This window comes from Microtus pennsylvanicus, chromosome 9 (assembly GCF_037038515.1).
Source record: "Microtus pennsylvanicus isolate mMicPen1 chromosome 9, mMicPen1.hap1, whole genome shotgun sequence".
NCBI lineage: Eukaryota > Metazoa > Chordata > Mammalia > Rodentia > Cricetidae > Microtus > Microtus pennsylvanicus.
The window spans coordinates 70,427,858-70,496,218 of record NC_134587.1 but is presented as its reverse complement, the minus strand read 5'-3'; the positions used below and the strand labels follow the sequence as shown (position 1 = coordinate 70,496,218).

General features: G+C 44.2%; 2 protein-coding genes and 1 non-coding gene across 4 annotated transcripts; 2 read left to right on the top strand and 1 right to left on the bottom strand.

Moving 5' to 3' along the window:
* The first annotated feature begins 9,092 nt into the window (after window positions 1–9,092).
* On the top strand, window positions 9,093–16,887 carry Chrna6 (cholinergic receptor nicotinic alpha 6 subunit). Its single transcript, XM_075984529.1, has 6 exons — window positions 9,093–9,280; window positions 10,688–10,827; window positions 12,197–12,241; window positions 13,047–13,156; window positions 13,261–14,239; window positions 15,576–16,887. The coding sequence occupies exons 1-6, from the start codon at window positions 9,103–9,105 to the stop codon at window positions 15,705–15,707; spliced, it is 1,584 nt and encodes a 527-aa protein (XP_075840644.1). The 5' UTR covers window positions 9,093–9,102; the 3' UTR covers window positions 15,708–16,887.
* A 9,063-nt stretch (window positions 16,888–25,950) lies between these two features.
* Chrnb3 (cholinergic receptor nicotinic beta 3 subunit) lies at window positions 25,951–44,810 on the bottom strand. 2 transcript variants are annotated; one of them, XM_075984527.1, is made up of 6 exons: window positions 44,762–44,810; window positions 35,728–35,900; window positions 33,891–33,935; window positions 29,579–29,688; window positions 28,441–29,323; window positions 25,951–26,248 (listed from the first exon to the last, which is right to left on the bottom strand). In XM_075984527.1, exons 1-6 carry the CDS (start codon window positions 44,808–44,810, stop codon window positions 26,114–26,116), a joined length of 1,395 nt encoding a protein of 464 aa, XP_075840642.1. In that variant the 3' UTR covers window positions 25,951–26,113. The 2 variants fall into 2 exon arrangements, with proteins under 2 accessions (XP_075840642.1, XP_075840643.1); XM_075984528.1 differs by lacking the exon at window positions 33,891–33,935.
* Window positions 44,811–56,154: 11,344 nt separating this feature from the next.
* Window positions 56,155–56,285, top strand: LOC142858029 (small nucleolar RNA SNORA3/SNORA45 family). Its single transcript, XR_012911923.1, has one exon. It is a non-coding gene; the product is annotated as a small nucleolar RNA SNORA3/SNORA45 family (small nucleolar RNA).
* Window positions 56,286–68,361: the final 12,076 nt, after the last annotated feature.

Sequence of the window (68,361 nt, the reverse complement as noted above, 5' to 3'; positions counted from 1 at the left end):
AATATTCAATGTTTGTCGTTCTGGGTCTAATCCCCATAATTCTTAAACATGACATTTTTGTAGCAGACCAAAATGCAAGAAAATATGCCCTTCCGTGTATTTTTCTTGATTATCTCTTGATATGACCTTAGGTATTCATTATTAAACTTCCTTTCTCTCACATTCCTCACACTGAGTTGAAACTTGGAACCAATTTAAATTGGAGATTCAAATCCTTTGGTTAAATTTCCTACAAGCTCTCTTGGTGCCTTGCAGAATATAAATGGGGTCTCCAAGTGAGTTTTTGAGACATGACTATAAGGCTCCAGCAAATAAAACAGCCTGACCTTTACATCACTGCCATTTGGTCATTTTTATATAAACATGACTTTAAGCCTCAAGGCCTTGAGATGATTTGATTTAATGCTTAGCTAGAAAGCTACCATAATCCTGTCTTCTAGCTCCATGGCATTTAAAATGCCTCTTCACACAAAAGATGTAGGCATGATATAGGCTAGCCCAGCAAGATCAGGCAGCATGAATTGGATTGGCTTGGTGGATTTTTACAGTTTTACAGTGGAAAACTTCACATAACACAGAACAACAGCACAGTGATGGAGACACAAGGAGCAAACACGGTGAAGACACAGAGAAGACCCAAAATGAAAAAAGACAAACATGAATCCAAGTGTATCAATGGCAGCACTGAGTGCGGATGAGACAAATAATCCAGCTGTAGGAAGATGGGATGGAACTAGATTTAAAACCTGGATTCAGCTACATGCTCTCTCCAGGAAACACACTGGCTACAAAGATACAGACAGGTTTAGTTTAATAAAAAGCTTTCTAAAACACAAAGCATCTTGAACTGTCTATAGTAATATCAACAATAAATTAAAAATGCTGCTAAACATATGTAAACATTTAAGAGATATGAATCAGCCAGAGCACTGATTACATATAGTGGTTATAAGCATGTATGTATCAAATGCCAGAGCTCCAAATATATGAGAAAAACCTGACAGAAGGAAACACATCAACATAGTAGAAACAGCAGAAACAGCTGCAGAGGTCAAAGCCTCACTTTCAGCAACATCTGGAACAGCAAGATAGAAAGAAAGGTAAGATTCTACTAGAACGGCACAATAAGACAGCCAGATTCTGCAGGCATCCATAGGACTTTTTATTCCTAAGCAGTAGAAGAACACACTTCTGAGAGAAGATGGAACACTCTCCAGGTTAGACCAGGTCTACCCTGATGGGATGGGATGAATTTGATGGGGAAAATGGACAATACGTACTCTCTGATCACACTGGGTGAAATTTGCAATGACTAACAGAAGACAGAAATTTTGTGAAAATAAGGAAATCACACATTCTTGCACAACTGATGAGACAGGGGAGTAGAAATGTTTTGTGGTTAAACTAATAATTGTGACATATGCAGTGAAAGCCGCTGGGAGGGAAATTCATAGCTGACAGCACACAGATTGAAAAATTCCTCAAACTAAGAACTTAATCCTCTACTTCATGAGAAACCCCAAACAAGCAGAAGAAAGAAATAAAACAGGGTTAGAGTAGAGATGGCTACAAAACAGAATTAAAATCTAAAGGGGAAAACTGTGAAGCCAAAAAGCTGGTGTTTTTGAAAACATCAAATCAGAATTGGCAACCATTTAGCTAGATTGACAGGGAATAAAAGTAAAAAGTAAGAAAACAGAGAAAAGAATGGGACCATATCACCCAGGAATGGAAGAGGACAGGAGTCAGTGCTGCTCTTGCGGAAGTGAGCTACTGTGGAGGGCTATTTCAATGTATGTTTGTCACCGCTAGGTGAATTCTTTGAAATGAAAATTTCCTGGATATATTAATGTCAACCCTTGCGTGGAATCAGTTGTTAGTCAGGTGTGGCATTTCGTTCAAGTTACTCAGGAAGTTGAGGCAGGGGGATGCTTGAGCCCAAGTGTCTGAGGTCAGGCTGAGCAGCATGAAGGACCCCATTCTAAAAAGGGATAAATAACAGGAAGAATGGGAGAGAATGTAGAGAAAGTAGAAGAGAGATTGGAATTAAAAACTTCCAATAAATGAAAGAGCAGGATCACATAGCTTGGCAATCATTTAAAAATGAAGGACCAACAATTAACAAAGACTTCCAAAAGTGAAAGCCTCTCCCAATCACAGTATTAAATTAGTATTCCCGTAATACAATGATCATAATAAATCATCACACAAAATGAAAACTAAAACCAAATCATTTACAGATGATAACCCTCACATCAGTCATTAATTAAGAAAGTGGTCTAAAATTATCTTCAGTTGTACACATTTATTCAGGCATTTTCTCAATTAGGATTTCTTTTCACAAAAAAACTACCTTCTGTCAAGTTGACAAAGAACCAACCACAGCAACAAGGACACATAATCGCACTTAGGATATTCATGAGCATTTCCAAATCATTACCTTCTATGATAAAGTAAGAATTGTCTCCTGAACCCAGATTTAAAACTAGGCAATGAAAGTGAGACAGACAGAAAGATAGACAGGCATTGGAAGAGAGAGAATGCATGTATGTAGTTATGTGTGTATTTGTACATGTAAACCCAGAGGACACCCTCTGATATCTGCCATTCTTCAGGTTCCATCCACCTTGTTTGTGAGTAAGGGTCTTGCTAGCCTGTACCTATTGGTGAGACTGGCTGACTCTGTTCACCACTGATTATAGCACAGGTTTGCTGTAGATGATGCATTTCCTCCTTTCCCCTCTCTAGAAATGATGACTCTGCCTTTGCTCATGAAGGACAGTTTTGCTGGGAATAGAACTCTAGGTAAATGGACTCTCTTTCTGCTTTTGTCCTTTCAAAGCACTGTACCATTTTCTTCCTTCCCACCAGTGTAGCTATCTGCACCTCACTCCAGGTCCTCTCCAGTTGTCACTGTCTGGAGGGTATAGCTTTGACATTGGAAACTTAAGCATGCTCATCAATGGACGGAGAAGCTGGGGACACTGACAGACTCTTTGGAACAAGGCCACGTTCTGCACTACTTTGGGATTACACCTGGTGCACGTACAACTTTATGATTAAAATTATGTTCCATTCTATACACACTCTGGTGAGGCCTGAACATCGATTTCCTGTGCACTGTTAGATCTATCTCCCTCATCCTAGAAAAACAGAGGACCAGCGCAGCACTTTGATACCTTCATGGAAGGCAAATTGGAAGAGTTCTGGAGTTAAGCTTTGATGTCTGTTTCTGGACAGTGGATGCTTTGTCACGTAACATCTTTATTGCTTTTTAAAACATTCTTGTCTTAACAAAAACTCAATCCTTGTGAATGTTCAATGGGTGCTTGGAAAGTGTATACACATTGCCTGTGAATGCTTATCATCAGCTGTCCCCACTCCAAGACCACGGCAGGACTCGCCCCAGTGCCTACTGGGCTGTTTCATAGGAAACACAGCACCTGTCCAGCATCTTCATCTCCCTCACAGTTTGTTTTAGGACAGATTTTCAGAGACACACGTGCCCCAGAAATGTCCAAGTCTATAATATCACAGGGGCATGCTGGGAATGGGTCCTATGCAAATGTTCCTTTTGTTCTCTGGTAGAGGATTCTCCTCAGGTGGACAGAGCTGGCCATGGGCATCAGGATCAGCATAGAGCTTTACAAAGTAGTAGCCTGTGTCAGACCCCAGAGCTGCAGGAGCAGGAGGTCTGAGGACAGGGCTCTAAATCCAATCACCACCTTCCTTGGAAGAAACAGGAGAAAGAGGCAGGGGCAAAGACCAAGCCCTGTAGCTACAGATGCAGAGATCTGAATTAGGAAGCTGTAAGCCAAGGTCCACCTGGGTCATCAAGAGCTGGAGGAGATAGGGAAGGTTCTCTGGGGGAGCCTACAGGAGAGCCTGACTTTGCCAATAGATGCATTTTGTTGGTGCTTTTATCCTTTTATCCTCAGAGCTGTGAAAGGATAGCATTCTGTGCTACTGGTGCTATGATTCATGACGGCGTGACCCTGGCAGGTCCGCTGGCAGGTGGGAGACTGACAGATATGCCATGCAGAGAGAGCTTGGGCATAGAGTTTATCTAGTGTGTATTGGTAAGGGTATAAAGGTAAGGGGTTATGGAGGGGAAGAGAAAGAGAGAGGGGAGACAGAGAAAGAAAAGAAAGAGGAAGGGGATGAGGGAGAGTCAGAGACTGCCTCTTCAGAACAAGGAGAGAAAGAGGGAGAGAGAAGAGGAGGCATGAAATCTGCTTGCCTCAGCAGAAAGGGGGGGATTGGGAGTGAGCAGGGATTGTCTCTTAAAGGGACAAGGTACCTACCTAGGTGACAGGGTAGGACAGCAGATTTATTACTGCAACAATTAGCCCACCCAATCTGTGGTGATTTATTACAGAGCCCTAAGAAATCAATGGAACTTGGCATTGCTTTCTCATTTCCAGTCACAGCTGGGACTCACACAGTGAAATACATTTCATTTCACTGAGCTCTAGGTTCTGGGACAATGGTTAACAAAGCTGAAATTGGTTGTGCATCAAGAGACCTACAGTTGGAGCACATTTATTTCTATGTTGAAGACCCCAGATAATTGCTCTATAAAGGCAGAATTCAAGAGCCTGGAAGGGAAGTCCAGAATTCCCAGAGACCTGTTTTGGCAATCATTTTCACAAGAGTATGTCCTTACTGGTAGTTGCTAAGTGGACCCCATGGCAGGGCTAATAAACATGCCCAAAGCTAGGTGTGGCTCAGCAGGAGAATGCTCCCTAGCCTTCCATCCCCAGCAGTGCAAGGAGAAAACCACAGGTCCTGCTGGATTTGTACCCACTCTTCTCCCAGAGTTAGGAGTCTGCATATATGGGACCAGACACACCTGACTGTGCTTTTTTGCCTGGCATTGGATTGAGGGTCCAGCTCCATTTTCTCTTCAGCCTTAACTTCCCAGCTCTGTGCACAAGGGAGGACCCAAGGGGAAGGAAAGAAAAAGTGGTGCTGACCGTGACCTAGATCGGAAAGGACTTTAAGCACCTTCAATGTATAATGTATTCATGGCTCTAAAAACCTTTCCAGGAGTTTGAAAGTGTTTTCTTAGATCCAGATGGATCCAGATTGGAATTCTAACTCAGCCACTTTCCAGCTCTGAGGGAGTTTTAGGAAAGTTATTTAACCTCGTGGGTTGTCACTGTCTTTGCATCTAAAATGATGTCTTGTCTCACAGTAGCGATGGCTGGGGGATTAACAGAACAGAAGTGACTCCTCTAATGGCTGGCACAGGGGAAGCCCTCAGCACTAGGACTTCCCAGCATCAGCGTTTACCTTTCTCATCAAGGCAGTTACCATGCTCTATCCCACTCCTGTTCCACGGGGTCTTCCCTTTGTCTCTTTTAGTGGATAAAGGATGGCTTCATTGGGACAAGTTGAGCTCCTTCTTTGATTAGCAATAAAGAATAGAAGTAAAGTTTCTTCTATTCCTCCAAATTAACACATCTTTGAATACCCAGATTAGCAATACTTGTTTTTCCTGCACTGGTAGAAATGCTGGGCGTGGGAGAGATGAACTACCACTGAGAACCCACGAACACCTGAAGTTTAACAAGGGCAGGTATTTTAAACAACACATGAGACCCTTACATTATTGATAGTGTTATGCTGTGGCAGATCATGAATAAGACATGCACATTGGGCTCTAGTGTTTTATAAGCAGGGTTTTTTTTTTCTTATTTTGAGTTTAACGAGAACTGACAGTTGGACATCAGTCTGCCAAGTGTTCACTTGCGTACTTTGAATCTGTTAAGAAAAGAAAAGGGAAAAACTTGGGAAAAGCACACACCTAATTTATCTAACCATGCCAAAATATCTCCTTTATTTTGAGGGAGAAGCAATGCAGTGTGTTTTGGAAGCAGCAAAATTCCCAAAACACTTTTTATGACAAAAAAAAAATGTCCTAATGTTAACAAATGTTACTTTTCAACCCACGATAATCTCCCAATTAAACTTAGTTTTTATGACTAGAAACTCACAAAACAATTACCCTCTGAAGCACTTACTTTCCAGTTTTCTACTATATTAGGTCTAAGAATGTATTTTATTCTCTCAATAGCTCTCTGTCTCTCTGTCTCACTCTTGCGCCTCACTGATGATGGAAGCCAGGATCTTCCACTTATTAGCATACATTTTAACTCTGCCAGATCCCCAGCCCTTTTTCCAGGCTCTCTCGGGAGCCCTGGCTAGCTTCACACACAAGCCTCCTGAGCCCTGAGGTTGCAAGTGTGCATCATAATGGCTGGCAAAGAATGTTTCATTCATTTATTTCATTCGCTTTTTATTTAGAGGGGCAGGGCTTCATTTACACTCATCTGAGGCTTAACTGGAGTTCATCGAGTAGCTAAAGATGACCTTGAACTTCTGACACCCCTGCTTCCACCTGGAGAGTTCTGGGATTAAAGGAAAATTCTACCACACCCAGTTTAGACAGGGCTGCAGATTGTCTTCAGGGCCTGGTGCATGCTGGGCAAGTGCTCTACCAACTAAACAACGTCCTTGGTCATCAGAATGCCTCGTTTTTGATAGCGATGATGTAATGAGCCTGAGAACAATGGCTACAGTAATGTTTGAAAGCAGCTTTGGCTACACTGCTCCCAGACTTGGCATTTCATGGTTCTGTGAATCCCGGGGAATTATGCACCCGATCTTGTCTTCTTTTCACCTTTGTGTGAAGAATAAGAGGTCTAACTACAAACCACATTCCCTGCTCCCACTTGAAATGTCAGTGACCCAAGGACAAGTGGCTGGAATGAAGAAAAGCATTTAGTAAGCCAGTAAACCATACATTGTTTCGAAAGGGTTACGGAGGACAAGTATGGGGGTGGGGGGGCTGAAGAGATGCCTCAGCGGGCGGAGCACTAGCTGCTCTAGCTGCTCTTCCAGAGGTCCTGAGTTCAATTCTCAGCACACACACGGTGGCTCACAACCATCTGTGATGGGATCCAATGCCCTACTCTGGCGTGCAGATGTGCGTGTAGACGGAGCACTCATATATATAAAATACATTTGTAAAATAACTTTTAAAAAGAAAGAACAAGGAAGGTGAGGGAGGAAGAGGTAAAGAAGGGAAGGGAAGCCTCGCTGTTTCATTGTTAGTCAGACTTTCCCACCCAGAGCTCCACCACTCTCCTCCTACTGTGTCAACATGATTGAACAAGGGCTGATTCCTAGAATATAAATATGAAGTAATATCCAGCAACAGCAGGGGAAATGTGCAATTCCTTTAAGAATTATTTTATTAGTTCTCTCTCTCTCTCCTTCTCATGGTGTGTGTGTGTGTGTGTGTGTATACCATGTATGGACAGATAACCACTGAGACCACTAGGCCAGAATAGGGAATCAGATTCTTGGAGTGGGAACTGCCTGCTGAACAAGTGTTGAACTCTCTGGAAGGGCAGCAGACACAATTAACCAAGATCCATCTGTCAAGCTCAACTCCTTTGTTTTTTGAACTGTACTGGTGATACTGATTAAGACAAGGATAGTGCTATAATGAATTGAGATGTTACTAATAGTATTGATTAAGATAAGAGTGATGCGAAAGAATTAAGATGCTGTTGATGATACTGATAAAGAGGATGAGGCTATAAGATGGTGGCTGTTACCAACAGTTGTAGTCTTGCCTGAGGCTACAGAAGCAAGGCTGTGCAGAGCACGTCCCAGGGAAGCTTCTCAGAGGCCAACACACAAACCCTTATCGGGCTGCTTTTCTGTTGCACAGTCTAGTGGATATTCCGAGCTCTGGGTCTTAAGGAGAGAAGGTACTAATTGGAAGGTATTCAAGTCTTTCCCCCACTTTTCTCAGGAATAGCTCATTCTATAGTTAGTTGTCAGAAAAAAAGGAGGTTTTTTTCCCTTGGAGGTCTAGGAGGAGATAGAAGTGGGGAACTCTCCCCAGAGGACAAGGGGAAATCACTGAAAGGCAACTGTCACCAGACAAGATCTCAAATGCATCTTCTCCTGAGGCATCATTACCATTAGTCTGCTTCCCTCAGAGTCTCGCACAGCAGCAAAGCTGGGGTACACACACAGCTCAGTGTTCAGTCATGTGACCTCCACAATCAAGGCTATTAGCATCAACTAAGGGCACACAGAGCCCGAGGTTTCCAGAAAGTTCCTCAGAAGCAGGCAGAGTTCCCAGAGTTCTCATCGACTTGACCCCTAGCACTACAAAAAGAAACACCCAGCAAAGGGTCCCATGTAGCCTCTTTGCATCTGTCATACAGATTTAGCTTGCCCACTGAAGACAGCAGGCACCACCAGCTGTGCCTCCCTAAGGCCCCTCCTCTGCTACAGCCCTAGGCAGGCCAGCTGTGAGCCTCCCAGAGGCTCAGAAGCTAGATGTGAAAGCCCTGTCCTCTTCAGACTCCGATGTGTGTCCAGTAGAAAATACAAGCATACAGCAGCTACAATGTGCACTTTCAGACACAGTCCCCTTGATCCATCACAGCCGAGTGTCATCCTGACTCACTTTGTGTCTCCTCAGGCTCTCTGAAAACTCTGTGGTACTTGAGGAAAAGACAAAGCCTAGGTACTAAGGAGAGGATTGAAAGGACGTGTAAGAACCGAGGGTGAGGCCCCCGCCTGTGAATCCTCCTTCTGCTGATGGGAGCTGGGGGGCTAAGAGAACTTAGAGGACCCTGTCAATTAAACAGCAAACTGTGTGAATGCTTTGGTGCTGCACGCGCGTGCGTGCGTGTGTGTTCTGTAGTGGGAGTCAAGTAAATATGTGCTTAGACCCCTAAAGCAGCTGTTCTCAACCTACGGGTCATGATCCCTTGAGTCAGATGACCTTTACACAGTGGTCGCATATCAGATATATGATATATGCCCACATTTTAGGAAGGTGGAGAACCCTAAAGAATAATAGGTGCGGTGGCAGGTCTCCAAGGGACCTGTCTGCATCGTGTCAAGTCCTGCCTTTCTTCGTCTCTCTTGCACAGAGATCTAGGGTGACAGGAAATGTGACAGCCCTTCTGAAGCTGCAGTCTTGGCTTCCCTTGCCCTTCACTTCTGCTCCGTTCCACGATGCTGGGAGCAGCTGTGTGATGTTCCGTGTTTTCATTTCGCAGAAGATCCATGTGGGTTGCCTCGAGCTTCTGCGGCTTTAATGGTCCGACTCCCACAGCTGTCTTTCACCACCCTCTGGGGAGAAATCAGAATTCAGGTGCTTTTATCATGCTGACGGGCCGGGACCAGGGGTTCCTTCGCTTGGGTTTGTGTCTGAGCCTATGTGGATTCTTGGCTTCCTTGAAAGGTGAGTTACTTCTGCTTACATCCTAGAATGATTTTAGCTCCGTGCATTCACTCTCCTTTCTCAGCTTGCCTAGATCCAAATGACTAGGGGATTTTTATTAGTCACCTAACAGTGAGATTTGGGGAGCAGTATGGGGAAAACATTGCAATATGCTGTAAATCGTATTTCATATTTCTAACTAAAGTATGTCTTCCCAGTGAGCACACAGAGTCATCTGTTTCCATAGCCATTCATGCTATCAATGTTCTCCACTTATTTTCTTGTGACTATATGTAATACATTTTTCAAAGAGCGATTTGTTAGCTGGCACATATCACGCAGCTTGTGAACCCTCCCGTTGTCAGTAACTGGCCTCATCTGGGATCTTAAGAGTTGACTCAGACATGGCTGTTGGCGGAAGAGATCACATCCCCTCTGTGCTACTGGGTTTCGGGGTGGGGGGCTGATGGAGGGATGAGTGATAGAGTCTCACAGGGGGGACATGGCAATAGGAGCCAGGAAGGTTTCTCGCTGGCTCCTGAAAAAAATGTTTCCATTGTTTTTAATTACACTAACGAGAATGACAGCTGGCAGGCAAAGGTCTTCTCTCCTGGGGCCGTCCTTCCAAATGGACCCCTGAAGTGGCTTCAGGGAGAAGCACAGCAGTCTCTGGTTCTTTCCATCTGGTCAGAATACGAATCTTTTGGGGAAGTCCATGGCGTATTTCTGTAGTCAAATATAAACTGTACAAAACTAACTATGGGGGTGTGTTTCACTGGGGTGTTGGGGAAGTGAGGTGTGCTAACTGGGAGTGAGAAATTATTTTACTGCATTCTTAAAGAGTTAGAGACACAGGTGGCACTACTGGCCAGACTTTAATGGCTAAAAAGGGTACTGAGAATCAATTTGCAATTGCTTTTAAGGGACTTTAAGTAAATTCACTTTAAAAACTCTGCATTTGCACAAATCTAAAAATAAATGATTCCAAGGTATATTTTTTAAAGGTCGTGGCTTTGGAGATTTTAGGCAATGATTCGATACTATGTTTGTCTGGTGAGGGTGCCAGCCTTGCCAGGTGTAAACCTACAGACCTCCACAATTCCCACAAAGCTTCTGGTTCAGAGGTCATGCTGTGAGTTGTGTTTAGTGACACAAAAAATTTCCCTCCTCATGGCTTTCTATTCCACGACATTTATGGTGCCCTTGACTTCCACGGGCAGTCATCTCGGGATCACTTTGTGGGCACTGTACTAGTTCTGAGAAGCCTATGTAGTCGTTTTATCTCAATGTTGAAACAAAGTAAGCACGGTTTAAAAGGGGGTGGGGTTGAGTGGCCCTAGTGCAACCAGGTAGGTGTGGGCCTAGCTGGTGCTGTGCTCAGCCCCTACCCCAGCGCTTCTCTGCTACTTTCGTCTGTGTACCACGCAGGCTGCACAGGCTGTGCGTCTGAAGAGCAGCTCTTCCACACACTGTTCGCTCGCTACAACCGATTCATCCGGCCGGTGGAAAACGTCTCTGAGCCTGTCACAGTGCATTTTGAGTTGGCCATCACTCAGCTGGCCAATGTGGTGAGTGCCTCGGACTCCAGACATGTTGCCGGAGGACTACATTCCCAATGCGCGCGCACTTTGTGCACCTGATGGGCGCGGAGCTCTGTCGCGTCGCACGACTTAAAAGTGAATGTCGGAGGACGTGTAAAGGGTCGCTCCAGGCCCTGCGTCAGGCTTTGCATGATTAGAAGTTCTTTCAGAGTCAGATTATAAAATACAGACATGAAGTCTAGTGGAATGGAGGCTCGAAGTGAATTATGTGCCATACTCTGTGGCCTTCTGTAAGTTCCTTTGGGGTCATTTCAAGGGCAACTGGAAGTAGGCTCTCTTGTTTTCCTTTTTTTTTCCCCCTTGTTCTAAATAATCTTCTTTCTCTTGTCCCATGGACAGGAGGTAGAAGAGTCTGTTTCTCAAAGTCCAGAAGGGGTCTTATCTCCAGGCCTGGACTTCAGCCCCAGTTGTACTAGTAGATAGACTAGGAAATTAAGGGAACCCTGGAATGTCACCAGAGAGAGCATCAGAGATGGTCCTGAGACTGCCATACACATAGAGGAAGCCTGTCATCTTCCAGCCCAGCCCAAGGATAGGGAAGTGGTCCTCCTACCCTAGGTAGACTTAGGGAAAGACCTAACTGCAACATTTAGGCAGACACCACCAGGTTTACCCAGGGGACGTTGTTGAGCCAGCCTGGTCCTTTAACTCTTAATTGGACATATGCATATTCTGGTAAATATTGGTTCATGTTTCACATGCCAGAGGTTTCTTCTTACCTGGCTAGACCCATTTACCTCATACCTGTTCTGACCCCTTCTTGATTTTGCACTGGGCAAGATGCGTGTGGACTGGGCTGCGGGGAGTAGAGAGCTAAACTGGGTGTCCCCTGCAGTCTGGGAGGACCGCCCCTCTGCTCAGCTTCACCTCACACCCTGATGATGGACTCTCTCTCAAGACAACTGTCTTAGGGAGGAAGGATGGCCGCCGGTGTCCTGAGTAGGTGGATTTTGACATTGGCATGTGGCTACTAATATAATTCATATGTGGCATATAAACAGATTAAATAAAATGAATTTCTTTTGTATAGTAGAACAGCCTGTTGCCCCATCACTACACGTTTAGCCATAATTCTTGCTTTAAGACTTGTTCCCAGAGAACTTAGACAACAATGAGGACACTAAGACAGACTTACATAGATCTAATCTACATGGGAAGTAGAAAAAGACAAGATCTCCTCAGTAAATTGGGAGCATGGGGACCTTGGGGGAGGGATCAGGGGAGAGGAGAAAGGCAGGGAGCAGCGAAAAATGTAGAGCTCAATAAAAATCAATTTTAAAAAAGACTTGTATTAGCAAGTACATGGAAGGCTGAAAAAATTATTTCTCCCTCCCAGGATGAAGTCAACCAGATCATGGAAACCAATCTGTGGCTGCGTCACGTATGTGTCTCTTGTCTATCTCTCCCTTTGAACCATGCCCACGTGTGTCCGCTCAATGACAAACCCACCCACATTACCTCTTTCCCTCCACAGCCTATGATAGACATTGTATATGCTCTGTTTGCAGCTGGCTTAATGCAGACAGCACGTGGGTAGAGCCTAATGTCTTTGACATAGAGCCCTCTGCCCTTTCTACTTTCTGTTCTCAGATATCTTCTTATCAATTACTGGAGTCCCAAGTCGAATGTTTACTTTCCTCTTTGATAGCTCTAGGAGGTCAATGGTTGAGGTCTAGAAAGCATATTATATAATCAGTAGCTGACTTTTATAAGTTATAGAAGCATCTTTGCTCTTTAAAGTCTAAATAGTGTACACGGTACAATGGACTTATCCTCATGCGTGCAAATTGTGTTTACATCATTAGGAACAAGTTGCTACCCCAGTTTGAACTGAAGTAGTCCATGAAACACAATATGAAGCTTTAATCTTGTTATGTGTATACCAAAATCAGCTCAGCTATTTAGCTCCCAGTGCCCATGGTTATAATCCTCTGCTTTTAATAGAAATCAATGTAATCTTCAAAATATCTTACTTTTTAATCAAGAAAATTATTGAACTTACATGAACATTTGGCTTGCAGGGAGTAAAAGGGTTTGGGACTGGGGTTCAGAGAGGGTAACAGTAATCAGAACCCCCAATGTACATGGATCACATTGTTAAAAAGCAAATTTAACAACAGTTAACACAAAGCAAGAACACCACCACCACCGCAACCAGAAATGGCTCTTTGCTTCCTTTCTTTTAGATCTGGAAGGACTACAAATTACGTTGGGACCCAAGGGAATATGATGGCATCGAGACACTTCGTGTTCCAGCTGACAAGATCTGGAAGCCAGACATCGTTCTCTATAACAAGTATGTGTGTCTAGACAGATTCACAGTCAATTGCCAAAATCTTTGACCCAGGTGACCCACAGCAAAGGGACTGTGTTGCTAAAAGTGTGTGGCTTTCCTTGCAGTGCGGTCGGCGACTTCCAAGTCGAAGGCAAGACCAAAGCTCTTGTGAAGTACGACGGCATGATAACCTGGACCCCACCAGCCATCTTCAAGAGTTCTTGTCCCATGGACATCACCTTCTTCCCTTTTGATCATCAAAACTGTTCCCTGAAATTTGGTTCCTGGACTTATGACAAGGCTGAGATTGACCTCCTGATTATCGGCTCTAAAGTGGACATGAAAGATTTTTGGGAAAACAGCCAATGGGAAATTGTCGATGCCTCTGGCTACAAGCATGATATCAAGTACAACTGTTGCGAAGAGATTTACACAGACATAACCTACTCTTTCTACATCAGGAGACTGCCCATGTTTTACACCATTAACCTCATCATCCCCTGTCTCTTCCTCTCCTTTCTCACTGTGTTGGTCTTTTACCTCCCTTCTGAGTGTGGCGAGAAAGTGACTCTTTGCATCTCTGTACTGCTTTCTCTGACTGTCTTTTTGTTGGTGATTACCGAGACCATCCCATCCACATCTCTTGTGATCCCACTTGTTGGTGAGTATCTACTGTTCACTATGATCTTTGTCACTCTGTCCATTGTGGTGACTGTGTTTGTGTTGAACATACACTACCGCACCCCAGCAACGCATACCATGCCCAAGTGGGTGAAGACCATTTTCCTTCAGGTTTTCCCCTCAATTCTGATGATGAAGAGACCTCTGGACAAGATAAAGAAGGCGGGTGATGTTAAGGACCCCAAAAACCTTCCTAAGAGATCTACCAAGGTCAAGTTTGCTCATCGAAGAGAGCCCAAACTTCTGAAGGAAGGCTGCCACTGTCAAAAGCTAAGAGAGATGGCTCCTGGCAGGGGACGGTTAAGTCAGCAGCCTGCACCATGGGAGACAGAGAGTTCAGAGCACTCACCAGATGTGGAAGATGTGATCGACAGTGTTCAGTTCATAGCAGAAAACATGAGGAGCCACAATGAAACAAAGGAGGTGAGCATATACCCCTTTCCTCCCGCCCACTGTGCCCCCAGCAAACCTATAGGCACTTTACAGACTAGTCAGAGCATCGGTGGGAGTTACATTTGTGATACAGTCAGACAGAATCATCTAAGACCAGCTCTATTATCGTGCAGCACTGGGGAACCTGGGTTAGAGTTTCCATAGCGACAGTGAGATGATATGTAGCCCTCCAACACATCTCCAATCTGCATTTACTTACAGTCAAATGCAGCTATGCTACATATGCAAGACAGGTTGACTCATGGAACAAGCCCCAGCACAGCAAACAGTAGTAAAGAGAGGGTGGGGAGGGAGACTGCCCAGGGAAAGGCGAACTGACTGAGGTGTTGCCTGAAATCGCAGTGGTGAAGGACGCAAGCTCCTTGGCACTCAGCAGATGGGGTTTCACTTCCTCTACTAGAGGCGGACAGAGACCGGAATCAAAGGCATCTTGGAGATGTGCTCAGCATGCTATCTCCCACACTCTCATGTCAGTAACTTGCTCCCCCTCCCCCTCCCCCAAAGCAAGGACTCAAAGATACCATGCCAGCTCCCCATGCCATCCCTTGTCTAGCTGAGGCTTCCAGAAGCTCTTGCCAGGTGTCCAAAGTTGTTTCATAACTACAGCTTCCTGCATCTTTAACTCCTAGTGAAGGAATATCAGGATCCCAATATGGCCTGTTGATGCACGGGGAGAAACTGAGAACACCTGGCCTAACAAGTGTCACAGGACAGGAATGGCCGATGAGCTCCCCTCCGGGCTGGCATCATCTTCTGTGTAGGAGATACAGTTACTGCTGACCTACCGTGCCATGCAGGTCCCCTAATACACAATCCACAGAGGCCATAGCAGAAGGTTAGGAAGAGTTCAGGTATGCAGAAGCTCTCTCTGTTAGCATCACTTTGATACTTACTTCTGGGTAAGGGGTTCTCAGTCATAGCCCACATCCTCCAGCCTATTCTCTCACTGCTTCAGACTCAGGTCCCCAAAGAGCCAGGCTCCCCTTATGCACAAGTGACAAGAGTTGGATTCTCAAGCAGAAAATTTGGGAACTGTCCCTAGAACCAGGAAAAAACTCTTGTCACAGGAAAGGGGTCATAAAGGTCTTCAGCACCGTCCATGGCCATCCATGATGTATATCTACCCTCCTCAGACAATGAACACCACAGAAGAGACACGGGCAGGCAAACATAACACCAATAATTGATTTTGAAAGTATCAGAGAAAGTTGCTTTGTGGGGGAAAACACTATTCATAAGACAAAGCATGTTTTCCTATGGTCCTGGTTTTCAAAGCTAGTCTTGATCTTTTTTTATCACATTTCAGGTAGAAGATGACTGGAAATACACGGCCATGGTGGTGGACAGGGTCTTCCTCTGGGTGTTTATAATCGTCTGTGTGTTTGGAACTGTGGGGCTATTTCTACAGCCACTGCTTGGGAACACAAGAAAGTCTTGATCTTTATTTTCCTTTTGCCTTCTGAGTCTTTTAGATGATGAGTTTGTTCTAAACTACTTACCACAAGAAAAGGCCAAGCACCCCGTCTCCTAAACTACTGCAAGAAGGGAAAGGCAAACCATATTACAACCTTAAGAGCCTAGATAGATGTCTTCGTTGTGCTGGGTGTCCGTTAGAGCCTTTCACCACCAAAGCTGCAGTGCTCCCAGGCCAGAAGCACTGACTCAGTTTCCCTATGCTGTGCACACTGTTTCCGGGAACATGCATGACCCTCACAGAGCTAGGCCCCGCAGCTAGCACCAGTCCACACTGAAAAGTGACTCTCTTGTATCTAAAGCTCCTATTGGTTGTTGCCATGATGCACAAGACTGGAGAGAAACTCTGGAATACTGCTGACATTCGCAACACCTACCTACTCCTGTGCCCTACTGTCTTGTGCATGTCTCTGTGACGGAGCTCACAATTCTCCGGCACATACATGGTTAAAGGAGAACAGATAGTGTCTCCCTTAATGGACTAGTCAATCAGTTGTACTATTGGATTTCTGTCTGTGTAAAATATCACCTGAGATAACCAATGTGAAAGGAGGAAGTTGCTGTGAATTCATGGTTTCAGAGGATTTAGTCCCTGATCCCTGGACCCCACTGCCTCTGGACCTTGGGGAGGTAAATCATGACAGACATGCCCAGTAGAGGGTAGCTGTCCACTTAATGGTAGCTACCAAGAAAGCAAACAGAGAGGGAGAATCTGGGGGTGCTAATATTCCTTCCAAAGGCACACCCCAATGACTTAACTTCTTCCCAGAGGGCCTTATGTCCCAGAATCTCCACAGTGCAGAGGACTAAGTCTTTTAACACATGTCCTTGGGGGTGATCCAAATCACAGTCGTATGGTTCTGGCAGGACAGGTGACTGGAACCCAGCTCTGTGCTAGGTGTGACAAGGGTAACACAAATAGATTCTTTCCTTTGCAAAGTTACAGCCTTTTAGAAAAGTCATACATGACAAGATCAACAGGATCGGGTAATGGAGAACAAATTTACAGCAACCAAAATGAAAGAACCTAACTGAGAAGTACCTACAACCACTCTCGTATTTCAAATAGGTATCTGTCTAGTCTTTCCCCCACACCCTTCACATGCTCACTTCATGGAGACAAAATAAAATCTGTATGAAATTTTAATCTTGTGCCATTTGGAGCAATTTCTTTTCCGGGTGGGAGGGCATTGGGAGTTGTGTGGTGTTCCATACCAGTTACCTGTTGGCATGACTGTGCTAACTTGCAGGTGTGTCTTAGACAACAGCCCGTGGAGTCCAGTAAAAGGAGCTGTTTTCAGTTCCACTCTCTCCTAGCAAGTCCCTGTTCACGTGCATAGGTAGTTTCATGATTCAGTTTTACTGTCCTATGCTGTTGTCCCCAAACAAAATCAATAACCTTTGTCAGGGCCTGTATGATGTCTGACATCATTGAGGGGTGGACACCTGGTCCCCTTTCAGGATGAGGCTGCAGAGACAGCAATACCTCTCTCTGGACAGAGGCTTCATGATGGGTGGTTTGATAGGGGCTGGCTCATATTGGACAATGTTAAAAAGGGATCTCTGAGATCCTCAGGGATGCTGAGTAAGCCATGGGCCTTGCCAAAAATCCTCTGCAGGTTGGGGGCCACTTTAGTCTGTGCTATAATGGTGGTTCAGCTACACCAAGTAGATAGATGTCTTGGGTAGTGCCTCCATCCTCCTGCAGATCTGGGTGGCCAACCATATGACTTGTGGCGTTGTTTATTGTTGTTGTTGCTGCTGCTGCTGCTGCTATTGCTGTTTTTAATTAGAACATTTGTTTTGTTGTGCTATAAAAGTTCCTTACACACTGTGCAAACAAATTCTCCATCCAATGTTAGCATACACATTTTGTGAATTGCACTGTAAGAATAAAGGGTAAGAATGATCTCAGGCAGGGGCTGGAGGAAACCATCTTAATGCCTTCATGCTTGAGAGATCATTAACACTTGAGAATTCTTCAGACTTCCTGGCCTAGCTTCCAAGGGATTACCTAGCAATTATCAAAAGATTCTCTACTAAACAAGCTAGCAATACACCTTTAAAAAGAAGCATGCCACATTTTTTGTAGCGGGGAGAGCTACAGAAGAACAAAAGAAAATATGAACTCAAAATTAGTAAAAAGAGCATTAAAAAAATTGTTAAATGCATATTTAAGGTTTTTAATTTTAGAATACTTTTTGATCATCATCTGCATTATTCACTGAGAAAGGGCCTCTCATTCAAACCCAAAGTTCACTGATATTAATAGTCTACTACCAACCTGGTCCAGGGATGGCCCCTATCTGTTTTCTAAGGCTGGAGTTACAGGCAAGCTGCCACACCCACCTGACATCTACCTGTGTTCTAGGAATCCAAATCCTGTCCCTTACCTGTAGAGTAAGTGCTTTATGAGTCACCTCCATAGCGCACTGATTTTTGTTAGACCAGTCCAAACAAGTTAGAATCCAATCGTTCTTCCCTAGAGATCACAAACAGGTGCCGGTTCATGCACACACACGCACACATACACTTTCCAATTGGTGTTTAGAAATGTCTAAAATGGGGGCTGGAGAGATGATGGCTCAGGAGTGATAGTTACTATTCTGCCCAAAGACCAGTTGAGTGCCCAGCGCTCATACCAGGTGGCTCCCATCTACCTGTGGCTACAGCTCCAGAGGATTTGATGTCCTTTTCTGCCTTGCACACTCGTATCATACATTCATGCACACACTCTCTCTCACACACACACATGCCCATATATACTTAAATAAAATAATGGAAGTAAATCTTCAGAATATCTAAAAGGTCATTGCCCCTGTCCAGATGAGCAGGGATGCCATTATCCCTTGGGACCTGGGGACTAAGGACAGTAAGCTTCTGTTCTCTGTAAAACGGGTTGGTGTAGAACTTTCCCTGTCAGAACAGCCACATGACAGACACCCCTGTGAGAAACCAAGACTCTCTTGAGGGTCCTTATTCGGAGCATAGTGCTAGAAAGATAGGCAGACACTCCCTTACATAGCACCTTGCAGCAAGAGCATCTGGGATGTTGGGGTGAAGCAGAAAGATCCGTGTGTGACCCCCAAAGGGTGACTTAAAAGCTAAAGAGTAATTTTATCTGTAAGTCAGACTGGCTATAACCTGTATTAGTTACCTCTTTGATGGCTATGATGGTATATTTGACAACAATCACTTTATGAATGAAAAGATTGTTTGCATTCAGTTGAAGTCTATCATGGCAGAGAAGACGTGAAAGCAGGATCTGAAGCAGTTGGCCGCATTACCTCCATGATCAGAAAGTAGAGAGACCAGGAAGTAGGACTAGATATGAAAACTCAAGCCCCACCCTTAGAGATTCCTTTCTTCCAACTAAACCACACCTCAAGGCCCACATTACCTGGGAACCATGTGTTCAAACACATGAGCTAGGGAGCCATTTCGTATTTAAACCATGATACAGGGTTTCTTCATGGAGCTGTTTCTAAGTTACTTGAGTAGATCATCACACTGTTTCCCATTCTTCTGGATACCTTCAGATACTATAATCTTCAGAGACCATCTTCAAGCGCTCGGTGGGCATGTCTGACGCAGCAGTGGCCTGAACTGATTCCCTACAGTGGACAACCCTGCCCAGAGCTTTGACGAGCCACACCAGCTGCTCTCAAAGAGTTATTCAAAGATAAAACCAACAACCATGAGCCAAAGATATAACTCTACTTTTATTTTCATTGTTTTGTTTCATTTTGGCATACTGGGCAGAAAATGTACGAAGAAGAAATGCATGCGAACTTAAAGAGAAATAGCCATCAACATAATTAAGTGGACCCATTTTAACACAAAACACTGCTTGTTTTAAAGACAGAACTTTGAGACAAACGAAAAGGTTCATCTCAGCATTTCATTGAAACATTATCCTCTGGACATTACAGTGGTCCATGTGTCTAGTTTGATACCATCTTTCCAGGGTCCAAGGCAATGGGTATTACAAATTGACTATGTCCTGTAGCCACAGGCTATACTATCCAGCTTCCTACTGGACATAGAGATGATATCAAACTGTCACCATCTGTACTCAGTAATTAATCATAACAATAATGATACGGCAGCCAGAGCGAATGAGCATTCATAGGATGCAAAGTGGTCCTCACATGACCATCTATGATGTATTCCTGCCAATGATGCAAAATCAGAAGGACAGTTAGGATCGTTGTAGTCATGTCGGACTACAGGAAATTCAAGGGACAAAGGAACAAGCCAGATGGCATCTGAAGTGAAGGGACTGAGAAATGAAAAGCAGAGACATTCTCTGTAATAGCAGAGTTAATCCTCCCAAGAAAACATTGCCAAGGAGGAGACTAAAATGGACTGAGGAGGCACAACAACCCAACCCTGCACCAGGTCCTATTTCAGTAATGCTAACTACAAAGCTAAAGTACTTCTGAGTCAGAGAAACCACAGTTAAAATTAACTATTTTGTTAAATATGACGATATTGTTTAGGAAACGTTCTCATGTAAGAAATAATTCTTTCTGGTTACGAGAGGGGAAGAGCTGGCCCCGCCCCTCACCAGCTGCAGCACCGGAGCACTGTTGACTGGGGCAAGGGTGAGCCAGCCACAAGAACGTGAGCAGGAGAGTCCTGGCCCTGCCCTCATCTGCCATGTGGTGGTGTGGTCAAGCGAGAGATATCCTCCCCTCCCCACCTAACCCACATTACCCGTGGCAGGTGGGAGAGCTGGCCCTGAGGTTATCAGAGCAGGAGAGCTGCCCCCGCCCCTCACCAACTGCAGCACTCAGGAGAGCGGCCCCTGCACCTTGCCTGGACAACACAGTACAGCTGGTCCTGGTGGTGAAGGTGCAGATGAGCCAACCCAGAAGGGATGGAAGTAGAATCAGCCCCAACCCTCGCTCCTTGCTGCATAGGGTGAGCTAGCCTGGGCAATGCTGGAGAGCTCACCTTAGTGGTGAGGATGGGGGAGAACTGGTGGATTGACCCACCCTGCAACCATTCAGGTCAAGAACCAGGGCTAGGGGTGGGCCCAACCCAGGGCTAGGGGTGGGCCCAACCCAATAGTCACTCCATCTATGATCTGCTGGAGCACATGAATGGGCTGGCCCTGCAGATCCAAAGCTGCAGGACCTCCACAACACAGGACAACAACAGGATATTCAAGAGGAATCCCAGTGAGGGCTCAGTATTGATAGCATAGCAGAAAACAGAGATCTCAAACCAGACCAATGACTCTTTGCAATGAACACTTGCAAGTAAAGATATAGAGACCAAAGAATATACTGTGTGACTTACCGTGTCACACTACAGCTTCCACAATGAGATCTTTCTCTTTTCTCTCTCTTTTTTTCTCTCTTTTTTTTTCTTTTTTTTTTCTCTTCTCTTATTTATTTTATTTTTGGGGGGAGGAAGAGCATTACAAAGGCAGGGAAGGGATACAAATAGACAGAGAAATTAATGGGATTGATATACATGATGCTAAATCCACAAAGAATAAATAAAAGTTAAAAAATAAATAATTCTCTCAAGGTACACATTGAAAACAATGCACTGAGCTAGAAATGTTGGGGCAGGCTACACAAGAGTACAGCATGTGGGTAATCCAATCCAACACTTCTAGTATTCAGAAGGTGCCATGGAAACTTCCAAAGGAAGGAGGCAACCAACTATAATGCCTATGAACCACATCAATAACCCGCAAGTCAGGGTAACACTCCAGGTGCAGTAATGGCACACAAAACCTTGATGGTAACCAACAGCTCTCTAGCTGGACTTAAGACTCTCTCAGTAGCTAACTACTAACCTAGTTAACTACTCAGGGCTACTGAAGTTGTGGTCATTAGAGGAGAATCTACGACCGCTAATTCACTAAGACAGCATTATCCCTAACAACAGTCTAAAATAAAAACATTTGTCTTTAGATCCACCAATGAGTGTAGTCTTCACCCCTCATCAAGGAAACTTCTCTTGGCGACAGATAGAAAACACTACAGAAAACCACAACCAATCAAAATACATAGGCGTGGAGCACGGTCCCAGATATGTCTTCAAAAGACTCCCACACCTAAGACTCAGGGAACACAGCCAAAGAAGAGGCGGATGGATTGTAAGAACCAGAGGGTCAGGGAGTTTTGTGTCTCTTCTTAACATCAGAAGCTACGTCCATAAAGTCTCACCAGTATGACTGCCCACACATGAACTGAACGAAGATGATACCAAAAAACTATTGGGGGCTGCAGCCCCCTAGCCCCTTGACTTTCTTTGCCTGCCTCAAACCCTTTGCCTGCTGGAGTGAAGTGAGCAAAACAACTTGATTACCTGTGCCTGCAGCAGCTCTGAGCACGAGACCCTGATGGCAGGAGAGTGGCTTCTGGTGGGCCTGTGACGGAAAGATCCTGAGAGCTGGGGCGTGGCCAGAGCCCTATATAAGCTGCCCCTGAGCACAATAAAGTTGGCATTCTTGTATCAAGGATAATCTGTGTCCGTGTCTCGGTCTGTGTGCATGTGTTTTTAAGTCTCCAGATTAGTTCCCGGCTCGCGAACTGACCTGTAGTGGCACAGGTGCTACAATAAGCAAGCCAAACTGGACGCAGGAAAGCCTCAACCCCACACAAAGAACCATAGATAGCTGCAGAAAAGCTGGGAATAGGAGAGGCGATTGTCTCCAGGGAAGAGCACACCAATTGACTCTCTAGTGCCAAATGGTCAGCCCTGAAAACATACGTGCACATAGCATTATATAGACTCAAGAGGTTACATTTAGAAACATATATGTATAATAATACATAAATGTATGCAATAACAATTAGTGAAAAGAAGAGGCCATAGATTTGAAAAAGAGTGAAGAGGGGTATACAGGAGAACTTGGAGGGAAGAAAGGGGAGGGAGAAATGTTGCAATTAAATTATAACCTTAAAAAATAACCTTCTGGGGGTGGGCTGAGAGATGGCTCAGAGGTTAAGAGGTCCTTCCTTGTTCTTCCAGATGTCCTGAGTTCAATTCCCAGCAACCACATGGTGGCTCACAACCATCTATGATGAGATCTGGTGCCCTCTTCTGGCCTGCAGGGATATATGCACGCAGATGCTGTATACATAATTAACAAATAAATCTTTTTGAAAAAAAAATAACCTTCTGGGACTGGAAAGATGACTCAGTAGTTAAGAGCACTGGCTGCTCTTCCAGAAGTCTTGAGTTCAATTCCAGGCAACCACATGGTGGCTCACAACCAAATAGGATAATAGGATCTAATGTCCTCTTCTGACATGCAGGTATACAAGCAGAGCATTCATCCATAAAATATGAATCAATAAATAAAAATTTTAAAAAACCTTCTGGGATCTGGTTTAATTCATGGAAACACATTAAATAAACCTTGTCTACACTCTCGCCCTATTATACATGTTGGGGGACACAGTGGAGATAACATTGGACAGGTAAGGAACTCACCCTCACCAAACAGAACAAGAACAATCACTTTCTAAACCACATAGTGAAAGTGGGGAGATCTCTGGGGCTGTGTCTGTCAAGATCCCTCAGGAGCTGTGGGGTGAGCAGACACCCAAAGGATGAGATCAACCAAAGAAGCTGTCTGTGCAGGTCTTGCAACACCCACTCACTGATTGGGATCAGCTGTCAAATTTTGCCCACAGATTTTTCTTCCTATGCAGGGGAAGTTAATCTTTTTAACTTTCGTGTGTGTGTGTGTGTGTGTGTGTGTGTGTGTGTGTGTGTGTTTGCTATGCTAAGGCATTTGTGCAGGTGGCACTGAAGGACACCTTAATGGGAGTCAGTTCTCTCCACCAGGAGGGTTATGGGTATTAAACTCAGGTCCTCGGGCTTGGGAGACACTACCTTTACACGCTGAGCCCTCTCTGCAGGCCGAGGATTTCTTTGCTTTCCTGTTATCTTTTGGAGTACTCCCCCAGGATCATTATGCTGTGTAAATATTTATCCTTTTCTATATTTGAAACTCTTAATATCATCTTCTACTTTAGCTGCTGGTAAAAATAAGCCACGTGCACACACTGGGATTTAACCTTTCCTTCATTTGTAACTATCTGTATTACATCAGGGAAAGTTTGTTGGAGAAAATGGCAGGGTAGAAGAAGCTATCTCTAGTTCTCTTAAGCGTGCACAAGGCTGCAGGGTGCTCTCTGATTGGTTGTCCCTGAGTTGCAGCTTTCCCAGGAACTGCTTGCTCAGCTCCAGCTGGTTCTAGTAAACTGAAACTAAGGCCTGGTCTCTGGGAGGGTTACTGTCATGGACCTTGTCTGGCTCCCCCGGCCCTCTCAGGTCCAGCGATGGCAAGATCTCTACCAGAAATTTCAAGAGGAAAAGAGAGAAAAATAAAGACAGATAGTAAAAGAAATAGTAGAAAATCTTCATCATCTGAAGACGTTAGTCATCAAATGCAGAGAGAAGGAGATAGGAGGAAGAGAAGGGTGGAGAGATAGACAGAGCTGGATGGATATCCCTGTCTGCTTAGACACAATATGGCATATCTAGGTCTAAAGATAAAAGGAAATGCTCAAGAGGATTAGGAAGGAGAAAATACAGACTAGCAGGGATAAGAGGACGCAACTCTTACTGTGTTTTGCAATGTCGATAATCTGAAAATAAAACCTTAGATTGGGGTTTTCAGACCTCAGGGACAAACCACTTAGAAGCACCACGTCTAAAATAGAACAGAGTAGAGAGAGTTTCAGCACTGTGGAGAACAAACTCCTTTCATAAACCTGGGAGGGATTCCGTGGCAGCAGCAAAGTCAATCTGATAGATGTTCCTCCTCAATCCTAGAGGAGCTGTGGGGTGGGGAGGGGAAAGGAGGGAGACACAGGAAAGGAATGCGAAGGCAGAGACTCAGTGGAGGAAACCAGTTCTATCTGTGGTGGTTTAAATAGGAATGACCCACATAGGCTCCAGTATGTTAGTACTTAGTCATCAGGGAGAGCCACTACTTCAGAGGAATTAGGAGGTGAGGCCTTGTTGAAGTAGGTGTGGCCTTGTTGGAGGAAGTGGGGGGGGGGTGAGTTTTGAGGTTTCAAACACCCAAGCCAGCCTCAGTGTCTCTCTCTTCCTGTTGCCTTACAGATCTAGATGTAACTCTAGGCTACCTCTCCAACACCATGTCTGCCTGTGTGTCACCAGGCTTCCCACTGTAATGATAATGAACTAATGTCTGAAGTGATAAGAAAACTCCGTAATTAAATGCTTTCTTTCATAAGAGTTGTGATGGTCATGGTGTCCCTTCACAGCAATAGGATACTGGGTAAGACATTATCCAAATCATAATCAAAGAATATCCAGCACTTTTAATTTCCTAAGAGAAGAAAGGCGTGTTTTAATGAATACAGTTCTAGTAACTAATGGCTGCTTTTCTGTTCTAACTTATCTTGATGAGATCTCACCAGTCGCAAATCACCAGAGCTCCTACTGGTACCATTAGGAAAGCTTTGCAATGCAGTGAATCGACTTCCAGTCATCTTGCATATTTACCCAGAAGAAGCAGGATGTGACCTGCCCTGCTGAAAAAGGTACCGAGCCATGTGGCTAACATAGATAAGAATAATAGGTTGATATAAGTTATAAGAGTTAGCAAGAAGCCTGAGCTAATGGGCCAATCAGTTTATCATTAATATAGACCTCTGTGTGACTTTCTTTGGGAGCTTACTGGCTGTGGGAACTGGGCAGGACAGAAACCTCCACAAGCAGGCCCTCATGTTACAGTCACACCTGTCTTAGAGAGCTATCACAGCCGATCAAGATCAATGTCAATGAACCCCATATTTGTGGGACATTCACTGACAAGTGGTATCTTGGACCAGTGTGCCCACAGTGCTCTAGGCCAAAAGTTTTACCTGTATAATTCCCGAAATTGTTGTCAAAGTGTGGTCAGCCCACACTGGTAGAGAAGAACCACATGGCACCAGTATGCAGCTGAGGCCATCCATCAAGGGAATGGGCAGATACCAGGGGTACCAGGATGGGAAAAATGCAGGCATTTATGGGTGAACAGATGAAAGAGTTCGAGAGATCAACAGATGCAGAAATTCAGGGGATAGAGAGATGCAAGCGTGCAAGGATGAATAGCTATAGGAGTTTGGTGCCTCCTGCGCAAGAACAGAACTTGGCGTCCTCTTTGAATTGTCCAAATCCATCTCTAAGGGCAGCAACCCATCACATTAAATCAAACCCACATTTTCTCAGGATTCTCCAAACACAGAAAGCCCAGACAACGGGACGGGACGAGGGCCCTGCAGCTAGTGCAGGCGTCTGCTTTCTGTGCGCATGCCAGTAGCTGTCAAGAGGCGGGGCTTGTCTCTTGTGTGTCTTCTAGATGGATCTAGAGGGTTGTTCCTAATGGAAACGATGAAGCCACATCTTCAAGGCTGGAATGAAAATCAGAATAGAGCCCACAACGGAAACTGTCAGGAAGAGCCACAGGAAGATGCGGTCAAGAACTTGGGCCACAAATTTCCAGTCTTGCACGACCTGCGGAAGAGAAAAGGGCATCTTTCATTCAAGAGGCTGAGTGGGGCTTCTGAACTCATTAAGGGATGTGAAACGAGCAATGTTGGATTCGGGACACGTTTTAAAGTTTTCAAAATCTATATGCACATCATTAATGGCGTGGGCTTAGATTCTATCCAGTGATGTTATTCGTTGCACCTCAAGAAAATAATTTGCAAGTTGAGTTTTGAGGAACACTTACCAACAGTGAAAATGTACCCAGAGACTACAGAATTGTTTGTATACTTGGAATATTGCTGATCAAACACACATACAAAAAAAACTGATTTTTATACAATGCTTCCTGATATGCCTACGAAACCAAGCACAAAGTGCTATCTTTAGAGCAGTTTTAGGTGTCACAGGACCTTCCTTCTATCCCACGTGTGGGCGTGGCTCCTCCAGTTCCAGAAGACAGCACTGAGGAACAGAGGAAATGACAGGTAGGACAGGCATTATAAGAAAGGAGTCTATGGAGCCTTTAGTTAGGCTGGGATGCTGTAGGAGAATGGGTACCACGCTTACAGTAGCAGGTCCAAGAAGGGACAAGCCATGGGCTAGGGAAATCTGTGAGAGAAGCATAGGAGCTCACCTTTGAAGGGACACAGAGTCCAGCTTCTACACGGCCCTCAAGCTAACAACAGTTGCACAGGAAGCTTCAGAGAAAAATACACTCAGTGGAAACCACTTCCGATCTTGAAAGAGGAGGGAGGGGAGGGAAACGGATGGAGGAAGGAAAGGATATTCTGTATTCTAGGGACACACAGGACCATCTCCCCAGGAATCTCACAGCAGTACTGAGCCTCATGACAGATTGCCAGGGAAAACCAGGACACGGTACAGGGAATTGCTAACGAGCTGAGTGCTGCAATCAGCATTTTCACCTGTTGATAGGATTTGCTAAAGAGGAATAGAGCAGGAGGCCCGCTCATTGACAGGAGGGGAAGAGCTGTTTGCTTTGTTTTGTTTTGTTTTTTGCCTTTTCCTGAGTTTTCCAAGTTTAGAAACAAAACTGTAGCATAAAACATACAAACAAGATAGAGTAACATGTTAAAATGTTAACCTTAAGTAGTAGGATTATTAATGATTGTGGTCCTCTTGTCTGAGTTTTCCAAACTATCTGCACTGATCATATTTTTTTAAAATCCACTTAAATGTTTATATTAGATTTACAAAAGATACAAAGAAGTAAGACAGAAACTCCCTCCCTAATAGCTGAAGCATATAGCTGGTATTTTTCTAGCCTTTTAAAAATCAATTGTATAAAAAAATATGATAAAGAGTTAAGAGAGAAGATAAATCAGGCTGAAGCTATGAGGACAAGATAAAATACACAGCATGCTTCCAAAAACACTTCCCTAGACCTGTTTGTGAGCCGTGATCTAGTTTTCAAGAATTTCAGAGTAAATGACTGAACTCTGCGTGTAGATGGTGTAAAGATAAAGGCTATTTTCGGCCTGAGTACTGACAGGTTTCAGTCATTTCTTCCTTGTCGTGTCCTTCAAGGCAGCTTCCAGAAAAACGAAGTTCTGGCAAAGAAACATGTCACACAGGATAAGAGTGGGTCTGTGGCGGTCTGTGGCCAAAACGGCGGTGCCTCTGAGACTTAGGCATTTCTGGTTTTGAGACAGGCTTTCATTGTGTGAACACTGTTGATCTCAAACTCCTGGCATCTTCCTGGGGAGCTGGGGGTTCCCAGATAAAAATCACCTGGTACTTGTTTTTCAGTAATGTGTACACTAAGTAACCAGCTCCTTTTCCCTTGATGAAGTATCTGTTGTAACTAAACTTGTATTACTTTCCAACTTTTGATTCTTTCTCTTCACTAAACACATTTTTTTAAACACATGTTTTATAAAATCATAGCATGAAGAAGTGAAAATAACCACAGGCCAGGATAACCCATTTAAAGGTGCAATTGAAGTCTTTAAAATGGAATTGAGGAATTACGGAGAAGAGCGCTGAGGCTGCAGCTACTTGCTTTTAGTCATTACACTTTGTGAACTTTTTTTTCTAAAAATTTAATGTTAAAATTTCTAGCGTTTACTGTTCTTCTTTCATATGGTTTACAGTGGCTAGCTGATAATGCCATTGTAAACAAGAACCGTGTTCCGTTGTTAGGGACACCAGCATGGCGCCCTTGTGCCCTCCCGGTCACGCCACAGAGGACTCACCTGGATGATGAAATGTTCCTTCTTCACGTGCCTTGAAATGTATCTGATTGACTCAGCCGCGCTTTCCAGGAAAGCGACCAGAGCTCGTTCCCCATCGCTAGCAGGCAACTGTTTCTTCTTCCCTGAGACTTTGCCCCGCCCTGTTGCTCTCCTCTCCTCTCCATCAGGGAAGGAGAAGCGCTCCATGGGGTCCTTCATACAAAGCCATCTCGGGAGTTTTTGCAGAAGCAGCCTCTTCACCCAGGGGGCCATGGGATGGTACGTTGAGGAAGATCTGTGGTGAACATTAATGACGAAAACCGTGACGATGATTGACAGGGTAACAAAAATCATAATAAAGAGGAGGTACTCGCCAATGAGGGGGATGACTTTGGAAGAAGACGGGATTATCTCTTCAATTACTAAAAGAAACACCGTCAAAGAGACCAAAACCGAGGTTGATAGTGAAAGCTTTTCCCCTTCATCGGAAGGTAAGTAGAACACCAGGACCGTGAGAAAAGACAGCCCCAGGCAGGGGATGATCAAAAAGAGGGTATAAAATAACGGCAGGCGTCTCAGAACAAAAGAGTAGGTAACAAACGGATAGGAATAAAACCCTTCTCTTCTGTTACCCTTCATCCCCTTTGCATTTAGTATCTCCCACTCTCCGTTATCAAAAAAGTCTTTCCGGTCCACATTTTCATTGATCAAAATGAGGTCAACCATGCTACCATCGTAAGTCCAGGATCCAAACTTCATTGAGCAGTTCTGCCTGTCGAATGGGAAAAACGTGACATCCATGGTGCAGGAGCTTTTGTAGCTGGCGGGAGGAGTCCAACTGACGGTCCCACTGGATTTCACAATGGCCTTGGTCATGAGGGAACCCTCGAAACGTCCATCAGCACTGCCACGAAAGTAGTTATGCTTTAGTGGCCGGCCAAACACTCACTGTCTGGGGGGTTGTCCCACCAGTCGACTGCCTATGCTACGTTCCTCTCCCACCATAATGCCAATCACTATTTTACAAAGAGATTGCTTTGATACATAAAGTTAATTCTTCCACCCAAATCAGGCTTTTCTTTTTTTTCTTTTTCCAAATTAGGCTTTTCTATCTCCTGTGTTGATCTGACCAATGCAGTCACTACTCTAAGATACTTACTTTTCAAAGAGAACTATGTCAGGAAGCCAGAGCGATTCTGATGGAACCTTTATCGAATTAATTCCACCATATTCTTCAGGATTCCAGCGCAATTTTTGGTCTGTCCACTCCTGCATGAAATGATTATTGCGGCAACTTTATTCTGAAAACTCAGTACCTTAGAGCTTGAGATTTTCAAATTTCTAAAATTTACCAGCCCACCATTTTGTTACGAAAGGGATTTTCACCCAGGTTAGACCCTGGCATTCTATCTAGAATTGGGCGAGGCTTCAGGATGCTCTGTAAGCCAGCCTGGCCTCTGAACCTCCACATGCCCATGTGTGAGCCAGTCAAGGGGCTCATCACAAAGGGCATTGATTCACAACTTGTGTTTCTACCCTATTTCCTCTTAAGAAACAAACAGAAAATCACAACTGTATGGGAAGGTGCATGCCTCTAGTCCCAGTACTTGGGAAGCTAAGCTAAGAGGACCATGAGCTGAAAGCCAGCCCGATTTATACAGTAAGACCCTTTCTCTAAAGTAATATCTGATCTCATCCAATTTATTCCGGGAGGATTTGTTCAATGAGATATCAGTCCCTTGACAATGGGAACATATGATTCTGGCCTGTTGCTGTGAAATGTCCACACCCTGTGACCACTCCTGATGGCCTCGTCACTTTTAAACAGCGAGAATGCATGGAAGACTTTCCTTTGATGGCTTCTGTAAAGTGGCTTCTATAAGCTCCTAATTAGCATTTTAAATTAGGTCTCTATTATCCTGGACCTCCATATGTTTGGTTTTTTTTCTTCAAGTGTTAGAAAGGTGTGCCCAGCGTGAGGCTTCCTGGAGCCCAGTGATGCCATCTATGTCATTAAAAAATCAAGAATTGGCAGATGGGTGGCTTCATTGGATGGCAAAATATTGAAATATGAATGATGCCTAAAAAAGCGCAAATCGCTTTCGAAATATTTATGTTTATACCCATATGTTTGTGAGGCTCTCAACCTTGGTCAATGAAACTTTGCTTCTAGAAGTTAGTGGTCAATGCAGGGACCCATAACTGTTCAGACGGAGGAGTGTGATTGGGAGGGCTCAGTGGTAGATAGGACTTCTGGATCAACCACCGCAGACCCTGCCATCCCACCCATGGCGCAGGGAACATCACAGAAAAGGGGACAGAAAAGTTGTAAGAGCCAGAGGTCAGGGTGAGACAGTGTCTCCTGGCCATGACAGGGTGAGGCACTCCTGAACCCACCAGCGCTGTGGTTACCTACACAAAATGTGCACAGGATCAAGCCAGTCAGTATTCCTGTACAGAGGGGGAAGGGACCCCAAGCTACCTCTCCACCTGAGTAGTTATTGAAGGCTGATAAGGGAGAGAAAGAGTCTGCTCTCTTTAGGGGTATAATATATTCCCTACACCCATGCCTACAGACAACAGTAATCAGACTCAGAGGATTATAGAAGACAAGAGGGTTATTTAAAAAAAAAACATAAAACTGAGTGGGGGAGCTCCTGGAAGGAGTGGAAGAAGCAGAGAATGAATATAAATAAAATACAATATATACAACTCAAGTATAAAATTCTCAAAGAATAAACTTAAAATGTCATATATTTTAATTACCTTTGCCGCCTTAGACTTACTATACTAAGAGAGATGAATTCTTGATTTGATAATTTTTTTAAATATTTTTACTCAAATTATCTTTTTATATTATTTCCTGTTCCTTCCAGCAAAGCAGCTTACACGGATTTGGTTTGGGCATAAAGGACCAATGTTTGGTCATAGCTGGCATTTTCATCTCTGTCTTGTTTAAATAAATACTGATTTATTATCTCTGAAAAGCAGTTCTAGAATAGATGGAGGAGGGGTTATGGAGACCTCACCCTGGGCTGGGGAGCCATTGGCAGTTGACTGCTGCTGAAGGAAGATGGGGAATTGTCTGTCACAGTAGGGCCATGGTGCGATGCTTATGCCCTGGTGGATGGTCCTACATCCATGCACATACGGGTAACACTAACTGGATTCAATGAATTATATATATTTTTAAATAATAGGACATGAAGTTAGAAGGGAGGCATGCTGAGGAGCCTGGGCAGAGTCAAACTGGGCAGTGGCGAGCTGATATGACCAAGACATAATGCATCTACATGAAATCTTCAAAGAATAAATTAAAATATTATTTTTAAAAAGGAAAATAAACTTGAAGCTTCTGATAAATAGTGGGAGCTCTTCAAAGGTGAGATTTCTCTAGCGAAGGAGGAGGAGAAGGAGGAGGAAGAGGAGGAGATTTGGAAAGCTAGACTCTAAAATAGTTGAAATACTATGTAACTGCAGGAAAGCATGCATAGAGGACTAGCAACTAAGAACCAGACTAATTAAAGCATTTTCTCAGCATTTTCAGCTTTTTTTTGTTTTCTACCCCATTTGGAAGAACACACACAACTCCCTCCTTGTGACTACCTCGGCTCCTGCTGAGAGACTCTTGGAATCATCAGAGGGTCCCAGGCTCAGAAATGTCGACACACAGTGGCTTTTTTGTTGTTGTTTGTTTTCTTCCCTTTACTTCCCTCTCAGTTACCATTAGAGTCTGCTCCCAATAAAATCCCAGGCTGTGCATGGCTCTGCGTGCAGACCTCAAACAGTCAGTGCAGCACCAACTGCTAAGACTTTCTTTACCCTCATGTGCCACTGCCTCTTTTGGGGGATTGGGGACCAGTTACTCAAAGTCCCTTTGTAAGCTGAGCTTCACTGAAATGCAGGCAGGTAAGAGTTAACTCTAGAACGAGGGGTGGGATGGGGTGCTCTGTTTTCTGAAAGCTCAGGTTGTTGCTGTGTGATTTAAGGCTTGATTATGCTCTTTGTGTTCAGCCATGTGGACAGGTGACCTTAATCTGTTACATCTCATCAAAATATAATTTAGATTTAACTCTTTGGCAGGGTATTTGGGGCTGCTAGCAAACGTGTTCTCGGAAGTTACTAACATGAAGATCAGGAGTTGCTCGCTTTGCCCATGGATCTTCGTGAGGAGCCTCTTTCTTACAACCTAACATTCTGCTTAATGTGAGCAATCCTATTTGCAGAAGATGAGCTTGGCAGCAAAAGAATTTAATCTGTGCTTTGATTCATAGAGTTATGAAGTATTTTATCTAAAAATAAAATAATGTCTGTCTGGCCTAAATAACGTTAAAGAGAATTTGAAAATGTAAATTTATCTAAAAGATTTTCTATGGTCCTATTTTAATACACTGACACTCTTGGGAACTAGTGGAGAAGTCCTAAGAAGAATGAAGGATGGATAGATGGATGGATGGATGGATGGATGGATGGATGGATGGATGGATGGCAAGGCATTTGGACCTTTAACATGACGGTGCAGAGTCTGAGGGGTCAGGACATTGCCCTTCTCACATGGCTCCAGCAAGTCAGTTAATAAGATATTTATGGTCCCCAGAGATTTGGTTGCTCTCTGAAAGTTCAAAGAAGAAAGACAAGCGGGTCTGAAAAATAAAATCAATAGAATAAAAATAGGTCCAGCTAGAGGAATCCCTCTTCCTGGGAGAGCTGGAGCTTGTAAGGTCATGGTTGAGAGAAGACGTTATTGGCTAGTGTGGGAGGGAAAGGAGGAAAGAGGGGGGACTGAGTGTTTTAGTCTTCATTTTGAGTAAGGTATTCTGGGATGGTTGAGACAAGTTTCTGTTGGTTTGCTTAGACGTGAGAGCATTGTGAAGCCACGGGGACTATTGGGAAGACAGTTCATGTAGTCCACAAAATCCACTCCGGTCTGGTTATCAGGCCTTCTATTTGACCTTGGCACCTGTGTTAAAGATCTGCTCTTCTTGGGAGCATTCCCGGGCTTTCCCCCATCCAGCGGCACCTTCATATAGTCACAGGCTCTTTTATAAACTTATTTATGATGTCCATTACCTAGAGTAACTTTTCCTTACATCACTACCCCCCATCCTCTCCTTGAAGGTGGGACTGTTCTCTCTCCCTCCCTTCCAGGATCTTGCACAGTGCCTGTCACTCAGCAGACTCTCAGTAAATAGTGCTGAATCACTGTCAGTCACTGCCTGCCCAGTGTCACCCCTGCCCCATACTATCCCACCCCTGACGAACAGAGCCACAGAAAGCTGCATCCCCACATACCAACAGGGCTACTCTCCTGTTTCACAGCTGAAGATAGAACAGACCCTTTCCAGGCATCCTAACATCTTCCCCTAAGGAACCCAGCACACTTTCTAGTGTTTTTCAGATGGAACCATGTCTCAGTAGAAAGCACTGGCAGACCCTGGGCTGGCTGGCAGACATAGCTTCGGTGACCTCACCTGCTTGAGCCACACATTTGTCGTCATCAGCTGGTTCTTTTCATCCTAAGAAAGGGACAAATACAAAAGGTGAACATTAAACGGCATCTTCTGGATACAGCACAGTAGCTGCAAATATTAACTGAAAGCAGTGCAAGCCCAAGATAGACCAAATCCCAGAGATAGACCAAATCCCAGAGAGAGACCAAACCCCAGAGATAGAATGAACTCCAGAGATAGAACAAACCCCAGAGATAGAGCAAATCCCGAACAAACCCCAGAGATAGACCAAACCCCAGAGATAGACCAAACCCCAGAGATAAACCAAATCCCAGCAATAAATGAAATCCCAGAGATAGAACAAACCACAGAGATAGAACAAACCCCAGAGATAGACCAAATCCCAGAAATAGAACAAACCCCAAAGATAGACCAAATCTCAGAAATAAACCAGATCCCAGAGATAGACCAAACTCCAGAAATAGAACAAACCCCGAAGATAAACCCAAGCCCAATGTGGAGATGGGCATTGGGCAGGAAATTCCACTTCTAGCTGTGGAGTTATTGGCCATTCTTAGCTTCTGGAAATGAAGAGACAGTTTTCTATAAGAGAGTAGCCCTGGTTAAACCAACCATGATGCACACATCCAAGAATATTTAGGCAGTATAAATCGGTGTTGAAGGGTTTTCATTTAAAGGTACGGGGTTGGGTGAGCAGGGAGGGACTAAATCTGGGAAGAGATGGGAGCCTTCTCAAAGCAAGGTTGGATGAACCTCTGAAAGAACCAATAAAGGATTTTAATAGTTGACAGTTAAAAAGAATGAAAGTGGAGGGTTTCAGGTTTTTGGATTTTCCTTAGGGAGAAAACCCCCAAAGATCAAAGATTCCAAACTTAAGAATAAATCAGTGATATGTCACCCTAAGGCATTCCATATATTTGCTTAAATGAAACTACAGATTAGACACTGGGTGGTGATAGTGCACACCTTTAATCCCAGTACTCCATAGGCAGAGGCAGGTGGATCTCTGTGAGTTCGAGACTAGCCTGGTCTACAGAGCAAGTTCCAAAACAGGCTCCAAACCTACAGAGAAACCCTGTCTTGAAAACAAAACAACAAAACAAAAATACATATTAGAACAAGCAGTAATTTATTATGGAGATACTTTTATCAACTGATAACTCAGAAGGCTTTTGATGGCGCAAAGAAGAAAGAAATTAGAGCTACATTTAAGACAAACTGTGGACGATTTTCCAGAAGCCATCCTGGGCTATTGGGCCAGCCTAGAGGGGGCAGAAGGCTTGAGCCACACCAGAGAAGTATTCTAGGACTCTGGGGCCCATCGTGGGGCGGGTTCCTGCATTTGGACAATTTGAGTCTACAGCTTTCTCCACAAGCATAAACATAACAGAAGTACAAGCCCAAGAGGAGAGTGAGCAGAGAGGCTAGAGAGAGGCGAGTTCAGGGAAAGTGGGAGCCACCCGGACTGGAACAGGGCTCTGTCATCACCGCCTCGTCTTCCTCTAGACGGAGCCCTAAGAGCACAGCTAATAAACAGCAACAAGCTGGGCTCTCGCCTGTTACCCTGGCCTTCATCGTCCCTTCTCCCCTGCTTCCAACCTGGTGCCAGTCCTCTTCCAGTTCCCCTGTCCACCTTCCACCCATGAGTCCTATAATGCTGGCATGGGGTGACCTGCCATCCTTCCTCAGGACATTTCACTGGCTCCTTGGGGCAGGTTTCTGCTCGCCATCGCCTATCTGTAAAATGTCAGTGTCAGGACAGGGATAGACAGATGTCTAGAATCACAACAGTTAAGGATGGGGTGTTGTTCTGAACACAGGACGGAGGATGACTCACCACATCCACAAGCTGAGATATTTTCAATCCAAAATACACTTTGATGATGTCGCTGGAATTCAACACAGGGCGAACCCATTTCTGATAACCTTGGAACAGATGTCTGAGGAGGGCGTCTTCATATTCAGCTACCGAGCTGAGTCCTTCAGTGGCTGTGAGAGTCACCCTGGAACCTGAATTAAGTGAGCAACAGAACAGCTGATCCAGCACCCTGCACCTGGAATCTTTATCTGTTTCCCATCAGCTGACTCAGCAGAGGTGGTGAAGTGAGGTGCTCTGCACCCCACTCTCCACCTGCACCCTAATTCCCTACACCACACTGACAAAACCAGAGTCTTCTCACCGCTGTGTACACACGTGGATCCCAGAAGTATCACCTATAGCCTCCATCTTACCCTCAACATGAAGTCTCATCGCAAATGCCAACTTCTTATAGAAATGTACATTGCCCATGTGCTGGTTCCTTCATGGCACCTTGAATTTATCTTTTGTCAGTTGGTTGTATACATATGTTGTCATTGTGTGTATTTTTTATATATGCTACCATTGTATGTGTATTGTATACCCAAGTTATCCTTGTATATATATATTGTTTAAATACACATACGCATATAAAATTACATTATGCATGCCTATAATTGTATACATACATGTGTCTTACATTTTTATGTGTGTTGTATATGTAGTTTATTATGTGTGTGTTGCCGTAGTAATAAGAGCGGTGGGGCTGCGTTCCCAGCACCCCGGCTGCCCGGCTAGCTCAGTCGGTAGAGCATGAGACTCTTAATCTCAGGGTCGTGGGTTCGTGCCCCACATTGGGCGCCATTTGTAGTAATAAGAGCGGCGGGGCTGCATTCCCAGCACCCCGGCCGCCTGGCTAGCTTATGCCCCGAAATAATTACACGGACACTGTATTCTTTTAATCACTGCTTGGCCCATTTCTATCTAGCCTCTTCTAGGCTAACTCTCGCATCTGGACTAGCCCATTTCTAATATTCTATGTAGCACAGCTAGGTGCACTTACTGGGAAGATTCTAGCCTACGTCCATCCTGGGTCGGAGCTTCATCGCATGTGTCTGCCCAGGAGCTTGGGAGCATGGCGTCTCTCTGAGGCGTCTGCTCCTGAGAGGAGAGCTGTCGAGTCTGAGCTCACTTCCTCTTCCTCCCAGCATTCTGTTCTGCTTACTCCACCCACCTATGTTCTAACCTATGAGGGCCAGCCAAGCAGTTTCTTTACTTTTTTAATCAATGACCTTCCTCCATCATGTTGCCTTTGTATGTGTGTTGTATATGTACAGTTTTAAATATGCTGTTGTGTGCATATTCACATGTTCTCATTATGTATCCTCAAACTTCAAGTCGACAGACAGACAGCATCTATTATATGTAACACATATAATACTCCACATTGAGAAAAGGGCCTGGCCCAAAGCAGGCACTCATTTTTTTATACTTAACTTTTTTATTGATTCTTATGATGAAGTTTCACATCATGCTCATCTTCCAGTCCCCCCATATCCTCCCCTCATTCCTGCCACACCCCTCACAAAGGAAACAAATCAAAGTAATCAAACAAGAAAACAAAAGCAAAAAAAACCCTCAAAAACAAAACAAAAAGCACAACAACAGAAAAATCTCTTTGCTTCCCCTTCTTCCCTGCCTCTCCAGCACCTCTTCATCAGTCCTGGCGACACTGGAGACTTCAGTGTGCTGTGTAGTATCCCTCTTTGTCCCTCAGCTTTACTGCAGGCACTCATTCTTCACACAGAATAAATGAAACATGGAAAGGCTTATTTCTTTCCTGAGGACCCACTGCATTCTCTGTTTTCTGGTCTTCTTCCTGATGCCGTCTTCTGTTAGGGGTCCTTCCCTCGTCATCTCCCAGGAAGAACTTTGCAAGCTCCCAAGTATGGAAGCCCCTAAAATGCCCTGACTTAAAATTGGAGCCTCAAGTTGGGGAAATGACATAGAAATGTAGTCTAGTGAATCCTTTTTTTTATATTCTAGTATGTGCTGCAAACCTAAAGCAATGTGCACCCTAGGTACTGTTTTCAGCCTCTCTGTGAATGGTCCATATCCTGCTGATCACCTAGAAGAACTGAATCTGTAGGATTTCCTTCACACAAGAAGACCTCTGATCCCACAGAGACACACACAATGACCAACCATTACAAGCAAAATGCTCCCTCCAAGTTTACTAAGTCAAATCCAGGAATTATCAGTTAGATGAAAGCCCTTTCTCTTCCACTCAAGAAAACATATGTATGAATACAAAGTGCATTAAAGTGAGCAATAGGGAGAAGTGTGGCCTTACATTTGGGCTTATTCATTTTAAAACTCACCCTTATGAAACATTAGTGCTTTGGCTGTTATTAGTAAGGAGAGAAGCATCTAAGAGCAGGGTAAGAGGGCAGCTGCTAGGGCATCCATGGGTCAAGAGACCTAAAAGCTTCCTGGAAATGTCAGGGGAGTGATTCCCTGGAGCCTCCTGATAAAAAAAAAAAAGTGTTCTCTTGGCTCCTCATTCTCTAGAGTTCAAAGAGACCCCACCCAGGTGGCTTCCCAGCATCCCCACAGCCCACCTCCATCCATTGCCTCCTTGTCACAGACTCTGGATCCCTGAGCATCTGCTGTTGTTCTGTCTCTCTAGACTCCTTTTCCTACTGCACTGAAGTAAGAATTTAATCCCAGAGGAGGAGTGGGTCCTCACTTCTCCCTCCACACAGCCACCACACTCTCCTAAGAAGGAGAGAGAGCAATAGAAGTCAAAGACCAAAACACCCACCCAACAGAGACAAGACCTAGAATTAGAGTCATCCTAAACCCAGGTACTTAAATGCTTGGTAGAGTTTTTGGGTTCACTTATGCATACTATCATATCATCTGCAAATAACAAAAGTTTTACTTCTTCCTTTCCAATTTGAATCCCCTTGAGTGATGAACAGCAATTCTGAAGTGTAAGCCTAATAAACTCTTTTCTTCCTCAACTTGCTTTTTGGTCATGGTGTTTTGTCACAGCACTAGAAACTCTAATTAAGACACTCACTCTTACCAATAGACAGATCACCCAGACAAAATTAAACAAAGAAATACTGTAGCTAAATGATGCCATAAACCAGATGGACCTAACATATCTACAGAACATTTTTCCCTTACTCAGCAGCTTTATCCATGACATTTTCTCCAAAACTGACCACAAACCCAGACACAACGGATGTATCAACAGATACAAGAAAATTGAAATAAAACCCTGCATCCTATCTGACCAACACGGATTAAAACTGGATATCAACAACAGAAACATCGGAAGTCTTAAAAATTCATGGAAACTGATCAACTCACTACTGAATTAAAAGTGGGTCAAGACAAAACTTTAAAAATAAAATAAAGACTTTATAGAACTGAATAAAAATTAATACACAACATATCCAACTTATGGAACACAGTGAAGGCAGTTCTAAGGGCAAATTCATAGCATAAGTACCTAAATTTAAAAATTGAAGAGATCTCATAGTAGTAATTTAACATCACACTAAATCTCTAGACCAAAAAGAAGAAATCACGCCCAAAAAGAGTAGATAACAAGAAATAATCAAACTCGGGATTGAAATCACTATAATAGAAACCAAAATAGCAACAACAAAAAAAATCAATGAAACAAAGAGTTCTTTAAGAAGATCAAAAGACTGATAAATTCTCAGTCAAATTAACTAAAAGGCGGAGAGGGCTGGAGAGATGGCTCAGAGGTTAAGAGCACTGACTGCTCTTCCAGAAGCCCTGAGTTCAATTCCCAGCAACCACATAATGAGATCTGGTGCCACCTTCTTGCCTGCAGGCACATAGGCAGGCAGAACATTGTATATATAATAAATGAATACATTTTTAAGAAGGCTGAGAAAGAGAGCATCTAAATTAACAAAATTGGAAATAAAAGAGGGAAATACAATAGCAGACACCAAGGAAATCCAAAGACTCGTAAAGATGTATTAAAAACCTGTACACTCCAGGCAGTGGTGGCGCATTCCTTTAATCCCAGCACTCAGGAGGCAGAGGCAGGTGGATTTTTATGAATTCAAAGTCAGCCTGGTCTACAAAGCACGTGCCAGGACAGGCTCCAAAGTGACACACAGAAACCCTCTCTCAAAATACCAAATAAATAAATAAATAAATAGAAAAAATTAAAACCTGTATTCTACCAATTGGAAAATCTAAAAGAAAGGATAATTTTCTTGATAAGTACCACCTGTAAAAGGTAAATCAAAATCAGATAAGTTATTTAAACAAACCTATAAACCCTAGTGAAACTGAGCAGTCATTCAAAGTCTCTCAAGAAGAAGGAAGGAAGGAAGGAAGGAAGGAAGGAAGGAAGGGAGGGAGGGAGGGAGGGAGGGAGGGAGGGAGAGAGGGAGGGAGGGAGGGAGGGAGGAGGGGAGGGGAAGGGAGAGGAGGGCAGAGGAGAAGAGCTTTCTAGAGGTGAAGAGTCCTGGAATGTTTTGGAAAGAGCATGCTGGTCCATGGAACAGAAGTGAATTAGGGATGGGGGCTAGGTGGGTGGAATTGGTCCTTAGGAAAGAGTCAGAGGGCAGATGGCCTAGGTAAAGACTGGTGTTTTCTATTACACTTGAGAGAAACCGTCTGAAGACTTGAGCAAGAAAGACTCAATCCTCATCTGGTTTTATTTATTTTTTCTTTTATTGAAGATAGATTTTTCTATTATAATATCCCCTGATTATCGTTTCCTCATCCTCTACTCCTCCTAGTTTCACCTCAAATCATCCGTGGAAGACCCAATCCCAAGGTGAGGATGTTTGAAGATGCAGCCTATGAAAAGGAGGAAAGGGCTATGTGAGGACCCAGAAGAAATGATCGGCCCTCCAAGAAGGGACCTCTCACCAGGAACTCTCCACCCTGATGATGTACTTCCGCCTCGAGACTGGGAGAAATGCCTGCTGCTTAAGTCACCAACTTGTAGGATGCATTGTGTTATGGCAGCTGGAGCCGACAGGGGCAAGTCTGTTTTGGCCAAAGCAAAATTCACCAAATAAAAATAAATAAACAAAACGTAAATGCTTTAGCCGCTACAGCAGGAACAGAGGATGAGCCCACACAAGTTAATCATTTGTCCTTTTAAAATAAAATATGAATGACGCTGGGCATGTTTGGTTCTTTGAAACCGCAGCCTTGTTAAATATTTGATGGTGTGTGATGAATGAATTCACAAATGGTCATGTTTCACGGCAGACAAGGCAGTGGCCCTAGCCCGCTGCCCCAGGACACAGAAAATTACATGTTATCAAGATTTCAGGGAGGGATGCGCTTAGTGCTAAGCTGGAAGAAAATAGCAGCTTGTGGTCTTCAGGCTGATAGGTCAGATGGTTCCACCTGCCTGTGGTTATCTAGGGGTGGTGGAGGGGGCGTGATTTATCTCCTCCCCTTGCTTCTACACAGAAACAGTCTCAACGGCTTGATTCTAGGCACACGAGTTACTAGCATTGCTATTTTTGATAATGTTAGTGACACCTTCAGTGCCCAGTGTGCTTTACTGTTTACTATAGTCTAGATGTTCAGCGGCTCCCAGGCCCATGTGTTGGGTAGTGTCTATTGAGATGTACTGGAATCTTTAAGAAGTAGAAAGTGGGGGAGGTCCTCATGGTATTGAAAGGTGCATTTGAGGGAATTGTGGGATTCTGAAACCCTCTTCCTTTGTGCTCTGGTTCATGATGTGAGAAGTTTTTCCCCCAACTCTACCCTCCTGCAACAATCTGCTGCCTCACCACAATCCCTAAAGAGGATCAGACCAGAAAATCTAACTACAAGGTAAAATATTTACCCTCACCAGTTGCCTGCTACATGTATTTTTCTACAGGTACAGAAAGCTAAACATCATCCTTCTGTCTGATGCAGCCTAGTGCTTAGAAGAGTGGGAAATTCTAAAACTAAGGCACAAATAATATGTGTTTGATCTCAGGAGGGCACCCCATGCTGGTGTTTTATAAATAACTCAACAGTTCCTTCCTATATAGCTGATGTCTGACCTTTGGGCTTCATCTCTTTGCCCAGGGCTTCTTTAGAGGGGGTATCACACTCTTCAATCATTCTCTTTGGAGGGAGACATGGAAGATTTTACAGGAAAGGAGTGTTCTTGCTCCAAATTTAGCCCTTATCTGTTTGCTTTGAACCATCCCATGAACACTGAATGCAACCGGCGTAAACATCATCCACCTGATGCAGCTTTCTCGATCCCTAGTCTCCCACGTCTTCTCCTGTTACCCATCTCCCCACTTAAATGCTCTGATCTTTCTTGGCAAAGTATTTTCTTTGCAGCCAGACAGGTAAATTCTCAAGTAGAGGACCAGAAGAGGAAGGAACAAATAGAGCCAGAGAACACACGTTGAGAGGCAGAGATGGGGGTTTCTACACCTGCTGCTGTGTCTGCACAGGGAACTTGGAGCTTGAAGTGCACTCTGAGAGTGGTACTCCACTTGGCTCAAAATACCAAAACTCTTGCCAAGATCCCCATCACTAAAGCAATAATTCAGCCGATCCATACTGAACACCAGTGGGTACTGGATCCATAGTTAGAGGCTTGGTATCTGGTCCGGATTCAATCTTCCTCTTAGGTTAAGCATGTGGAAGATAAGCAAGGAATAGACGACTATTATGGCTCCTTCAATGCCTACAGAATCTTGACATCCATGCAGCGGCCCCAAGGTGTGACCCACTAATAAATAAGTCTTTCGGTTTTGTTTAGGAAATATAAAAGAGAATGCTTAGTATGCCAGTCCTTGGGCACAGCCCTCAACTGATGCCCAATGCCAGCTTCAGACTAAGACTTTATCTTCTGGGCTCTTTATTCTTGACCAATTTTCCTGGACTCAGACTGCCAGGGCCCTGTTCTCTTCCCATCTCCGTACTAAATTTCCCTTTAGGAGGATTTGACAAGCTCACTCATTCCAGGAAATAAATAGCTGATAAGAAAACAAACAAATATTCCCATGGTTCTTTATGATTTTGCTAAAGATAGCATCTTTGTTGATCTTCAACTATGAAAGCAAAGAAATTATTGAAATATTTTAAGTAATTGAATAATTTCAACAATTATGATTGAGAAATACGATGCTTTTGACATCTTTTGCTGTATTTGGGCTTGGGTTTTTTTTTTCCATTACTATGCCACAGAAATGGTAGCCACTCCTGCCAACATGTGGACCTGATACTCAGGGTAAAACCAAACAGTAAATATTTAATAGATCATTCCAAGCATGGAAGCTTATTAGAATGACTTTGCTTTATTCTCTCATGTATCCACACATCCTGGAAGTATTCCCAGGGTACAGTAGATACATAATAAATATTTATTGAATGAGTAACCAGACCTCATCCTGCGGGAAGAGTGCTGGGAAGGCCAATAAGCCAGCGTCCTTTCTCTTTGGGAACACGCACAAGCCCTCAAACGTGAAAAATCAACATGAGAGATCTCACACAGTACTATGCATTTGTTCTTATTTACCAAATTTAGAAATATAAAAAAAATGAAAGCATACCCAGTGTCATCTGAAATATAAATTTGTGAAATTAAATAGTTTTACAGTGAGCTGTAAGATTAAAGAACTTAAGGAAGGGAGTGGGGGAAGGGGGAGTCTGTCCAAAAATCTAAGCAGATCCCACTGGTTCCCGAGGTTTCAGAGTGAGATTGATTTCAGGTCATTAGATTGATTATGTTTTTGATCTACAAGAAACATTTACTCACAGACTATGTGCCCACACTCTTGCAGCCTCCACACTGGGTTAAAAGCACCAGGTTCTCTTCCAATTCCAATTTTCTGAAGCAATATTTACTGTACGCAGAGGATGAAGCATAGCTGAACCTAGAGAGTTTATGCTAATTATCTTTGCTAACCGCTGAGATGGTTCCCTTGGGAAGCGCATTATAAGAACCCATTCTTTCATAGTAAAAGGAATATCCTAATAAATTAAGGCCAAAAAAGTCAGATATATGAACATTAATCGTATGCTAAGTACCCAAAAGTTGATTATCATTTTTATTATTGGAAGGCTATACTTAAAACTCTTGAGAGGACAGATCTGATGCTATTTAGAGTCTGCTTGGTGTTTCTCTACACTTAGACATTTCGCTGCTTGCCTCTGAGGGCAGGCGTGGTGGAGGGCGATTTCTGAAAGGAAGGATGATAGTGCTCTTGTGGACCTCTCAGCCTTTGACGTTTGTAAGTCTAGGGTTTAGTTCTGGATGTTCAGTTCTCAATCTGACACTTGCAGTAATCCAATAGGGCAAAAACAATATTACCGAGAAATAAGGAAAAATTATTAATGGAATACTACTCCTCAAAACCTTGCTCTTAGCTTCATGACAAAACTTTTTGTTTCTAAGTTGTATAACAGTTAAAAGACTCCAAGTTCCAGAAAACTGGCCACCATCCCCGGAGTGTTCAGAAGAGCCTCATCGCCTGCCCCCCTCCCTTTATATTTTTATTCTCACCTCCTATTAATTCCCTTTTCTCATCAGCAATCCCTCTTTCTATTAGGTCATATAGCACAGATATTCACAGGCATTTTTATTAGAGTATTGAAATATATGAAGCCCCTTAGTTTACAAAACTTCATTAAATTATTAACAAGTCTATAGGCTATGTCATACGAAATTAAATGTCTGCACAGAGACTCGGCGATTGTTAGTAGACGTGACATAGTAATGTCCACCTGGCAAATTTCCACCGAACACGTTAACAGTCCTGGGAATAGCATTGAACACACTCTGTAGAATTTTCCCTCTTTTATGTCAAGGGAGATCTCAAAGAGCAGCGTGCAGTCAATGAACAAGTCTTAAACCATCCTCAGAGCTCTGGTTTCTTTAGCAGTCTGTTTATAGAGATCTCGTGGAGTTATCTGTCTGAGCCACACTTTAAAGGTTACCCTGAAGGGCTCAGTGTCTGCTCCGAAGCAATGTTGGGTCCCACACCGTTGCTTCCCCTCCTCTGAACAACCTCCAGCTGCACTTAGTTAAAGGTAGTCTTACCTGAGAGAGTGAGACTGAGAACCAAAAGGACCAGGATGAAACCTGCCATGGTGTCTGATTAAAAGAGGTGATTTCTTCCTTTCAACCACACAGCATTTCCCCTGGAAAGGAGCAGGGTTGGAAAACAAGATACAAATGGCCCAAAGTCCAGACGGAACCTAAGGGGATCGTGACCAGCTGCCTGAGATGAAAACAGTCATCTTCCTTCGGTGTGGGTTTCTTAAAGTGCACTTCACTGATGCCCAGTGAGCTGTCGGGTCTTGTGAGGCTAAAACATCTCTGGGTCCTAACTCCTGACTTGTTATTTCACTCTCTTACAGAGGGAGATGGGATGAGAGGGAAGGATGAGGCTAGACAAGTTAAGATTATTCCTGTGGTGTTTCCTTGTGGTTGTCAATCTGTGCCATGAGAATGCCTGCCTCTCGTGGTCTCTGTCGTGGAGACCAGTGAGACATTGCTCACTAGGGCTTTTCAGTTTGGACCAGGAGCTCACAAATGAGATGATGCCCGGACCCCTCCCATATCCAATGGGACTTGTGCATCCTGATATCAGACTCTTTGATCTACCTTGAACCTGCTGGTCTCCCTCCTCCTGGCTGCAAGAGATGAGCTGGTGGGCGTGTCATCTCTCTGCTTCTCTCGGGAATCTGAAACACTGTTCTTCCTGTTCCACCTTCTTTGTGGTGAATCAAACAGCTTACTTTTCCTCTATCTACACGCACACGTGGGGGCAGAGCTCTAGCGGGTATAAATTTGTTCAATGAGCAAGTGTAAAGTTGGAGCCACATGGATAAGGTGGCCAGAAAGAAAAGAAAATTACCTAAATGTGCACGTTTTTCTCACTGCTCTGCAGGACAAATGCACAGCAGCCAAGGAAATGCTACAAGTGGCCAACCAAGCAGAAATAACCAGGAGTTCTCCATCGTCATCGTTGGAGAGTGCCCTGCAGTCAAGGGCAGAACTCCGTAGGTCCATGTTGTCTGATGCTGGAAGGAGCTCTTGTCATGCTCTGGACTCTCCTGGACTGCCTCCATAAAAGGCACGCACGCAGCCGTGATGAGAGGGGAGTGAGATAAAACAGGCACCGTGTCCACGAGGAAAGCAGGTCATGCCGAGTCGGTTTAAGACTGTGAGAGCAGTGGTGTCCGTCAGCTAATAAGAACTCTTGTAATCAGCCTTCCTCGTCCACCCACCATCAAGGTTCTGGCCCCTCTCTTCTAGCACACATGAACACGCTTGCACACACAAGTCCACACGCAACCAAATAATTAGCTAGCTTATATTCTTGTACTTAACGGCTAATTTATACTACAAACCTTGATGCTGTCAAAAAGAAAAAAAAGGAAGTTATCCAGCAGGGTTGTGGGTGGTTCCCAAGCATAACTGGGTAGGTCCAGGGCTAAATGAGTGAGTGTAAACAAGGCATTGGCTGGCAAAAGCACGTCAGCCTGGGAGAAGGTCTCTAGTGATTGGATCCATAGCTCTGACACACTTGAAAAACTGGACCACTTCTAGCATGCCTGGGTGGAAGGGTGCACTGCAGCCTCCGTGAGGCAGGAAGCTTTATGATCTTGATAGAGTCCTGTGCATTTCCCAGACCTGCCCTAACTGTCCAGTCAGTTCAAAGCTTGAAAGAAACATGAATCCCTGGGTCCTTTCCTCCAGAGAGTGATGCAGTACAACTGGACCTGGACCATGAGGTTCTGAAGAGAGGCCATGTTGCAGGCCACCATCCACTGACCGATGAATTCTCAACTTGTGGGTCTCAACCCTCCCAACAACCATCAGAAAACACAGTATTTACATTATGATTCATAACAGTAACAAAATCACACTTATGAAATAGCAACGGAAATATTTTTTTTTTGGTTTGGGGGTCACCACAGCATGAGGAACTGTATTAAAGGGTCACAGCATTAGGAAGGTTGGGAACGACTGCATTAAAGGCACGGAAGATGCGTCTCAGAGAACTACATAAATAAAAGTACCAGGTGGTCACTGAGCCAAACCCAACCGCACGGCTTTGTCGTCCACTGCAGAGAACATTCTCAAAGGGCTGATATTCTTGACCCATACTAACCAGAGGTAATAGCTTAATTGGTGACCAGTTTTACATAAATAGATACTAAACATGCTTTTCTGCTGTATGGTTTTCTTTAAACCATCATTCATTAAAATGACTACACTGTATCTATTAGTGTGTGCACACTCACACACACCTACAAGCTATGGCATGTGTACAGAGGCCAGGGACAACCTGTAGGAGTCAGTTCCCTCCTTCCACCACACGAGTCCCAGGTATCAAACTCAGGACGTCAGGTTTGGCGACAAGTGCCTTTGCCCACGGAACCAGCTCACAGGCCCTCTTTCCGCAACGTTTTACCAAGTTACACCAACTATATCTTCTCGAGCACTCCATTTAGTGAACATCCTCGGTTGCGGGGAGTGCATTACACAATCCCTAAGACTAGTATTGAGCAGCTTGGCCTCCATCTGTCCAGTACCCATATTTTGCTTGGAGTAATGGGATATGGTTTAAGAAAACATTTACCCAGAGAGGTCAAGAGACTGGTGGTCTAGAAAAGGAGCTATTAGGAAGGACAGAGAGCGGGATCTGAGAGTAGGAAAAGAGAGCCTGAAGGAACTATATGTTTGCTGTGTAAAGCTTGCATGTGACAGCTAAGCACCCCACCACCATCTTTCTCCAAGTAACAAAACAAAAGCCTGGGACAGCAAGCCATTATAGAGAGCCACACAGTAGTGGCTGCAACGTCAGAGTCAGAACTGACTCCCCTGCAGCCCAGCACTCGTACCTTTGCACTGCTTCCAGAGCTCTGGGTCATAAGGATCATCCCTGAATCCAAGCACTCGCCTGTATTAAAATGGGGGGGGGGGTCATACAAAATATAGATAATTCATTCAGTTACAATTTGAGCCAGTCTCGAATTCTCAGCTTGCCTCTGCGTTCTACACATCTGAGTTACAGCTCAAAGTAGGAATGGAGCAAGAGCTGTCCTTTCTCCTGGGTGGAGATCATGTCTCTCCCAACATAGTATCTCCTGTGAACAGTCAGAACTGAAAAAAGGAGGTTTCGTCAGAGTCTCACTATGTAGCCCTGGCTGTCCTGGAACTTGCTCCATAGATCAGAGTGCTCTCAAACTCACAAAAATTTGCCTGTCCCTGCCTCCTGAGTGCTGTAATTAAAGGCATGTGCCGCTACACTGGGTGAAAAGACAGTTTTCATGCCTTACTTCTTAGGCCTGGCCACAGTGCAGAGCCCTTATTGAGTCTTACCATTAACTGTTCCTTATGGATAGGGCCAGTGAAGGTTGGGTGTGGAACTTGAGAGCCCTCTGGTGGATTGTCGCTCACACTGCAGGTCCGCGCAGACAAGCTCCTTTTCAAGGGGCGTGTGCTTATTTGTTTAGATACTAATTTTCCTTGCACTTTAATAAAAATAATAGATTCTACCTACGCTCCAAACTCTGCACAAGCAGGCAGTGCGCATCATTCAGCCGCTCCACCATTCTACCGGCAGCTCCCAAGGAGGAAACCTAGAGCAGTTACAGCCCACACGGTGGACACTCAAGTGGATTTGCTAATGCTGTGACTGAGCAGAGCTCACACCCAGGCCTCAGGGACTGTGTGAGCACCGCCAAGTGACATGCATGGATGCCCTTCACATTGATCGTATATGATAGCGTTTACCAGACCTGCTCCAACTGTCCAGTCAGCTCAAAGCTTGTGAGAAACAAAGATCCTTCCTCCAGACAGTGACGCGGTACAATTGAACCTGAACCATCAGGTTCTGAAGAGAGGCCCTGTTTCAAGCTACCGTCCACTGAGTGACATCTGCTTCCAAGTTAAACCACCACAGGGACCAGGTACAAACAGTGAAAGTGGAACCAAACCACACTAACGTCCCGCAAAGAGGGTCAGGGAGGGGCCTTGAGGTTGTGCGAGCTACAAAAGGCTCTGAAGTGAAGGTCATTGGAATAGAAGACGCGTGTGACGTTGGAAGAGGTCAGGGAACGTGCCTGGCTGGTAGAGCAGGACGTGTCTTGGTTCTCAGCGCCTGCGCTGACACCCACCCAGCGCCACCTCCTTTTTTCCTCTCTAATGCTTCATTCCTCCCGTGGGAAGGCGCGTGTTCCTCTACTGATGTCACCAACCCTGTCCATCGTACTTCTTCCTGCCGAGGTGACAGTCGGGACACTGAGTCAGCTTAGTAAGGTCTGAAGTATGAAAGGAAGCCTTGTCTGAGACCAAAGGACTGGACACCTAACTGCGATGTTGGGGGCTGTGGACCCAGACCTTGAATTTCCTGTAAACAACGTGTTATGCTTGCAGCTGCTCTGAGCAAAACAACTTGTGTTCCAGTGTTTGCAGCTGCTCTGAGCATGAGACCCTCAGGAGTTCCTGAGGGCAGGAGAGTGGTTTCTGGTGGGTTTGGCTGGGGCGTGGCTAGCAGTTAAGGATCCATACTTAAGTGGCTCTGGTATACAATAAAGGGGGCATTCTTGTTTCAAGGATGACTCGTGTCTCTGTCTGGGTGTCTTTGTGTGTTTAAATCTCCAGGCCCTTGCCCGACTTGCGAATGGTCCTGTAGTGCCCGCTCCGCAATACAAGCGTAGTACCATAGTACACGTAGTAGTACAGACGGTACATTGCGAAAGTGCCCGCTAGCCAAGGGATCCAAACGGATGTGCTACCAGAAGCTTGAGGAAGATTACTGAAGTCACCCACTGAGGCCAAACCTGGACAGGATAAAAGGAGATCCCTGGGCAAGAAATAGGAACCAGATGGAAACAATGCACTCGACGAGGAAAGCTGGGAATTTAGGGGGGAGGGGGCAGTGCAGGGAGGAGAGGCAGGAGCAAGCTAGGAAAATGCTCTGGATTTCAACACTGCGGGTGCACACTAGAAACGCAAAGATGGCTTGACTGGGACTTGGATTAGTATTATAGGGAGGTGATGAGCAGAACTCTAGGAGGAGGTAACGGTGGTGGGTTTCTCTGGTTGGAATGGCTGGCAGGGGCGGTTACAGGTAATGAAGGCATGTTGTCGGATGTAGGGCCCTGGTCTCCCTTATTCCTGTGGTGCATTTGTGGGGACAGTTTATAATCTACCAGCTAAGCTTCCTATGTGTTTCTGTGCTACGCCTGCCCCGCCTGGTGGTTAGCTGCAGGGCATTCATTCCATTGATAATATGGTAATTTCCCACCTGCCTGGGCGGAGATCCTTGTGCTGCAGTCAGGTAGATAAAGACTCCCCCAACGCTGAATAAAGTGGCATTCGGCTGATCTCCTTCCGAATGACCCTGGTCTCTCTGTGTCTTCTTTTCAATCTCCAGGCCCTTGCCCGACTCGCGTTCGGTACAGTGGCGCGCGAACTGTACCGAGGGTGTAACACCAAATCGGGTGTTACAATTGGAGGCACCGCTGGGATGATCATCGGCAACTAGACCCATCTGCGAGATCGGGAAGTAGGGATCCCTGAGAGATCGCCCTCGGGAAGGCTGGCCAGCAGGTAAGAAATTGTGCGGCGAGGGTGAATTGGTTATGGGTGCAAGTTATTCTGTTCCTGTGTTAAAGGGCCGGTTAACAGGCCAGTTGTTAGGTCTTTTGGAAAATAAAGGCACCGGTATTAAAGTCGAGACAGCAGAGGAGATCATTAAGACAGTTTTAGAGTTTAGTCCCTGGTTCCTACATGCAGGGGGCTTTAACATTACTGATTGGGAGCAGGTAAAGGCTGATCTTCAAAATGCACTGAAAGAGCGAGGGCCACAAGAATTCCCCATGGCGATATTTTCACTGTGGCGCTTGGTCAGAGACGCTCTTCTCAGTGATGATGTTAAAGTGAAAGAGCAATTAGAGAGTTTAAACAAAACCCTTGAGGAAATTCAGGAAGTAGAATCTGTGAGTTCTATTAAGAGTTTTGAGGAACAGGAAGTTACAGGAACAGGAAGTATTAGAAAGGATATAGAAGAAGAAGAAATTTTAGAAAAGGAGATCGCACTGATAAAAAAGAAGTTAGAAAAAGAGGAAAGGAAGGAAGCAAACGGAGATGTCTCCATGAGACCGCCTCCGCATAATCCTTGCACTACTGCTTCTGCCCCTATGGACTTAGAAGCAGAAATCCGAGAGATCCGGGACAGGTTAAATTATCTAAGTGGAGAGAAGCAGATTTATCCTGTTGTGGAAAAGATTGATCAGCAGGGGCAGAGGGCCAGGCAACATAACCCTCTGGCTTTTAAGGATATTAAGCAGTTAAAAGAAGCAGTTGTAGACTACGGAGCTCATGCTCCTTTCACGGTAGCTTTATTGGAATCCTTTGCAGAACTCAACCTTATACCCAATGACTGGATGCAGCTTTGCAGGGCTTGTCTTTCAGGGGGAGATTATTTGTTATGGAGAGGTGAAATGCAGGAAAATTGCAAAAAGACTGCAGGCAAAAATGCTGAAGCAGGTTTCCCCCAGAATAACCTTGACATATTAACTGGTGAAGGACAATATGCTAGCTTAGAAGCACAGATTGCTTATGATCCTGCAATTTATGCTCAGATAGCTGCAGCAGCCGTTAAAGCTTGGAAAACTTTACCTAACAAAGGATCACGAGAACAGCTTTCTAAGATCCTTCAAGGATCTTCAGAACCTTATTCTGAGTTCATTGACCGCCTTCTACAGGTGGGAAGCCGCATTTTTGGGGATGTGGATTCAGCTATGCCAGTCGTTAGACATTTGGCCTTCGAAAATGCAAGCAAGTTCTGTCTGCAAGTCTTACACCCCCATAGAGATGGAGATTTAAATGATTTTATCAGATTATGCAGAGACATTGATGGCACCCACGTGATGGGCCAGGTCATTGTTTCTGCCCTCAAGGAAGGCCAAGGTGGAGCTAGGCCTAGGAATTGTTTTCAATGGGGAAGATCAGGATACATTAAAAGGAACTGCCCTACAGGTAAAGGGATGGTTAATCAGCCCAAAAAATAAGCCAGGTGTGCTGGTACGAGCCTTTAATCCCAGCTCTTGGGAAACTCTTGAGTTCAAGGCCAGCTTGGTCTACTGAGTGAGTTCCTGGAACAGCTAGAAGCAGGACACATAGTGCCATCCACTTCTCCCTGGAATACCCCTATCCTTGTTATTAAGAAAAAGTCTGGTAAATGGAGGTTATTGCAAGATCTTAGAGCAGTTAATGATTGCATGGAAATTATGGGGGCAACTCAACCTGGGTTGCCTCAGCCTGTAGGCATTCCTGCAGGATATTATCTTTTAGTTATTGACCTGAAGGATTGTTTTTTCACCATTCCCTTGCACCCAAGAGACTCTGATAAATTTGCTTTTAGTGTACCTTCTATAAATTTCAAAGAACCATACAAGCGCTACCAATGGGTAACACTGCCCCAGGGTATGGCCAATAGTTCTGTAATTTGCCAAATGTTTATGGCACGGGTTATTGCCCCTATTAGGTATAAATATTCTCAACTGTATATAAGTCATTATTTGGATGACATCCTATTAGCTGGACAGGACCCAAAAGTAGTCCTTGAGGCTTTTGCTGACTTGCGAGAATGCCTAGCACATGCTGGGTTAGTTATTGCTTCTGAAAAGGTACAACAACAGTTTCCATATCAATACTTGGGGCATCAGCTGTTGCAGACAGGAGTAAAACCGCAGAAGGTTACTCTTCGCCTAGATAGACTACGAACTTTGAATGATTTTCAAAAATTGCTTGGAGACCTAAATTGGGTCCGGCCCAGTCTGGGAATTCCTACTGGAGACTTAAAACCACTTTTTGACATTCTGCAGGGGAATCCAGACCCAACCTCCTTTCGTGAGTTAACACCTCAAGCAAGGCAATGTATTACTCTAATTGAAGAAAAGCTTGCCTCTGCTCATATTAATTATATTGACTATAGTCAGCCACTGCTGTTGATAATTTTCCCCTCCAAGCATAGTCCTACTGGAGTTTTTTGGCAACAAGGACCCATCCTGTGGGTACATGAACATGTGTCGCCTGTAAAAATTGTTATCTCTTATCCATCAGCTGTGCTACGTGTTATTCAGAAAGGATATAAGCTTAGTTTGCAAACTTTTGGAATGTTACCTGATAAGGTTATTACACCTTATACCCAGGCAGAAATAACTTGGTTACAAAATTTTGCTAAAGATTGGACTTTATTTTTGTGCACTAATCCCTGCAAGTTAGACAATCATTATCCTTCTGATAAATTAGTCACCTTCTTTAAAAATCATCCGGTATGTTTCCCTAAAGTTATTTCTTTGCAGCCTCTGGCAGGGGCACGAAATGTGTTTACTGATGGATCTTCCACCGGGAGAGCTGTAGTAGCCTCCCCTCCTGATTTTGATATTCAGTCTGTTAATACCAACTCTGCTCAGGTGGCGGAATTGGTTGCTGTCCAGATGGCCCTAGAGAAATATGCTGATATTCCACTTAACCTTTTTACTGACAGTCAGTATATAAGCAAAATTCTTGCACCGTTGGAAACTGCAGCTTATATTGCCTCTGTATCTCGAGTCCAGATGCAGTTATTGGCTATTCAAACTTTGCTTTGGGCCCGATCTGTACCCATTTACGTAGGGCATTTGCGGGCTCATACTGACCTCCCTGGTCCTTTGAGTGAGGGAAACGCTTTGGCTGATCAGCTTACTCGTCAGATTTATGTAGTTAGTCAGGAATCTTATGAAGCTGCAGAAAAAGCTCATAATTGTTTTCATCTCAATGCTGGATCTTTAAGATTTCATTTTAAGATATCTCGAGAGCAAGCCACTAATATTGTTAAAAAGTGCTCTCTGTGTGCAGAACTTTTAACTGTTCCCCATTTGGGAGTTAATCCTCGTGGGCTTGCCCCTAATCATTTATGGCAAATGGATATCACCCATGTTCCTTCTTTTGGGCGCATGCAATATGTTCACGTAACCGTGGATACATATTCTCATCTCATTTTTGCCTCAGCTCACACAGGAGAAAGATTACGAGATGTTAAAAGTCATTGTCTCCAGGCTTTTGCCTACATGGGAGTTCCTAATACTGTAAAAACTGATAATGGACCAGCCTATACTAGCACTGGCTTTGCTAAATTTTGTTCTGAGTTTTCAATTTCTCACAAAACGGGTATACCTTATAATCCTCAAGGACAAGCTATAGTGGAGCGAGCGCATCGCACGCTCAAAGCCCATTTGCATAAAACAAAAAAGGGGGAATATGGTTCCACCCCCAGAGATCATTTATCTTTTATTTTATACATTTTAAATTTTTTGACTGTTGATGCTCAATCTCATACTGCCGCTGACAGGCATTGGCGGCCAGATTCTTCCGGGATGCCTCATGTCAAATGGAAGAATCTATCAGATGGCACCTGGCATGGTCCAGATCCTGTACTGGTGTGGGGAAGAGGGGCTGTTTGTGTTTTCCCGCAGGATGCTGACAATCCAATATGGGTACCTGAGCGGCTGGTGCGTGCTGTGGATTTTCCTGTCCAGAAGCCTGAAGACAGGACAGAGCCGAGAGATCAAAGAGATTCTGGCTTGTCAACTGAAGAGTTGCGGGTTTCCTGAGGAGCTGGCTGCGGTGGTCCGAGTGCCAAGGATTGTTCCTCGCCCTTCTACCTATCTATATCGGCAGCCACAGCTGTTGCTGCCACAGCAGCTAAGCTGCTGGATTTTTCATTAGTCAGTCAGTTGCTTCCTGCTAGCACAAAGGATACCTTCTCAGGGCAGGTTGCAAATGCCATAGCCATTCAAATTGAGCTAAATTTACAAATGAATATTGCAGTTAATTTTGCTCTTGGTTGTGGTTAAAGACCACTGCTAGATGTTACAGTAATAAGCTTATTGCTGTTGTTCACGGACCCTGAGGTGTACAATTTACAAATTGGCTCTTAAAATTATTCTAGTTAGCTATACCAGGGTTATTTTCACCAGCGCTGAGACCTTAAGGATTGAGCAAGCACAGTCTCCTTAAGGGATGCTTACATATGCTGGAGCATCATCTTCATGGTTATGATGCCAGAGCCAAAGGCAAGCTCAGGTCAATGTTGCCACGTGGCAAGTCCTCTTAGCTATTGCCCCAGAGAATCTTTCAGCACAAATCTGGCTGAACTCGGTGATGGATGACTAGTGAGCCAAAGACGGGAAAGGCTTTTGGGGGGCTGCCTCAACCTAAGACAGGAAATGTGTTTTGACCTGGATGCTTTCCCATGACGGGTAAGGGGTATTGCCTGACGTCCAATGCCACCCAAGACAGGCCTAGTCATAATTTATACAAAAGGGGGACCTGTAGGGCCCTGGTCTCCCTTATTCCTGTGGTGCATTTGTGGGGACAGTTTATAATCTACCAGCTAAGCTTCCTATGTGTTTCTGTGCTACGCCTGCCCCGCCTGGTGGTTAGCTGCAGGGCATTCATTCCATTGATAATATGGTAATTTCCCACCTGCCTGGGCGGAGATCCTTGTGCTGCAGTCAGGTAGATAAAGACTCCCCCAACGCTGAATAAAGTGGCATTCGGCTGATCTCCTTCCGAATGACCCTGGTCTCTCTGTGTCTTCTTTTCAATCTCCAGGCCCTTGCCCGACTCGCGTTCGGTACAGTGGCGCGCGAACTGTACCGAGGGTGTAACACCAAATCGGGTGTTACAGTCGGATCCAGTTAGATTGGCTGGGTAACCATGGTAGGTTGCCTTGATTAGTAGGATGGAGGGGTAGTTAGATAACCATGAGGTTAGGTACACGGATTAACGTGGCAGGCAGAGGTGGTTAGGAGCAATGCTGTATGTGGTGGTTGGCTAGTAATATAGCTAGCAGAACTGGTTACAGGCAGGGATGCTGAAAGGCACTGGAACAAGAATCAGAAACCTTGACTTCTGCTATTTAATAACAGCAATTTTGTACAAATAACTGTTGTGGCTTCAGATGTCCTATTCCTCGGGATGGGTTAGATGAATAGTCAATCCCAGCTGCTTGGGAGGGTCTCTCAGGAGCTTTAAATGATACTGCTCACAGACATCCATAATTCCAGTTCCAGTGGATCCAATGCCCTCTCCTGACCTCTCTGAGCACCATGCAGTACAAAAACATTCAGTTAAGTTCCAAAGTTGCAGAAATTCATAACCATGTCTGGCAGCAGTCCAGGTTATCTGGTGCCCTCTTTTGGCCTCTATAGGCACTGCATGCATATGGTACACACACGTATACACACACACACACACACACCACTACATGAAAATACTCAGATACAAAAATAAATCTTAAGTAAAAGCCGTAACATATATTTTTTTAAGACAGGGTTTGTGTAGCCACAGCGGTCCTGGAACTCTCTTTGTAGACCAGACTGGCCTCAAACTCACAGAGATCCACCTGCCTCTACCTCCTGAGTGCTGGGACTAGAGTCATATCCCGACATGGTGGTTGTCCTGGTGTGCTAGAGTTCTCGAAGAGAATCTGCTGGTCTTGATTCACTGGCAGGGGTCTTCAGAGTCCATGTTAGTGCCCAGATCAGAAACATATCCTACCTGAAAAGAAAAAAAAATAGGAATGTGCCACCACCACTCAGAATATCATTTTCTTTTTATTTTAAGTAGCATCATGAGTAATACATCTAGAAATGTCAGAATAATGGAGCTTAAAATTGTTTAATGTCGCTCAATTAATTAGCTTTATAATAAAACATTGAAAAGGCAAATGAATTTCCTGTAAATTATCATTAGTCAAAATGCTCTGATTAGTGATATTATAAAGTATAATCTCAGGTGTTATTAGGAGTGGATAATTGCTTTTCTTATCTAGGGATCATGAGAATTAGCAGTAAGTGGTCATTTGCAAATGGTTAATAAGTTTTCATGATTTTCTATTTCCTATAGACAACTATACTTAATGTCAGAATCTCTTACCACACATAAATGGATTTGCTATTTTTTGTATTTACTGGAAGAGTTAGAGATCATAAGCATACACTGATATTTTAACTTATTGAACAAATGTATTTTTCCTAAATATTAAATAAAATTATTCATAATCATTTGCCTGGTTTGCATGTGAATTCAACATTTGATTGGTCAAATCACTGCCTATTGTTGCTGGTCAGAGTTTCTAAATGCTTTATATCCCTTGGAAATTGTGCCACTTAAAAAATTATATTATATATATATTTTGAATTTCGAAGAAATGTATCTCTGTGTCAGTATTGGACTTTTAATACATATAAGAAAACTACATTTTAAAGTAAAGTAAACAGAACATCTGGATCGGGCACCAAAACATTTATCGATTTAATTGGTTGAGTATGAGACTGGGAAACTGGATATTGAAACCATTTGTGGTCCTGGCCATCCTAATCTACAGCCACAGCCACAATCCACAGCGCCATGGGCTCTAAGCTCGCTTCGAGGGTGAGAATTCTGTACATCTGTGTTACAACAACAGGACTCACTGTCCTGCTGTGTCCAGGTCTGTGCTCTGTCCAGGAATTCCTCACTCACAGTCACACCACACATCATGTCCACTGACATTCGTGCAGAGAGACAGAAGAGAAGCGCTCAAGCTAAAACGTGAATGCACTGTGGGTTTTGAGATTCCACGAGGCTGCTCAGCTCATCTACCTCACGCAGCTTCGTTCTCCATCCACCCTCCCGCCCTCCCCCGCCTGCCCCCCCCCCAGTTGTTAGACTGCAAAATGCTCAGCCCTGAGTTCAATTCCCAGAAACAACGTGATGGCTCACAGCCGTTCGCAATTAGATCTGGAGCCCTCTTCTGGATGGAGATCTGGAGCCCTCTTCTGGCCAGCAAGCATACATGCAGGCAAAACATTGTATACATTTAAAAAAAAATCTTAAAAAATGTAACTGGGGGGTCTACTTCAATATGCCTTTAACTCACAGCTGGACATTTTTTATGAAATTGGTCCTTTCGTTGAACATGTTCGTTGCTATTGAAAGATAAAGGGAGGGAAGAGGAGGAGAGAGTTGTCCAAGTGTAAGAAAACCAGAAGGGCTTGTGTGGAAGAGTGCAGAGGAGACAGGAGATGCAAGGGCCAGGAAGAAAATCAGAAACGGAAACACTAAAGCATGTTTTGATGAAGCCTTGATAGCGAATGAAATGTGGCCTGAGCAAGGCAGAGATAGGTACAAAAGTTGACTCTGGAGTCCCTGCATGGGTACACGACACGGAAATTAAACCGTTAGTGATACTTCAATGTTAGAAATACATGAAAGGACTAAAAGAAACATCCATTTTGCTCACGGTTTTCACTCAGTCGTGGTAGAAGTAATAGAGCCAAGAGACTAGACCAAAACATTTCATTTTTATCCAGAGACCAGCGATGGAACTGAAGTGGAAATGGGAGAAACCCCGTGACAGAGGTCACTTTCCCCACGAGGAACCCGGTGACAGCGACCACTTTCCCCACGAGGAACCCGGTGACAGCGACCACTTTCCCCACGAGGAACCCGGTGACAGCGGCCACTTTCTCCGCCAGGAACCCTGTAAAAGCGGTTACTTTCTCTGCTGTTTCATCTTCGCCTTCTGGCATCTAGGAAAAGCCTGGTTCCAGTCACCGAGTCCCTCCTCTGGCTTAGCCATACTAAGCCCTGACCATCATTGAGTGTGGTGATGATTTGGTCCTTCCTGAGTCTTGGGGGTGCTGTCAACTACAAGCTGCAGTGACATTTTCCTTCTCCTCTCTCATCCTTGTAACGGTGTCTTCCACACCCTCTCCATCCCCCTGGAATGCCTCTTAGAAAATCTCCAGCCACTACTGTAGACCTCACACCCGTCCTGAAGACCCCTATTTGCTTTTGCAATCAAATATCTCTTATAATCAACTCAAATGGCCATGTAAAGGCACCCTCGATCCTAATATTATTCAGGACCTTTACAAATACTGCAAGCAACTGAGAAGCCAATGATAATGGCACTGGGATTTGTCTCTACTGCATGTACTGGCTTTTTGGGATCCTATTCTATTTGGATGCATACCTTCCTAAGCCTGGATAGTGAGGGGAGGGCCTTGGACTTCCCACAGGGCAGGGTACCCTGTGCCCTCTCTTAGGATGGGAGGGGGAGGGAAGTGGGAGAAGGGGAGGAAGTGGAAATTTTGATTGGTATTATTTATAAAGTAATAAAAAAGAACAAAGAAAAAACAACTTAGACAACTTGTTAAATATGAAAAGAAGAAAGAAAATAGACCAATATCTATCACCATGCAAAAAACTCAAGTCCAAATGGATCAAAGACCTCAACATAAAGCCAGCCACACTGAGCCTTATAGAAGAAAAAATGGGAAGTACACTTGAACACATTGGCACAGGAAACCACTTCCTAAATATAACCCCAGCAGCACAGACACTGAGAGAAACAATTAATAAATGGGAACTCCTGAAACTGAAAAGTTTCTGTAAAGCAAAGGAACATTGTCAATGAGACAAAACGGTGGCCTACAGAATGGAAAAAGATCTTCACTAACCCCACATCAGACAGAGGTCTGATCTCCAAAATATACAAGGGACTCAAGAAATTGGACACCAAAAGAACACATAATCCAATAAAAAAAATGGAGTACAAACCTAAACAGAGAACTCTCAACAGAGGACTCTAAAATGGCTGAAAGACACTTAAAGAAATATTCAACACCCTTAGTCATCAAAGAAATGCAAATCAAAGCAGCTCTGAGATTCCATCTTACACCTGTAAGAATGGCCAAGATCAAAAACACTGGATGACAACTTATGCTAGAGAGGTTGTGGGGGAAAGGGAACACTTCTGCATTGCTGGTGGGAATGCAAGCTGGTACAACCCTTTTGGATGTCAGTGTGGCAATTTCTCAGAAAATTAGGAAACAACCGTCCTCAAGACCCAGTAATACCACTTTTGGGTATATATCCAAAGGATGCTCAATTGTACCACAAGGACATGTGCTCATCTATGTTCGTAGCAGCTTTGTCATAGCCAGAACCTGGAAACAACCTAAAAGCACCTCGATTGAAGAATGCCATGTTGGGGAAAGGTACTGAGTCACATGGTAGAACATAGATAAGATACATGGTTAATTTAAGTTGTAAGAGCTAGTTAGTAATAAGCCTAAGATATTGCCTGAGCATTTATAATTAAAAAGTAAATAATTTTTTAAAGAAAAACGTCTTTAAAGAGACAGAGTACAGACAGTCGTAGATTAAAAGGAGAAAGAAAAATAAGCCGTGTAAAGATGGAAAATTCACGGTGTCTGGATTGTGTATATTGTTGTACTTTCTTTGAATTTTTTGACTGTGAAGAAGCTAAGGAGAGATATTTCATTGTATGGACTGCTAAGTTAAACCAACATAAAGGTATCTTGATTCCAAAATTTGAGTCTAAGGATATGTTGCTTTGGAAAAGAGGTTCTTCTTTTGTTTTCACAGAAGATGAGAACCTGTGGATTGTTTCCAGGCCAATATGGTTTTATGGAACAAGACCCCCTAAAAGGTTGCTATAAATACCCCTACAAAGAAAATACTTCGCCCAATAAACAGCAGGAATAAGTTTGGACAGAACTACGCCCATATTCCCAAATATTGTTTGTTTGTGAATGTTTCTTTGCCTTTAAAGGGGGATATGCTATAGAGATGGATACTTTGCATTGGTATGGATCTTGGTTTATTGATACAAATTTAAGGTCAATTTTGTTATATGTATATGTATTTTTGATCTTGATTAAGGTATTGTGTTTCTGTAGCTCATTTAAAAATGTATAATTAAGAAATATAAGTTAATAGATACTCATCTATAATAGCTTGTAGTCATGTTAGATTTTCTAGATGTATAGAGATATATTTCAGTTAGATGGGCATTCTTCAAATCTTTCAGAGACCTTCAGAATATGGCATTTAAAACGTTTAAGAACTTAAGACTGTTATGATGGTGAGACATATTTGCTCCTGGCAGCACCAATTACTTTAAGAGAAAGATATGCATCGAAGAGGCTCCTTATGGAGTTTGTTAGATGAACTGGACATGCAGGATCCACAGAGAAATGACTGCTGAATTTGCCTAAAGGTGAGATGATCCTTCAGGGTTTCTTCTTCATGAAAGAGTCAGCTAGACATTCTGCAGGACACAGAAAAAATGTGACAAACTGCCAGTACAGGTGGAACTATCTTTGAAATTTCCTGCTTTGTGTAAAAGTCTGCTGGATACTAACGGCCTGTAAGCTGAAGATGGATGCCCCAACGGTACAGAAGAACTTTGGGTGACTGTCCAGGTAGTGAGATGTCTCTGTCAATTCTAGACTTTTGGAAGTTGCTTACAATTTACTTCCTGTTTACTTAGGTAATTTTATATCCTTCTGGAGTCTTTGATGGAGTTGAAGAATTTATAGTTATAGTTTTCCTTAGTTATGATAAAAGATAAAGTAGATATAAATATTGTAACTGTAGTTATTGCTTGATACCTGTTTTGTTATATGTAGTTTTGCTATGTTAAAGTTAAAGCCTTCCTTTTTATTTAAACAGAAAAGGGGAAATGGTATTGTTTTCATTGGTTAATAAAGGAAGTGCTTTGGGCCTACAGCAGAGCTGTAGGGGAACAGAACTAGGTGGGGAAAACAAAACAGAGGGCTGGGAAGAAAAGGGCAGAGTCAGGGAGAGATGCCATGGAGCCTCCAGAGTCAGACATGACGAATCTTTGCCAGTAAGCACTGCAACATGGCAATATACAGATCAATAGAAATGGGTTAGATTAATATAAGAGTTAGCCAATAAGAAGCTAGAGCTAATGGGCCAAGCAGTGTTTTAATTAATATAGTTTCTGTGTGGTAATTTTGGTTCTGGGTGGCCAGGACGAACAAGCAGCCTCCTCCTACACAACTTCCCCCCAGAATAACCTTATTCTAGACATAGAGTTCAGCATTTTTGCAGGCTTAACTATCAAGCCAGACACATCCTGCTCTCACAGCACTTATGGCAGCAGGCAGCTACTTGTGGTTACAAAGTTAAAAAGTAGTAGACATGGGCACAATGCTATAAAAACTACAATATTCAAACCCAGATGATTATTTCATGTCTGCAAGGTGCGACTGATAACTGCGCAAAGAATCACCAATATAATGAGAAAAGAGCCTGCAAGACGCACAAATTTTGCAATTCCTACCCTATCCCATGGATGACTGGTCCTTGCCAAGTGAGTGTCCAATTCCACAGGTGTTTTGTCCCAAGGAAACACGTTGGACAGGTAGACATATGCCTATCTGAGACTAAGCTGTATGGCTCCCAACAATCATCCAAGAGACCCCCACCTCTAACCAACAACCCAACCTAATAGGGTCTGGAAATCGCTCCATGTATGACTGTCAGACTGACTCCATTCCCTATAACTACCTTAGCCATCTCTCCTCCACCAGGGCCTAGCATCTATGTCTGTTTTCTCTGTTTTTTGTATGACAATTTGTCTTAGAAACAAAAATCTTAAAAACGGAGCTTATTGGGCCTATAGGAGACATGATGCATACCCAGGAAGGCACTCTTCTTTTTTTGCAGAATGGGGATTCTTTTATATTCTAATTAAGGACCTATGGCACCCCAGATGGGAGACAGGGATCACTGGTAAACTCTACTATGGTATTTATCACAGCTGCCCATCAGGCATGCTCAAAACACAGGGTGCATATCCCATTCTCTCAAGAAATGGTCCAACTCTCCTCAAAGGTCCTTACATCCCCAATACCACCCCTTTTAGATGATCCTGATCCCATCTCCCTGTCACACCATCCCATTTCAGACCTTAACCTCTGTGTATCAGCTATTGAATAAGGCCTTGCCTGATCACTTTGAAGAATATTGGTTGTGTATCCTCCTTGGTCGGCCTTACAACCAATTGTGGCCCCGCCCATTGTCTTATTAGATTCTCTCACCTTGCTTGTTATATTTTGTTATATATACATGTGTGTGTGTTATATTTTGCTGAGCCAAATATTCCTACTACTACAATGACGACGACAACGACTCTCTCTCTCTCTCTCTCTCTCTCTCTCTCTCTCTCTCTCTCTCTCTCTCATCACTGAATGCTTCATCTCTCAGGAACACACTTTATGAACACCCTGAATTCCGCAGACTATAATAATACCATACCCCCTTAGTACTATCACCCAGCCCCTATGTCTAAACATTCACAATGCCTCAATTTTTCTGTAACACTCAAGTATACCACTACCCACTCACTAGGTGCTATGGGACTTGTGCCCTGGTGTTCCTTTTCTCAGAGCTATGAGTGGCACCCAGTGAAGAACCCTTGCCAATTCCCATCACTGGGTTTATAGAGACACAGCATGAAAAATGAGCAATTCAGGTCATACCCTGAATCCAATTCAGGTTATACCTAGCAGCCCTGGGCATATAACCTCTGGTGTCACCTCTGGAGCAGCAAGGGCTGACTACCTCCCTAACTATTTACTAGTGGCTGTCCTCACAGTTTATCCAGGATCTCCAACAGGTGGCTGAGATCATCCTCTCCCTCCAGAAACAAACAGACTTGCTGGCTGACATAGCACTACAAAATTGTTAAGGATTAGATTTACTAACAGCAAACAGAGATGGTCTTTGTCTTTTCTTCGTGGAGGAATGTTGCTTCTATGTTAACCAATTCGGTATGGTAAAAGATAAGATCTGACAACTCCACATGGGTCTTTGAAAATGTAGGAAACAGCTTGAACCCAATAGCCAATGGAGCACTGATAGTACAGTATGGAACTAGATGCTACCCTTCTTAACCCTCTTCTCTTTTTTTTTTTTAACTATAAACTGATTGGCCTAGTATCTCAGGCTTCTTATTAACTCCTATAACTTATATTATCCCATATTTCTTGTCTGTGTAAGCCACGTGGCTTGGTACCTTTCTCGATGAGGCAGTCACATCTTGCTTCCTCTGAGGCTGGGTCACGACTGCAGACTGAAAGTTCCCTCTTACCAGAATTCTCATTGCCCCACCTCTACTTCCTGCCTGGTCACCCTGCCTATACTTCCTGCCTGGCTACTGACCAATCATCATTTGTTTAAAATACAAGTGACAGGGTACAGACCATTGTCCCACAGCACTTCCCCCCCACAAAAAAAAAACTTCTGAATCTTTGCTCAGCTTTTATCCTGACCTTTATTCATAATAACTTGTAATCAACATTCTAAACAAAGTAAAATATCCATAGTCCATTTTCTGGGAATTTGGGCATAGTTTTCCAGGCTACTTCCTGCTGATTGGAGGTGTTGACAATCTTATGGGGGACCTAAAGAAAATTTAGAATCATGATCAAGTCGTGACTGAAGTATCCTGTGGGACTTGATCATCTCAGGCAGCAGTCTTAAATCTGTTCTGGATGTATAACTCAGACAACTGGGCCATCCGTTCCTATCAGAAATTTCTCAGGGGATTTTCCTGATTTTTCTTAACCTGGAATAAATCCACAGCCTCTCATTTCCTGTAGAAACAAAAGCAAAACCTCTTCTTTAAAGTAATAAACCCTTTGACTTCAATTTTAAAGTCAAGGTATTTTCAAAATACCTATCTTGGATTAATTCAGCAGCATTTATAAACAAATATCTTTTAGCAGCTGTCATTCCTTCCTCAGCATTCAAACAATTCAAAGAGAACATAATAACATACATTATCCAGATTCTCTCGTGTTTTCCATCTTTATGTGGCTTTATTTTAAACTCTATTTCTTTTATTTTTATTTTTAATTTTTGGCTTTTTTAGACAGGGTTTCTCTGTGTATCTTTGTCCTGGAACTCACTCTGTAGATCAAGATGTCCTTAAACTCACAGAGTTCCACCTGCCCCTGCCTCCCAAGTGCTGGGAATGAAGGTGTGTAACACAACACTTTGAACTCACAGAGATCTGTCTGCCTCTGCCTCCCAAGTGTTGGAATTAAAGGTGTTTGCCACCACACCCAACTACTCTCTTTTTTATTTTTTATTTTAAGGACTTTATCCTTTTTTTTCCAAGCCTACGTATATTTTAAACACAATGTAAATCATTTAGAGGCTTTTCTATCTGAAAGTATCTTTACTGTATCCCTTTTTCTAACTACATGAGTCTTTAATTTGCTAAGCAATATGGCTAGGATTAAAGATGTGGCTTTGATGTCTGGATGTTGCTTTCTGAGATTCTAGCCTTATGGCAGAGGTACTGGCCAGAACTATGTTTATTGCCACAACACTATGGCATTTCAAGGTTCCTGCCACCACCAAAAAGCATGTTGTAGGCTCTTCATAAACACCATTTAAGTGTTTGGTGGCAGGGCCTCTTAAAAGAGCTGCAAGGTTTCACAGCTAAAGCTGTTGACTGAGGTTTCTGTCCTACCCAGTTCCCACAGTCATTAAGTCCCAAAGAAATCACACAGAGGTCTACATTAATTATAAACTGATTGGCCTAGTAGCTCAGGCTTCTTATTAACTCTTAGCCTATAATTCTTGTCTGTGTTAGCCAAGTGGCTTGGTACCTTTTCCGGCGAGGCAGTCTCATCTTCCATCCTCTGCATCTCTCTTCTCCTTTTCGTAATCCTGCTAGCTGCACTCCAACTTGTAAACTTCTTGTCTAGATTCTAATGAAAGACCCTACAGACCCCCTCCTCAAAACCCGCAGCTAGCATGCTCCAGGGGGAATGTCCTGTTTGCTTTAAAAAAAAACTCTCCAGATCAGCAGCCAGCCTGCTCCCGTAAGAACATCCCATGTGCCTGAGAGAGCAGGAGATAGAGATAGAAAGACTGCAAGGCAAGATGTCAATAAGATAGGATATCAACAAAGCAGGTTAGCTATAAGATAGGAACAGGATGACTGTTACGAGGCATCCATGCTGAGAGAGGAAACCATTCATGCCCCCGCCTCATTCCGGTCAACCGATAACCACACTTTTGCTTCTGTAAGCTTGCTTTTTGCTGACACCCTTGCTGAGAGAGGAAACCATTCATGCCCCTGCCTCATTCCGGTCGACCGATAACCACGCTTTTGCTTCTGTAAACTCGCTTTTTGCTCTTCCCTATAAAAAGACCTCCCCCCAGTCTGCAGGTGCGCAAGTCCTCCGAAAGACTTGCTGCCCGCAGGTACCTGTGTTTACTCAATAAACCTCTTGCTAATTGCATCCTGTGGCCTGGTCTCGGAGTGTCCTGGTTCTGGGGTCTTCATCAGAGAGGAAAGGTCCTCTCTGAGGGTCTTTCACTATGACAACAGATTCAAAAAATTTCCAGCCAGTTACTATTACAGGATCATTGGTCCCTGGCTAAAGAGCCAGAGGCCTGCAGCACCCAGCTACATCCTGATGATGAAGATCAGGATTGCCCCCAAGGACATCGATCCCCTCAATCAACAGGAAGTAGTCTAATGACAATGGCACCACCCTTCCCAACCCTCCATTGTTCATTAATAAACAAAAATGGGGGGGGATGTGGGGTAAAAAGGGTCAAGGAAAAACATCCTGACCCAGGACCAGAGCTTGAAATGTCATCAATCAAGAAAAATATATAGCTCAATAAAAACCAAAAGAAAGGAAGGAAGGAAGGAAGGGAGGGAGGGAGGGAGGGAGGGAGGGAAGGAAGGAAGGAAGGAAGGAAGGAAGGAAAGGGGGAAGAGGAGTAAAGGAGGAAGAAGGGGGAAGAGGAGGAAAGGAGGAAGAAGGGAGGGAGGGAGGGAAGGAAAGGAAGGGAGGGAAGGGAGGGAAGGAAGGAAGGAAGGAAGGAAGGAAGGAAGGAAGGAAGGAAGGAAGGAAGGAAGGAAACCCACCAATCCCTGAGCTTGCCCCAGAATCAGACTACAAAATTCCTCTGATCCCACATCACCCTAGGAAGCTCCATCCCACAAGACATCCTATATAAGCTCTGTACCCCGCTCAGTTTGTGGCTGTTTCTCACCCTAGAAGCAACCACCCTCCTGGATTTTTCCCTTTCTTTCATGAGCAGTGTGACACTTTCCACTGGATAGAACCCAGCTTTAACAATGTATTTGTGCCAAAGTCAGAGCAGAGCAGGACTGTAACACTTTCCCTGGGGAAACTTTCCCCTAGGAAAGCAGAATTGTAACACTCCAGGGGACCTGAGCAGAGCTATAACACTTGCATTGGGGAAACCTTTCCCTGGAGCAAGGCTGTAAGCTGCTCCACTTACAGTGACTTTGTGGTATTCCTTGGCCCCTGACTCCCAGGGTCGCTTTCCATTCAAGATGTAATGCTTACAATAAGCATTCACATCTACCTAAACATAAACCAATCTCATAGAATGCACAGCACTTATGAATAGGTGATGTTTGATTTACCTTTCCTCAAAGTCAGCCTGGTCTTTGAAGCACACCTGTCTTTTGGTCTCTGATAGCTGTAAGTACGTGCACGAGCTGCAAGAATGACTGGGGTCCCCTGAATTGTGGGGTGCCAGCCTTCCTCCCTAGGCTGCCACTTATGCCTCACTCTGTTTCTTCCTGAAGCACCCTGTTTGCTGTCCTGAAAGGGCAGCTGTGTTTTCCGTCTGGTGCCGACCACCCAGAATTTTTTATCATGAGATTTGGCCATTTCCAAGGCCTGCATCTTCCTCCTGTTTAGAAGCTGGGATTTGGCTTCTGCCAGCAGATTCTGGTCCAATACCCTTGATGGTCCCTCCAGGAAAGTATTTTCCTGCAGGAATTGAGGCTGTGCTTCCCTTTCTTTGGAAGCTTTCATGTCTTCCAGTGTGTCTTGCCCTGATGGCTCGGGCTTCAGCTTTTCTCCAGGCTGCTCCTCTCTAACTGATGGAGAGAACACTGCCTGCACTGGACGTCTAGAATGGGGCTTGATCTTCTTGCCCTGCAAAAAGATGTTTTCTTCTAAAGGAGCAACGTGTTTGCCACATCTGTAGGGTCCTCGTGGCTGTCTGAGTTCTATGTTCCCTCCTCCTTCCAGATGGTCCCTCCTCAGATCCCCTAGGTTCTTTAGCTGCTGACATTTCTTGGTTGGGTTTTTGTTGTTCACAACCACCTCTTGCTCCAGGAACTGCCTGGCATCTTCTGCGTTTGGGGTTTTCTCTGTTTGCTTCCTGACCTTGCCAAGCAACGCCATTGTTCTCCTGTTCACCTGGGCCTCCCACGCTGTTACTGCTCCGGGACTGTTCTTTGGCAAACCCAAGTGTCCGGCAAATGTCCGCCTGTGCCCCTGGCCTTCCGCAGAGTCACCCCGCAGGATGTTCAGACAGCCTTTAGGGTCAGGGGAATGGCCCTCACTATCAGAGCTTGTAAGCCGTGGAAGATGCTCTGCTTTCTTCTTGCCATGAGATAGCTCTTCCATGCTAAATTGTTCATTGCCCAGACCTCTTCTATGTTCCGGGGCCTCCCAGAGGAGTTTAATATCCCGGAGTGCCACATAAGCCCTAGGGGCAGGCCTCAGGATTTGTCCCACTGATTCTTCGTGGGTCCTGCTATATTGAAGTCTCCTGTTATTCAGAAAGTGAGAGAGCCATTCTTGGGAACACATGTTCTCTCACCAGAGCCTCGCTCTTCTTAGGTCCTACCCTGAGGTCAGGGGACCTCTCCTAGCTGCAGACTCTCTCTCTCTCTCTCTCTCTCTCTCTCTCTCTCTCTCGCTCTCGCTCTCGCTCTCGCTCTCGCTCTC

Bases quoted from the DNA above. Each gene is read 5' to 3' on its own strand.
- Chrna6 (XM_075984529.1), top strand. From the start codon at position 9,103: ATGTGGGTTGCCTCGAGCTTCTGCGGCTTTAATGGTCCGACTCCCACA. The intron at 9,281-10,687 runs GTGAGTTACTTC...TGTACCACGCAG, and splicing joins ATTCTTGGCTTCCTTGAAAG to GCTGCACAGGCTGTGCGTCT. The intron at 12,242-13,046 runs GTATGTGTCTCT...CCTTTCTTTTAG, and splicing joins CCAATCTGTGGCTGCGTCAC to ATCTGGAAGGACTACAAATT.
- Chrnb3 (XM_075984527.1), bottom strand. From the start codon at position 44,810: ATGGCAGGTTTCATCCTGGTCCTTTTGGTTCTCAGTCTCACTCTCTCA. The intron at 35,901-44,761 runs GTAAGACTACCT...CACTTAATTCAG, and splicing joins TCTCAGTCTCACTCTCTCAG to GTTCCAGGGTGACTCTCACA. The intron at 33,936-35,727 runs GTGAGTCATCCT...TCCCTTTCTTAG, and splicing joins TATCTCAGCTTGTGGATGTG to GATGAAAAGAACCAGCTGAT.